Source organism: Gossypium raimondii, chromosome 8 (assembly GCF_025698545.1).
Source record: "Gossypium raimondii isolate GPD5lz chromosome 8, ASM2569854v1, whole genome shotgun sequence".
In the NCBI taxonomy this organism is placed as follows: domain Eukaryota; kingdom Viridiplantae; phylum Streptophyta; class Magnoliopsida; order Malvales; family Malvaceae; genus Gossypium; species Gossypium raimondii.
This window is the reverse complement of record NC_068572.1, coordinates 36,164,548-36,236,636: the sequence shown is the minus strand read 5'-3', so window position 1 is coordinate 36,236,636 and position 72,089 is coordinate 36,164,548. Positions and strand designations below refer to the sequence as shown.

General features: G+C 33.9%; 4 protein-coding genes across 5 annotated transcripts; 3 read left to right on the top strand and 1 right to left on the bottom strand.

Moving 5' to 3' along the window:
• The first annotated feature begins 23,108 nt into the window (after positions 1-23,108).
• On the top strand, positions 23,109-27,072 carry LOC105791339 (UDP-glucose 4-epimerase GEPI48). Its single transcript, XM_012619372.2, has 9 exons — positions 23,109-23,531; positions 24,491-24,540; positions 24,624-24,759; positions 25,064-25,165; positions 25,346-25,573; positions 26,052-26,130; positions 26,335-26,417; positions 26,506-26,597; positions 26,679-27,072. The coding sequence occupies exons 1-9, from the start codon at positions 23,349-23,351 to the stop codon at positions 26,779-26,781; spliced, it is 1,056 nt and encodes a 351-aa protein (XP_012474826.1). The 5' UTR covers positions 23,109-23,348; the 3' UTR covers positions 26,782-27,072.
• A 917-nt stretch (positions 27,073-27,989) lies between these two features.
• Positions 27,990-32,759, top strand: LOC105791338 (dynamin-related protein 5A). Its single transcript, XM_012619370.2, has 16 exons — positions 27,990-28,303; positions 28,403-28,466; positions 28,573-28,680; positions 28,765-28,866; positions 29,012-29,062; positions 29,329-29,390; positions 29,603-29,693; positions 29,930-29,994; positions 30,103-30,297; positions 30,441-30,560; positions 30,700-30,770; positions 30,870-31,095; positions 31,640-31,690; positions 31,833-32,061; positions 32,152-32,291; positions 32,380-32,759. Exons 1-16 carry the CDS (start codon positions 28,175-28,177, stop codon positions 32,506-32,508), a joined length of 1,833 nt encoding a protein of 610 aa, XP_012474824.1. The 5' UTR covers positions 27,990-28,174; the 3' UTR covers positions 32,509-32,759.
• A 233-nt stretch (positions 32,760-32,992) lies between these two features.
• LOC105791340 (GDSL esterase/lipase At4g10955) lies at positions 32,993-35,556 on the top strand. 2 transcript variants are annotated; one of them, XM_012619373.1, is made up of 3 exons: positions 32,993-33,240; positions 34,166-34,276; positions 34,398-35,556. In XM_012619373.1, exons 2-3 carry the CDS (start codon positions 34,215-34,217, stop codon positions 35,383-35,385), a joined length of 1,050 nt encoding a protein of 349 aa, XP_012474827.1. In that variant the 5' UTR covers positions 32,993-33,240; positions 34,166-34,214; the 3' UTR covers positions 35,386-35,556. The 2 variants fall into 2 exon arrangements, with proteins under 2 accessions (XP_012474827.1, XP_012474828.1); XM_012619374.2 differs by lacking the exon at positions 32,993-33,240 and adding an exon at positions 33,262-33,341.
• A 10,218-nt stretch (positions 35,557-45,774) lies between these two features.
• On the bottom strand, positions 45,775-48,597 carry LOC105791337 (phosphatidylinositol 4-kinase gamma 2). The gene is made up of 2 exons (XM_012619369.2): positions 46,779-48,597; positions 45,775-46,563 (listed from the first exon to the last, which is right to left on the bottom strand). Exons 1-2 carry the CDS (start codon positions 48,141-48,143, stop codon positions 46,186-46,188), a joined length of 1,743 nt encoding a protein of 580 aa, XP_012474823.1. The 5' UTR covers positions 48,144-48,597; the 3' UTR covers positions 45,775-46,185.
• Positions 48,598-72,089: the final 23,492 nt, after the last annotated feature.

The window sequence follows — 72,089 nt, the reverse complement described above, 5'->3', positions numbered from 1 at the left end:
GATGCTGGAAATATGTACTGGGGAGCGGCATCAAGTTCTAGCGGGTGGCAATCTACATCCAATTGGGGACGTTATCAAATGCCCAGAAGAAGGGATGATGTACTCCCTACGACGTCAACCGGTGAGGGGACCTCGTACACTGCAGATGATTGTGGGTTAGAAGATGACTCCATGTGGATCCACCTCGAGAGCCCGGGCCGGATGGTGCAGAAGTTTGCTTATTTTCTGAACCAGAGCCTATTTCAACAGAAGCTGAAGATGCTGATAGAAGTTCAGATGAGAAAGAAAATCCACGATTCAGAGCATACTCACCTCCAGCCCACATGCATAATGTCGATCTGTTTGCAGATGATGCGTTAGAGTTTCCAGATCTACCACACTGGTTGTGTGATTGAACAAGTTCGGGGGTAGATTTCGGTGAACTTGAAGTTGGTAATCAGTTTTGTAATACCCCCTAACCCCAAACCGTCGCCGGAACAGGGTTACAAGCCATTACCGGACATACCAAGCAATTTAAAAATAATTCTTAAATAAATAACCAACCTATTAAAATAATTCATAAATTGTTATAAATTTTACTAATTGATTTCATTCATTTTTAGAAAAATTTCGGCAGCATTTCTACTTATTTTTACATCAAACCCCCTGCAATTTAAAACCATATCATTTTCAAATATAACCAATCAACCAATTCATTTCACATTCACATTTTCTATTCTAAATACTTCTAATCAAACTCAATCAACATAATATCAATTTAAAATTTAACAAGGTAATAAATAAATCAAATAGATAAACTTCTTTCATAATAATTCAGAAACTTTTAATACTAACATTTTTTTAACCATTTATATTAAAACATAACAACCTTTATACACATCCTATGTACATGCCACATTACCCAAAGGAAAATATACACCACCAAAGTTATGCTAAAGTCGGGATTAGTCTGGATGCTGAACCGGGACCTTTGACTTCTATCGACCTGCGCACGGAAACAACCGTACGCTGAGTATTTCATACTCAGTGGTATTACCATAATTCAAATTATAACAATATTTAAACATGTAATGCATAATTCGTATATATAATTTAAATTCAATATCTCAACAATAGCAATTCATCAACCAATATCGTATATCCACAATTTGAGTTTGAACAAATCATGAACCTTAGGTTCATTTCTCTATCTCATATCACATTTCAATTCACAATTCAACTTTTTCATTTCATTTCAGTAGCTCGTTTGACCAACTCGTTCGGTTTATCATTTCATCATTTACCCTATTAACAAAACTCGGACTTTGGCGGATACACGGATCCAACCAAACACACCAGAATGGCACCCAGTGCCTCATCGGATAGTTCGAAGCAATAGTTGACACCCAGTGTCTCATTGGTAAAGCCGAAGAAAGTTGGTACCCAGTACCTCATCGAATCTATCCGAAGAAATATAGTGACACCCAGTGTCTCATCGACTCGAGGTCGAAGTATCCCTGAACTCTTCCAATCCTATGGCATGCCAACTATATCCGACTTAGCTCGACTAGTTAATAGGGTATTTAAATCACATATAATCCCAATTCAATCACAATTTCTCACACTTTCAATTCAATCATTTTTCCACCTTTCAATCAATAATTAATCCGCAATTCACATATTTTCACAACTCAATACATTTCCATTCAATTTAATATCGGTCACTATTCGATTTAAATTCACTTCCCACTTTTAATCAACAAACAATTCAAATATTAATTCATATCAACTATTCAAATTAATTCCCACTCATCTAATAATAATAATAATAATAATAATAATAATAATAATAATAATAATAATAATAATAATAATAATAATAATAATAATAATAATAATAATACTATTACTAATACTAATATTAATACTTACCTCACATTTCATTTACTAAACACATAAATTAAAATTTAACATTTAAAAATAAATAATTTGAATTATAGTAATACAAACCGTAAATCTCCTGCTTTAGTCCTCGATAGCTTTCCATTTTTCTTTTGATGCCGATGCCTCGGGTTCTTTGTTAGCTACGAAAATAATAGTAATTTATACTATTAATTACAGCACTAATTATAATAAATAATTGAATTTCTATTCAATTTCTTCCTTATTCTCAATTTAATCCTAACTAAATTCACTTACTTTCCTAATTCAATCCACACTCTATTTCTATTCAAATTTCATCCAAACTTAAATTTAACTATTAAAATTTCAGCATATTTTCCTAATTTCGAATTTCTCTAATTTTAGTCCCTAAAATATAAAACTTAAGGTTTAGTTTACAATTCAATCCTTTATTCAATTCCAATTAAAATTTCTATCAAATAAACCCTCAATTCCATCATTTATTCAACATAAATCCTACTCAAAAATCTATTAACTTTCAAATTTTCAACTTAAATCCAAGAGTATTTCACTCTAGGATTCCAAAAACATCGAATTTATGAGAAAAGGACTTGATTTAACTTACCAATTAAACTTCAAGCTTCAAAAACCCTATTTTCCCTTTTTCTTTCTTTTTCTTCTTTCTCTGTTTTGTTTTCCCCTGTTTCTAGGGGTGTGCATAATTCGGGTAAAACCGAAAAAATTCGGTTAACCGACCGAATTCGGTTAATAGGTCGGTTAACCGAATTTTTTCGGTCGGGGGTCGGTTAATTTTTTTATGATTTTTTGGTTAACGGTTAATTCGGTTCGAAACCGGTCGTTTAACCGAAAAAATTAATAAATAAAATTATCCAACCCAACCCAAACTCAATTACCCAACCCAATAAAACTAAAACTAAAGTTTACCCAATTACCCAATCCAATAAAACTAAAACTAAAAGACAACCCAATTTACTAAAGTCTAAAACCCAATTTACTTTAATAATTTATAATTTTTAAATTTTAAAATAAAAATAAAAAATTCGGTAATTCGGTATTTTTCGTAATTCGTTAATTCGGGTAATTCGTTAATTCGGTAATTCGGTAATTCGGGTAATTTTAACCAAAAATAAAAATACATAATTTTCGTTAATTCGTTAATCGACCTTATTAACCGAAAAAATTTCGTTCGTTAAATTTTTTTTAAAAATCGGTTCGTTAACGGTTAAAATTTTTGGAAGGTCGGTTAATTCGGTTATAGTAATTTGGTCGGTTAACGGTCGGTTAACCGAATGAACACCCTCACTGCTTTCGTCTCTTCTATTTCTTTCTTTCCTTTTTTGCTTTGTTTTTATTTCCTTTTAATTTCATTTACTTTATATTATATTAATTAATTATAAGTATTACAAATGTATGTATTTTATTAATACACTTGTATTAAATCATCACCATACACTTGTCTTCTTTTATTTTATAATATAATTATAACTATTAAATATCTTTTGCTTATTATTTAAGAAATATACAAATAGTTTACAAATGAAATTTTATGTACTTTACACATGTTTATTATCACTACCATACATTTGTCTCAATCTAACTAATTTATCAAATAAAAATCTCAAAATATTATTATTTAATTAACAATTATCTTTTACTAAATTTTCAAGTAAATAAATAAATGTAGTACACTTGTATCTTATTTTTACCACACACTTGGCAAAATCATAATTTATTATTATCTAAAATTTTATACTAATTATTTAATTATTAAATATCTTTTAACTTAATAATAACTAATAACTAATAATAAATAATAAATATCTTATACTAATTAATAAGCAAATTAAATCTATAAACTACAAATATATACATACTTTAATTACACATGTATTATTTATCATCATACATTTGGCATATTTTGATTTATTTAATAATATAATATCATTATAATTTAATTATCATAAATTCATATAATATAAATTATATTTAAATATCATTAATTATATAATTAAACAAATAAAATCTTAAACTTTATTCCTTTATTCCGCCTCAACCATTTTAAATGGCTTAATTGCCATTTTAGCCCCTTTTACTTTCTTTCAATCTATGATTAAACTTTCACTCTTTCTTCAATTTGATCATTTTCCCTAATTATTCTTAATCAGACTAAATTCACCTATCTAAAACCTATTAAACACACAACTAGTCTAGTAAACATTTCTAATAATTATTTTCAAACTCAGTTTACTAAGACGGATGCCCGATATTATACTTTTTCGATGCCCATGAATTTTGGGTCATTACAAGTTTACCAACAAGGATAGTTTTATTGGTGCTTTGAAACAACATAGCATCAAAAACGGCGTTAACTACCACGTCGTTAAATCAAAATATGATAAGTTTGAGGCGAAGTGTGCGGTGCAAGGCGGCACATGCTCATGGAAAATCTATGCCTCGTTAAGGAAAAGGACAGGGTTGTGGGAGATAAAAAAGTACAAAGGTCCACATACATGTGCTGCAGGTAAAGTATTGACTGTATCTGAATAATACTTTTATTATGCAATGTTGCATTATTTAATGTACTCCCTTTGTAGGTGTTTCACAAGATCATCCCAAAATGGATTCAGCTATGTTAGCTAGCTTGATACTGCCCACGATAAAAGCAGATCCTAGGACTTCAGTGTCGGTGTTAATTGCCAATATCCTTAGCCAAATGGGGTACACGCCCTCTTACCGCAAGGCTTGGATAGCTAAGCAAAAGGCGTTGGAGAAGATGCATAGTGGGTGGGACGCCTCATATAATGAAATATGGCAGTGGTGTCAGGTGCTAGAGAGATACGTCTCCGGTGCCATCACAGACCTTGAAACGGAGCATGCGTACTACAACGGTCGATTACTACGTGGATGCCAAGTGTTCAAATGTCTGTTTTGGACCTTTAAGCAATGCCGAGACGTATTTCCATACTGCAAGCCGTTGGTACAAATTGACGGTACCTTTATGTTCGGTAGGTATACTCATCGACTATTGCTTGCAGTGGCACAGGATGGCGGTGGGAGAATTCTTCCAATTGCATTTGCAATAACACCGGGGGAGTCGTCTGATGACTGGGATTTCATTCTCTCTAGGTTAAGGAGGCATGTGTGCCCCAAACCTGATATCTGTGTTATTTTAGATAGGGGCACTGGTATACTAGTTGCATTTGATCGAGAAGGAAGCTTATGGCAGCGCACACACCATAGATATTGCCTAAGACACGTTGTTTTGAACTACTATAGGCAATATCCATCTAAGAGCGAACGATGACAAGTGACCAACATGGGTATTTAGTCTATATCTGTGTTATTTCGTTTGTCAATTTGAATTAGTTTTATTAGTAGAAGTGGTATAAATTATTCGCTATGATATTATATTGGCAGGGTATGAAATAAATAAAGATCGTTTTCACGAGATGTTGGCAATTTTACGATCCCAAAACGGAGAAGGGGCAGACTACCTTTGTAACATACGTTTCGAACAGTGGGCACAAGCATATGACGGTGGCCTACGATATGGCCATATGACGTCGAACCTGGAAGAATGCATAAATTCTGCTCTTAAAGGAACGCACCATCTATCGATAACATCGGTTGTGCGAGAGACATATTTTCGTTTGGCGGCGCTATTTCCAAAGCGAGCAGCAAGTTATGCAGGCCAGATGCAGGAAGGCCATGTATGGTGCAGTAAGGTAGTTCAAGAAATTAACAAGGCCAAGGCGAGGACAAACACCATGCACACAGTGTGTCACGATCGCAACAATTTATGGTTTCGCGTGACAGAGTTTGACAGACCGCACCAAGGTGTTGTTGGCGGGCAATACCGTGTACACTTGCGAAATAGGACTTGTGATTGTGGGATGTTTGATGCACTTCGTTATCCATGCGCTCATGTTATTGCAGCTTGTCAGAAACTCCGTCTGGATCCGATGAGTTATGTGGACGAAGTGTACAAATTAGAAAACATGTACAATGTATGGAGACACGTTTTCCCACCGGTCCCAGATGAACATAAGTGGCCGCCCGTATCTCTTGCTCCTTTTAAGCTGTTACCGGATAGAGAATTACGTCGCAAACCAAAGGGTCGACCTTGCTCGACTAGAATACGTAACAATATGGATATTCGAGAAGCAGCTAGTCAAACGAAGTTGTACGGATGGTGTAGGAATCCAGGCCATACAAGTCGATCATGCCCTAATCGCAATAGTTGAATGTAATTGTAAAAAAATTAAGTTTCTGAAATTATTAATTGATAAATTGTATTAAGTCAAAAAATTGTATTAATGGTTAGTAAAATTATCAAATTATATAAAATTATTAATTGTTAGTACCAGTCAAAATATTTTTCCAAATCTAACATTATGTGAATGTAAAATTATTAAGTCAAAAAATTGTATTAATGGTTAGTAAAATTATCAAATTATGTAAAATTATTATTTGTTAGTGCCAGTCAAAACATTTTTCCAAATCTAACATTACGTTAAGGTTAGGGTTTTTAAGTTAAGGGTTTAGGGTTTTAATTAAATTAGGTTAGGGTTAGGGTTTTTAATTAAATTAGGTTAGGGTTAGGGTTTTTAATTAAATTAGGTTAAGGTTAGGGTTTTTAAGTTAAGGGTTTACGGTTTTTAATTAAATTAGGTTAGGGTTAGGGTTTTAATTAAATTAGAATAGGGTTTTTAATTAAATTAGGTTAAGATTTGGGTTTTAAGTTAAGGGTTTAGGGTTTTTAATTAAATTAGGTTAGGTTAGGGTTTGTAATTAATTTAGGTTAGGTTAGGATTTTTAATTAAATTAGGTTAGGGTTAGGTTTTGTAATTAATTTAGGTCGGGGTTAGGGTTTTTAATTAAATTAGGTTAGGGTTAGGGTTTTTAATTAATTTAGGTTAGGGTTTAGGTTAAATTAGGTTAGGTTTTTATTACATCAAATAAACTTCTATTTTATTACATCAAATAATATCAAAATAACTCGAAAAAATTTTATTTTATTACATCAAATAAACTTCTATTTTATTACATCAAATAATATCAAAATAACTTAAAAATTTCTATTTTTTTACATAAAATAATATCAAAATATTCAAAATATTTGTACAAATAAATTTAAATACGGCAATCAATGTCTATGCCCGGGGGATTCAGTGCCACATGGCGGCCGTTGACGGTTACGCACTGGATTCCTCCTTTCTCTAGCTTCCATGACGGTTGTTGTTCTCGGTGGGATTACGGTTCTTCCGGTTCGGCATCTGGTTGTCAGACTTGGGACGATGATCCACCTTCAAATAATAGTGTATGTGGAGGTGTTTGCATTAGGAACGGCGACGGTGTTTGAAACCCATACGTTGTGGGGATTGGTAAAAAGGAGAGCTCCCCGATGGCCCCCCTTGTGATCCCTCGTGCGCCGCTGGCCTATACATCGGCGGTCCGCTCGGCATAGCAGGAAATGGAGTTGAACCGGGCATTTGGCTCCAACCTCCATAGGACTCAAAAAATGATACATATAAGGGTTAGGGTACATATAAGGGCTAGGAAACGCACCTGGCATCATCTGAAAAGGCAGTTGCGTGGGTATCATCGGTTGAACTGCTGCGTCGGGTGACTGTGTCGGTGCTCTCGTTGGGCCTGGTGATCTTATGGTCGCTGCTAATGAGCCAGGTGAATGTCCGGGCCTTGTTGAGGGGCTACCTTCGTCTTGTCGTCTTAGATTTAGAGGCCCGCGCCTTACCCATTCGACACGTATTTGCCGTTGCCTCTCCTCTGGCGTCAATAAATACGGCTTGCCATGGATCCTAAACCATGGCATGTATTCTGGAATGCACGATAACTCCGGAACGATGATTGGTTCTCGAGTAGGTAGATATTCATACCGATCTTTCCACATTTCCATGTACTCAGACCAGTTTCTCATCCAATCCGTATTCAATTACTGAAGGTCGACTTTGTGTTGATCGTCAAACACCTCAAGATCCACCGGAATCGGTTGTCTACATCCAAACTGTCGTAGCACTCTGTCTGTCTGGTGCGGCTCCACGGTTGCGTAGTTGACCAACACGACTTTCACGTGCCAAGCTTGTGGATTTTGTAAAAACTCTTCCGGGATTATTGCCCGAATTGCCAGATCCTCGTATGGTGTCCATTGAAACTATATGAACATGATAAAAATATTAGTTATATACATAATACTAAATTCTAAATACTAAATACTAAATATCAATCGAATAGCGAATGTATGGAAATATCTATTTGCAATAATACTTACTTCTGCTCCCGACCGTTGGTCCAATAGAAGCCGTATATCTTCAAGAGAGGACGGTAATCGAGCATAACTTGCTGGATGGTTCCACCTAATTAAATAAATTTTTAGCATACTTTTATTTTTAAAAATCTACATAATAATTGTAAAATGTAATATAATAAAATTTACCTCGTTATGAGTGAGAATGTATATGGGTGGTTCACTCGAGGACGTAGAAATGGAAAGCGAAACCGTGCTCATGACTGCAGTAGTGATAGGCAACCTCCGATGTTTGCTCTCCTCGGTCGCGTCGCCCCGCACATCTCTCGATATAATGTTGCCAAGACAGCAGACCCCCAACTCAATTCACCGGCTGCTCTAAAATCAACGAGTTTTAGCAGCCATCTTAGATGGATGCGGCTCTGTGACGTGTCGGGCATCAGATAACCTCCAATTATTTGAATAATGTATGCCCGAGCATATCGGATTCTTTCAATTTCGGTTGAATCTTCTACCGGATCAGGGAATCTGTCACGTAACCAGCCCATCTCGACATTACCTCCCTCCATTTTCTCCGGAATAGCGCCCAAAAGCTCGTAGCACACCGCCTCCCAATTGCTAGATTGGGCAGACCCGGTGACTAGATGTCCGTCCACCGGCAATCTCAACTGCAGACTAACATCTTCTAGAGTGATAGTGCACTCTCCACATGGAAGATAGAATGTGTGCATCTCGGGTCTCCACCTCTCGATCAATGCACTGATCAATTTCGGGTCCAACTTGCATCCCCAGCCTACCGTCGCCACGTGCTAAAAACCCGCTTCCCGCAGGTAGTTCTCTACCAACGGTGATGGAGGAGCATGCATATTCCGGATATTGCATTCCAATACCTGATCTTCAGACTTTTATAACAAATAATAAATTAATAATTATCTAAAAATGCATAAATAAAAAATTCTTAAATAATATTTAAGAATTAAATTTAACACTTACCATTGTCATTTGTTCCACCGATATGTGATGTCTATCAAGACAAGTCAATGATTCGGCCATTGACGAAATCGTACAAATTTTTACAATTTATAAAAATATAAAAAAAATTTAAATTTATTTTAAAAAAGGAAATTGAGAGGAAATTGAAATTAAATATGGATTTGAGAGAATTTTGGAAGGAAATTGAGAGGAATTGATAGGAAATATGAGAGAGGATTTGTTTGTGAAAAATAAAAAGGGGTGGGGGTATTTATAGTTTTTTTTTTGACCGTTGGGGGGGCAACGGTCAAATTTTTGACCGTTAGGTACTGTTTACGCGCGGGTCGAACTTGCGTCCACGTCAGCAACTCGCACTGACGTGGAACCGACTTCCTGGCGCGTACCCTGACATCGCGCTGACGTGGACGCGATTTCGCGGAAAAGGACCATTCCGATAAATAATTAAATAATGGGCCAATTTTGGTAATTTTTTTAAAAAATAGGTTTTATTGGTAAATTGCCCCTACATTTATCCACCACTATATCAACATGCATTGTTGATCATGGCTCTTGGATGCGAGGTGTCTCTTCGTCGTTCAGATTTTCGAATTGAATGTTTACTAATTCACGATTAAAAATTCAGTACCTGCTATTCTACCTGAAAAACCAGACTTTCTTAGTATTTTGATTGGTATTAATAGTTGATAGAAACCTAATTCAAGTTGCGACATGTCAAATTAGAAATTAACTCAATATTTTATTTATCACTTTTAATTTTAATTTATTTCATATTTTATCACTATAAAGTAGTGTTTTAAATTCGATTTTATTCTTTTAAATCAATATACATTGTGATAATTATCAGTATTTTAAATCAATTTTACATAAAAAAATGAAAAAAAAAGTCGAAATCAATTAATTTTATTTATTTAATTTTTCAATGATTACTTTTTTCATTTTAAAAAACAAGTCTATTTAAAAATATTTTCATTTTATTAATACATGCTAAAGGAGTATATAAGCCCCTAAATTTTGGCAAAAAAATCAATTAATTCCCTCTGCGAAAAATGCACTTAATTAAGTTATCAAATTCTCAAATTGCATTAATTAAGCCTTTTGACCAACGTTTTCTATCTTTGATCGTTATAGCATTGACATGGCCATTAACAACGTTATGTGACACTCAATGTCAGCGGTAGTTGACATTAGCAAAATAAAAAATTCAATTTTTTACTAGAATAAACATGGAGAAATAGTTGTCTACATTCATTCGTTTCAAACTTAATTTTTTTAATTACAAAACAATATTTCTTATAAATTTGTAATACATTATTAAAGTTAATAAAATATTAAAAAAATTTAAAAATTAAAATTAATAAAAAATTTAAAAGTTAAATCCAAAATGAATCTACATAGCAATATCTTTAGATTCATTCAAACAATTTTTTAAATTATAAAAGTTTTAAAAATATTAAAATTTATTTTTCCTTAAAAATATGATATTTGTACAAAATATTTAATTCTTTTTTGAAACAATAAAATAAATAAATAAATAAATAAAATAAATTTTAATTTTATTAATTGTGAATATATCCTATTATTTGAACATTTTAGACTACACATGTAATAAATAATTGATATACATTTTTAATTGGATATATTCACATTTAAAAAACTTTAGACTTACAATTAATATATTAAATTTATTTTTATTTATTTATTTACTAAAATATTTTTATTTTTTCATATATCGGTACCAATATAATTAAAATTTTGATACACATATCATATTTTCAAAAAAATATTTTAATAATTTTAAACTTAATATAATTTTTAAAAAATCGTTTTAAATGAATCTGGACTGTTATTCATTGTGGACTTAACTTTTAAATGATTTTTTGAATTTTTAATATTTATATAAATTTTAATAATATTTTAAAAATTATAATTTTAAATTTTAACAATATTTTTAATTTTTATATTAATTTTAGTAAATATATTTATTACATAACTTTTTTTCATCCACGTAATAGATGTGTTAATCCTCAACTTTTTTATTTAAGATAATCGCATTAAATTTTAATTAAATATGAAAATAAAAACCAGTTTTTGTGTTAACTTTTTAAAATGGCTCAATCTACCAAACGTTGAGGCTTTGGTTGGCGAGTTTTGAATTCACATTAGAGTCAAAATGTTAGACTTGAATGTGGGGTTCACATCTTCTGCGTGTTCTGTTTTTCTTTTTTCTTTTTCTTTTTTTCCGTGTTGCTGACCTATCAAATACAGGTGTCAACCAAAGATCACAAATTTTCGTTGGCCCAAGTTAACAGATAACTAACTCCACCTAGGTTAGTTGGATCCAATCCCCTTTCTTTTCTTTTTTATTTTATTAAATCCAATTTTTTAACTTAATTCATTATTTAATATTTTATTTTTGTTGAGTAATATATCTCTTGTGTCTTATTGATATGAATATTGAGGTATTTATACATATTGTTATAGGTACTATTACAATTCATGATAGGGCCCAACTATTATATCTTGATTCTACTGCTCCTAGTACTGACATTCTTTGTCCTTAGTACTGACATTCTCTGCGAACTCCAGGTTTGCTGGGCACATGCCTACGAAGCACGCGGTCCTTTCTGCTCCTGGGACTGGCACTCTAGGCGGGCTCTATACTTACTAGACACGCAGGTTTGTTGGGCACGTGCCTACGGAGCACGCGATCCGATCTACTCTTGGGTCTTAGACTTTTTAATATACAATACTAGTTTTCTTGCCCCTGCGATGCATGAGCTTAATAACATATAAATTAGTTATAATCTTAATAGCTATGAAAATTTGTCAAAATTTAAATCTAATAATAAGATATTTAATAAGTAAATTTAAATAATTTAATATATGTAAATGGTAATATTGGTTGTAATTATAAACAATCAATGTGTCTTTAATTAATAATAGTGTAAATTATAACTTATATATAGATCTACAAGCTTATTGTATCTAAATTAAAAGATATATTTAATTGATTCATATTTTTTATATATAAAATATTTACACATACTATAATTTAGTGTTATTAATATTTATACATACCATTTACCGACTTTAAGTGCACTATACTGGAACCACAATCATTTATTTGTAAAATTGAAGTACTATTACAAAATATTAGTTGTAACAACTTGATTTTTAGTGGTGTCGAAAAATACGGTTTCAGAATCTCATTTTCGTAAATTGGGTCCGTAAATATTAAATATAAATATTTATGGAATTGATTTAATAGAATATTAAAGTTTGGTCCTTCAATTTTGTCTATTAATTATTTAATTTAGGTATAAGGACTAAATTGTAAAAGTCCAATAGCTATAGATTTTCAAATAGCTAAAGGCTTAGAACGGTAAATAGACCATTCTGTTTCTTCAAACGGTGGTGGATGATGTTAAAATCCACCATCTTTGATTAATTATGATGGTTTGGTTAATTAAAGTTTAATTAATTAAGTTTAATCTTAGTATATATGTTAAATTTTAAGAAAGAAAAATGCATTTTCTCTCCATCTTCTTCTTCGCGCGGTGAGTAAATAAAGAAAAAAAAAGGTTTAAGCTTCAACACTTTTGGCCTTAGATTGGTATGTGATTTTAAGTCATTTTCTTGTAATTTTCATGTTTTTGATGTCATGAGAGTTTGATTTAGCTAGCCCATGTACCAGTTTATAAAATTGTTAAAATTTTTTAAAGTTGTCATTGTTGAGCTCTTGAAGAAATTGGTGTTAAATTGATATATTTTGAGCTTAGATATGAAAAAGAGACTAAATTGTAATGATTACTTGTTAGTTCTTGTACATAAGGACTAAAGTGAATAAATTGTGAAATTTTGTAATAATAGATAGTAGATGGTCCCTAAGGGATGTGATTGAGATCAGTTTTCAAACCAAAGCTCAAATTGAGAGAGATTGTTATTTCAGTTTTAGGGACTAAATTGAATAAAATGCAAAACTTAAAGAGCATTCAAAAAATGGAATTAAATAGGTTCATGCATATCACGGCATAACATAAAAATTTTGGTATTGATGAATTGTTTAAAATAATCGTTTAGATCAAAAATTGAATCAAATCGAGTATAAATGGGGAAAAGTCAAAATTATCGATTAGTCCCTGGAGGTTCAACTTATCACACTCGATTTTCGTTTAAGTCCCAAACTTTAGGAAAGGTGGGGAGATAATTGAATAAAATAGTAAGTTGATGAGCTCTATTGGAAAATTTGGAAAATTTTGTGGCATGTTGATAATTATTTGAGATCTAATTCTATTTTGGTTAAGTTAGAATTGGTTGGTCCTTTAGTGGATGACAAAATGATTGTCGATGGATGGATTAATTGAGGCTTTGGTGACCGTGCGAGAAGGGTTATATATATGTGTGTGTATGTGTGTGTGTGTGAGTGTGGAGGGTTATTCTGATGATAGGATTCTCCTCATTTTTGTTTAGCTTCCTTTTACATCATCTTCTTTGGTTGCTCCGAAGAAGAGAGTTGAGGAAGACGTTACATGGGGCGGCGATCATGAGAGTTTAGGATAGGGAGTAATGAATTTGGGAACTTGTAAGCCGTTCTAACTTTCTGCATTCGAGAGATTAGGGAAAAGAGAAGCAAGAATTTCTAAAATTGTCGAAAAACTTCTATAAGATATTGGATTTTTGGGTTTTAAAGTTAAATATGTTTGGTTTGACTGGAATATGGGTTGTTGAGCTTAATTGCTTTCAGGACAAAGGAGGCTCTAGCATTTGGGCAAGCTAAGTTGGCAAGGATGAAGGATTTCATGTGTGTTTCTCTACTCTACCTTTGAGTGGTTGATGATTGTGGCGCCCTAAACCCGCCAGGTCAATCTGACCCGAATTTAAGACGTTACATTAGTCACCGATGTGACCCAGACCAGAATCGACATATTCGCATGTGATTTACTAACATTAATATTAATTAAGATACCAGCGGAAGACAATTATATGTTTGATATGTCATACATGATCAATTACAAGCAATTAAACCTATTTGCATGCTTATTTAATAGGCATTCATACCTTAAGCACACATAAGGGTAAAATCATCATTCATGCTTATCATATGAGTATCATACATATAAAATTAAACTAACGACATGTGTTAGTCTTAGAACACTTAATTAGACCCTTGACAAAAGAATGATCTTAGTTCGATTATAAATCTCAGTTAATTTTAGAATCAATTAATTATAGACTAATTTTTATAACAATGTCAAAATATTGAGAATTATCTAAAATATAAAAATTTATTGCATTTATATGAAATAAAACATTTAAAACATAAGCATGCAAACTTTCAAACCTTTTCGAAAACATCCTGGCCTCTAAAAATCCAAACACAACATGATAAATTTGACATTCATGCTTTTCAAAGATACCTATATAGTCAAAACATACCGATTCACCTATTGACACATACCTCAAGTGCCGAAATACCAACATACTCATCTTACCGCATTTTAGCTACTCTACTAACATTACCTCCAAGATGCACCAAAATATATCAACCATATACCATCAATATAAATGTTGAGCTAGTAATCAAACAGTCCATAAACAACTTAAAATGTCTTCTCTCGAAAGTCCATATCACATTGCCTTTAAGAACTAACACAAGTTTCAAACACCTACTTAAGATGGTAGATTCCTATAGTTCACTTAGCTCACTTACCTTCACCACTTGGTATTCTACTTGCTGCACATTTAAAATGAAGAGTGTGAGCTAAACATAGCTCAAGGAATGTTAAGGTTACTACTAAGCAAATATAATTATCCAAAGTTAAGCAAGCCATGCTACAGCTTAACAACACTATCATGTTTTCCAAGTAGAGAACATGCTTTTAGATTTCAAATACCACACATACATACTTAACCATTCGTATAACAACCTATGAATCTCAAGTAATATCATTAAAAGATATATTGGCAATTAAGAACTATGCAACACATATATGCTTACATATACATTGGATACCCAGATCTCTAAACAGACTAAAGACTTAATGAGCCATACACTATCCCATAAGTGTAGCTCATGGCTAACACCCTCCAAACACACCAAGCTGTCCCGGTGAACAAAGCTAAGCTCAACGCTCCCTTATCTCTCCACGCCATCCCATGAGCCTCAATGTTCATCACATATAACACATAATGGTGAGTGCTACAATCCTCTGGCATGCCAACTATATTCAATGATTCCAAGTGATCAAAAGGACAATTCATCACAATAACAATTGGTTTATTACTATTTTATGCACATTATACAACCATTTCACATTTTCACAAAAACTTTACACATTCATTTTGCATGCTCACATAAAGGTGTTTACAACATTTCTACAATGCTAATAGAGTCAAACACACTTAGACTTGCATATATGTGTATAAAATCAGCAACTCACATCACATATACATATATTAAACCACATTTAATTACTAGTTTACACACTTACACATCATCAACAAAGTATCATATAGGCATACTTTACTCAACACTAGCGAAGGAAAAAAAACACTTATACCAAAGCCTTAAATCTCATTTAAGACCTTCTAAGCTTTTGATTAACATCTGAAATCATACTTACCAGTAGTCAAACTCCAGAACACTCACCTCGACACTTTCGCTCACTTTGTCGAAAGCTCAACCGACTTTCTCCTTACCTCTCGACTTGCTTGATGATGGCACTGAAGGATCCGTCACTTCAACCACACCAAATACAACATACATATATGTTAGAGCACATATTAAAGCACTAGAAATTCAAACAAAACCACATACTCTAGTCTCTATTTTCTAGATTGAAAACTTAGCCGAAACTAGTTGAAATTTGGATTTCTCAATCCGGATCTATTCTAACCACTTAGGAATTGTTCTAAACACTTATTTATACTCTAAAAAAATTATCTAAACCAATTTAAACTTAAGAAACTCAAATTTGCACAAATTGAAAAATAGTCCTCCATTAACAAGCTTTAAACTCAACTTTGTTATTAGATTTCTTAAAAATCCTTCATGATCTATTGATTTAAGAATAAAACCCTCTTAATCTGGTAAATTTTAGTTGAGAAATACTTTAAATCATAGATTTAATAAATAGACACGAGATCTTCCATTTTCAAGCTCTTTTTGACCAAAATTAACATATATAAGATAGATCTATCTAAACTTAAGTTAAACTCAAGTTAAGGACTCAAATAAACTAAAAACATGATTAGGGATCAGAAATTTACCTTAGCTTGGATCAACAATGGCTGATTTTGAAAATCAAGTGTTGTAACTTGAAAAATAATGGAAAATTTGATAGGATTTATAAGATCTTTTTGAAAACTTGGTGAGTATTTGGAGTTAGGATGAGAGAAATTTTAGATATGGGATGAGAATTTAAGAGCTTTAAAGAAAAAAGAAAAGAAAAGAAAATGAATGCCAAAAGAAAGTTGAACAACGTGGGTTTTAGCCTTGCAGGGAAGAACACCCAAATTTAAAAAAATTGGCTATTTGCCACATAAACACTCCTATCTTTCTCTTGTTTTGTTATTTAGTCCTATGTCTCAACTATCACTCATTTTTTAATTATTCTAATTTAATCCTATTATTTTATTTTTAAAAAATGCAATTTAATCGAAATTAAATCTTCAAAATCTATTTTCCCTTTTTTTTCTTACACAAATCATTTTACTAAATTAATTTCTCGAATTAATAATTTCGAGTTGCTAATTTCTTACCAACCTCATCTTTTCCCAAAAGTAAACCTGACTTTTAAATTGAGAATCCGATCCATGAACCCAAAACTATTGAGTCTGATTTTTGGGTATAACAACTCTCTCCCTCTAAAAACAATTTTGTCATCAAAATTTTTATCTAAATCGAACAAATATAGATATTGATGTCTCATTACATCCTCAGTTTCCCACGTAGCTTCTTTATTCTTGTGATTACGCCACAAAACCTTCACCAATGGAATTGTCTTATTACAAAAGACCTTTACCTCACAAGCTAAGATTTCCACTGGCTCTTCACCATACGTGAGATCTAATCAAACATCGATATCTTCAACTGGCACAACATGAGATGGATCTGATCGGTACTTTCGTAACATCGACACATGGAAGACATCATGGATCCACTCAAGCTCAGGTGGCAACTGAAGACGATAGGCTACCGGTCCTATTCTCTCGATAACCTCGTATGGACCAATGAACCTCAATCTTAGCTTGCCCTTCCGACCGAACCTCAACACCTTCCTCCAAGGCAAAACCTTAAGAAACACTTTATCACTAACTTGATACTCAATGTCCTGACGTCTCAGATCGACATAAGAAATTTGTTTATCAGACGAAACCTTTAGTCTCTTACAGATCAATCTCACCTTATCTTCCATCTCTCGATCAAAATCTGGTCCCACAATTTGTTTCTCACTTATCTCAGAACAACCCAAAGGCGTCCTACATCTTCGACCATATAGAGCCTCAAATGGTGCCATCTGGATACTCGTCTAATAACTATTATTGTAAGCAAAATCTGCTAGTGGTAGGTAAGCTCCCAACTACCACCAAACTCAATCACACAGCTACGCAACATATCCTCTAAGATCTGTATCACCCTATCCGACTGACCATCTAATTGAGGATGGTTGGCCGTACTAAAGTGAAGTTTCAAACCAAAGCTTTCTGCTGACTTTTCCAGAATCTAGAAGTAAAACCCGAATCTTTATCGGTATGATCGAATTTGGCACTTCATGAAGTCACACAATCTCGGAAATATACAACTCTGCCAGCTTCTGAAGAGCGTAATTGGTACCCATAGTAAGGAAATGCACACTCTTCAAAAACTAATCAACAATCACTCAGGCCAAATCTGTATTTATCTGAGTTAGAGGCAAACCCAAGACAAAATCCATAGTAATCCGCTCCTATTTTCACTCTAGAATCCTGATAGGTTAAAGCAAAGTCGAAGGATACTGATGCTCCACCTTCACCCTCTGACGTACCATATATCTTGACACAAACTCGACCACATCCCGCTTTAGACTTGGCCACCAAAATAACTCATGAAGATCGCGATACATCTTATTACTACCAGGATGCATAGCATATGGACTACAATGCACCTCAGTCAGAATCGTACGCCTCAAATCCTTATCATCGGGTACACACAATCTCCCTAAAAAATTCAGAACCCTATCTTCGTTAAAACCAAAATCCCCAACAACTCCTTGCTCAACTTGTCAGATCCTCCGCACCGAACTCTTATCAAACGACTGCCCCTCCTTAATCTGTTTAGATAAGGTCGGCTTCAACATGAAAACATGACTCTCATTACATATAACACATAATGTTGAGTTCTCACAATCCTATGGCATGCCAACTATATCATATGGTTCCAAGTGATCAAAAGGCCAATACATCAGAATAATAAATGGTATCTAAGGTGATAATCCTATCCCGCCATGACATATGAAATGTATGTGTTCTGAGGTGCGTCATCATATCCATGACCCCTCAAATCTATCTATGAACTTTTATGGTTTTAGTCAAAAACCTTAAACCCTTTTAAAAAAACCCTAAACCCTAAACTATAAAACCTAAATCCAAAACCTTAACCTTAAGAAAACTATAAACCCTAACCCTAAGATAGAGAAAGAAAAAATGCGCTCAATTGGATACAATTTCCCTTTTTCTATCTTAAAAATGACCTATTTCCCTAAAAAAAAAAGCCTAAAAGCCTAATTAAAAAAAAACTACACTTTTTGGTTAATTCAGCCTAATAAAACCAACATAAAAGAAAGAAAAAAAAAGAATTTCTGCCCATTATGGATTTTAACGGATGCCCAATTCCCACACCAGTTATTCTTACTCGTTTAATGTTATGTCTACATTTATAATGCGCATTTTTCAAAGTAATTATATAAATATTATTTTTGAATTTAAATCCATATTTAAATGCTAAGTAGTATTAATAATATCTATGTCGAATTTATTTTATTAATTTTTATGAGGGTAAAATAAATTTATATTCTTTTACATATTTTTGTATAGTTACTATTTTAATGATTTAATTTAATTAGTTTAATTTTTAAAATAAAAATCTGATTACTTAATTTAATTTGATCCAAATTTTAAGATTTATTACTTCATATAAATCGTTATAAAAGGTGGGCCAGCATATATTCAAATTACGAGCAAAGATTATAACCCGATTATTTTATTTCAAAATATTATAAATTCCAAATAAAATTAATTATGCGACTTCAGCACTGCGAACTAGGGGTGAGCAAAATTCGATTTGACTCGAAAAAATCGAAAAAAAATTCGAATTTCGAGTTAAACGAATCGAGTTATTCGAGTTAATCGAGTTATTCGAATCAACTTGAATTTTTTTTTCGAATTTCGAGTTCGAATCGAGTTGAGTTTTCGAATTCGAATAACTCGAATAATTCGAATAATTCGAATATCCAACTATAATATTTTACAGTTTTACCCTAAACTCCCAAACTTTTTTACTTTTCCCTCAAAACTTTTACTCCTTCTCACTTTTCCCCCAAAACTTTTACTCCCCTCCCCTCCCAACCCCCCAATCTACCCAAAATCCATTTTCCACCAAAATTTTACTCTTCCATTCATTTTTTTTTCAAAATTTTACTCTCAAAAACCCTCAAAACCTTTTATTTTCCCCCAAAATTTTTACTCTCTTCCCATCCCACCTCCCATCTACCCCAAACCCTCCCCCCTCCAATTTTTTTTTAATATTTTCCCTCCAAAATTTTACTCCCCCTATTTACTTTCTCTCAAACTTTTATTCCCCAAAACTTTTTATTTTCCCCCTAAACTTTTACTTCTCACCCTTTACTCTCAAATAAAAAATCAAAATTATCCAAAAAAAATCACTAAACATAAATAGTAATAATTTTATTTATATATACTATTTATATTATTAAATTAAATTTCACATTTTATATTATTTATATTATTGAATTGTTAGGTCATATTGAATATTTATATTAAAATTGAATTCTTAATTATGCCATAAAATATTCGTGTTAAAATTTTATATTGGTATCAATTTCAAATTTTATTTTTAAAATAAATTTTATTAAAAATCATATTTTATATTTAATATATTTTAATTCCAAAATACATAGTGACAAGAATCCGAAGATAATTGAAACAACTAAGCAAACAAATAAGCTAACCAGTATATAAAAAATTAATAAATAAATTATGAGGTGATGAAAGTTAATAAAAAATTTGATTAAGGTGGACAAATTTTATTACGATGGGTGACAATGGTTACAAGGACCCAAAATTATTTTTTAAAATTTAACTCGAACAAATATATTCGATTCGATTCGAATTCCATCTCACTCGACTCGATTCGAGAAAACTTCAAATAAATTTAGGATGATAAAATGAGATTCGAAAACTCGATTAATTCGAAAATTTTCGATTCGATTCGATTCGATTCGATCGAATGCTCACCCCTACTGCGAACTGCTCTACAATACCAACTGCACTTAGTACTACTCACAAATTTGTTTTAGCAACCTCATTATTCGAAAAATTAATATAATTTTAATTCCGTTTTTAAAAAAATCAAATTATTTGGACCTTCTTTGTTGACATGTTCCCCTCTTATATTATATAGAAAAATGATTAATTTTTAATTTTAGTTTATGTAGTATACTTAACTTTTTAACATAATTTGGCACTTCAAATTTTAAAATGTTATTAATTGGTCCAAATATTTTATTCGATTAAAATGGTGATGTAACTTTTAAGAGTTATTAACATTGTTAAAATTAATTGTTAAATTCAAATCCACAACAAAATATTTCAAAATGTTACACGAATGATTTTAATCGAAAAATTTAATAATATTAACAATTAAATTTGAATTTTAAATTTAAAATTAAATTTTAAAAATAAAAATATAAATCTACGAAAAGTATATGAATATTTGAATTAATGTTTGGAAAGGAAGGTGCATATTGAATTAATTTCCGAAAGAGAGAGAAATGGGTAAACCACTTTATCTAGAGATTTCTATCATGATTTAAAACATTTTATTTTCCTTTTGCTTTCCTTTTTTATGTTAAACCGCATTACAAGGATTTATGGATTTTATTTAATCTTTTAAAGTCAGCCTAACACCGCACTATCACATGATAATGCGATTTTGCTCATGCAATTCTCGTTGCTGCTTTTACAAAACAATCACACCGCTGCCACCGCTCTTAATATTATTCTATTTTTATGAATTTAAAACACAAAGTTTAAAATTAAATAAGAGGATAAAAGGCAATTAGTCAATTTAATTTGTTTAACCTTTAAAAATAAAAGTATTGTTAATATATCATATGCTACTAATAAAATTTTAAAATTATATCTTAAAAGAATATGTATTAGCCTCTTATCTAATCTATTTTTATCTTACTCTTTTAGCTTTTAAATTATATCTTACTAGATAACATATTTAAATTTTGTTAGTACTTAGCTTTAATATTTTTTAAGAAAATTATTTGAAAAATTATTAAATATTAAATATTTTTATTTTGATTAACAAGTGTTGAGTGTAGAGGTAAGACGATTACATTCTCAAAAATAGAATACATGTTTAAACCTCGAAATGACATTATTAAAAAAATAGCCATAAACTTGAATATTGAAAATAAAATGGACATGAAAAGAGCGAAAAAATATTTTAAATGTATTTCGTCATTGATCAATTATTTAAAATAAAATTTTAGAACGCATAAAATTAATGATTTGACTGAAACAAAAATAATAATTTTTCAAGAAAATATTTAATTTAAAGTAACATAATTGTATTTAATATTAACTAATTTATTAGATATTTTAAAATATAAATTCAAAATTTATAACATTTAGTATGCGCTTAATTTTGTAATTTATGAAACAATTAAGTGTTGGATTTATGTTCGCTAATAATAAACGTTATATTTTTACCTTTATTTATAATAAAACCAAATTTGGTTTAAATATTTTTTACGAGCTCAACATCTTCCAACGACTTTTTAGAAAATTGTGGTTCAAAATAAAAATATCGAATGCATTTTACCTTAAATGTTTTATTAAAACGAAATAAATTGTGTTTAAAATTCATTATCAATGCACTGAAAATTTTCAAAGAAATAGTTAAAAGGTTGTATTAATAACGGAATAATTTTATTTAAGTTCAGTCTTCCTAGTTAATAAAATTATTTCTTTCAAAACTTCTGCCAAATTTTCTTTTTAAGAAAAAGTAAAAAACTTAACCAAATTTTCAGGAAAAAATTTAATAACGCATAAAGAAAAGTACAAAACCATCCAGAATATCCCATTCCAAAGAAGACAAAAAGTAGGTACTAGAAGGTTAGTTTAGTCCAAACCGATCAAAAATTGCCACGTGCACTTGCAATATAAACAAAAGTTTCTCCACGTGGCCGATCCTCATTCCTCTCATCTCTCTCATTCAGAGCACCCCAATTGGGTAGTAAAGCACATGAAAAAATTCATTTACTTAAAAATTTTGATAATTATTATAAATTTTAAAAGATAAAATTATATAAAACACTTAATAATCCGATAAAATTAAAATTATTGGTGTAATTATTATAAATTTTAAAAGATAAAATTAGATAGAAGTCAATTTCTTTGAGACTTTCATCTTATATATCAAATTTTAAATCTTTTAAAATTCTCATAAATCATAATATAATTTAATCTATATTCACTATTGCATTGTATTTCATTCTTGAATTTAGTCCAAACCGATCAAAAATTGCCACCTATATGGAGACTCCCACACTTGAAATATAAACAAAAGTCTCTCCACGTGGCCGTTCCTTATTCCTCTCATCTCTCTCTCTCTCTCTCTTTCTCATTCAGAAAATGCAAGGAAATAATTTCCTTTTCCTTTAGATTTGGATTTTGATTTTTATATATTTTTCTCTAATTAATTATCATTCCTCCCGCTATAAATTCCCCCTTTGTTTACCTCTAATTTAATTCAAAGAACAAGTCCTTTTCTTTCTAACGCTCTTGTCTCCGTTTTATCTTCTCTCTGGGGTTTTTCGTTTTTCCTAGTTCTGCTCTGCTCTCTTGTTCCTTTTTTTCCCTCTCTTTTTGGTATTTTGGTTTGATTGAATCGATCATGTCGAAGAACATTCTGGTGACCGGAGGAGCCGGTTATATAGGGAGCCACACAGTGTTGCAGTTGCTTTTAGGCGGATACAAAGTGGTCGTCGCTGATAATCTGGAAAATTCCTCCGCGGTTGCTATCAAAAGAGTTGAAGAACTCGCCGGTCAATTCGGCAGAAACCTTTCTTTTCGCCAGGTTCGTTGAACGGTTGAACTCTCTGATTTACATTATAAAAAAGAAAAAAAAAAGAGAGAAAAAAATTGTTTCGAGGCGTAATTTTGTAATTTTCAATGAGTGGCTGCTGAGTTGGTTGCCAGACCAGTAAGGCTTATTTAATTAGTATGCTTAAATTGCTAATTTGGAGTCTAATTGGGTCAAGTTTTATTAACTTGACGGCTTGTTTGATAATAAAATTGTTTTAGCTGGCAACATGGGGTGTTCTAAAACTCGGTGATCTGTAATTTTCTTTTTCTTTTTAGATGAAAATGGTTGGAATAGTTGGGATTTCGCAAATAATTGATAAATTATTACTGTTATTTTTTTAATTTATTTGCTATGTTTTCACGCAAATTTTTAATTTTGATCGATAAAGAAATTAGTGCGTTAAATTATAATTATTGTTTATAAATTGAAGAGTTCAGCGTGGTAATACTTTGATCATTAAACAGAGTTACTGGGTTGTCGGGTGAAGATTCTTTTATGGAGTAATATTTTTAAAAGCCTATTTGGGGTGCTTCAATGGTATTATTTTATTGTCAGTATCTTAAAATGTTATTGAAGCTCTCTTTTGATTTGGAATGTTTGAATCTAGTTATCTACTGGACTACACCTGTTATTCATTGCTTTGCTGGGTGATATTTAAAAGTTTTCCTCTTTAATTTTACCTTGGTAGTTGATTGTTAACCTTTTAATCATCTGTAAACTTGAAGTTGAAGGGTCTCAATTTTTCTGTTTTTGCTTCTTTTGAGAATAAAGTGTTCATGGGGATTTGTGGGATTTTGCCAATAATCAAATCCATCATGTGCTGTTGAATTATTGTGACATTACAGTTGTTTACTAAATATTTATATCATTATATTATTTATGCATCCAGATTTGTTCTGACCATAAATCTGAGATGGTCCTAACGTTTGAACCTTCGCTTTCGACTGCAGGTGGACCTTAGGGATAGATCAGTAATCCAAAAACTTTTTGCTGAGACAAAGTACTACGAGGAATCCATTTGCTGTTATTCTTTTGCCTATTCCCCTTGCTCAGGCTCCAATAACCCACTTGATTATATTGCAGGTTTGATGCTGTGATTCACTTTGCTGGACTAAAAGCGGTCGGTGAAAGTGTAGAGAAACCATTGCTCTATTATGACAACAATGTCATTGGGACAATCACCCTGTTGGAAGTCATGGCTGCACATGGATGTAAAAATGTATTTCTCTCTCCCTTCATACTTCTGCAGCCACATAACTTTATAAAATAAATAAATAATATGCAATTTTCAGTCTTTTGTTTCTTTACATTGCCAAGGAAAGCATTAACTGTAGAGCTAAAGAGAAATGCACTTTGTTTTATTCTCGATCATTCAAAAGCTAAGTTCTTAGATGTTCATTTATATGCAGAGGCTGGCCCTATGGAATCTAGAATTACTTTTCTAATTTGTATATTTCAATATGAGTAGGATAGTCAATTTTAGTTTTGTAAATTAATCAGTCTTCTAATTTAATACATTTCAGCTTGTATTTTCTTCATCTGCTACTGTTTATGGCTGGCCAAAGGAGGTTCCATGTACAGAAGAGTCCCCCCTGTCTGCAGTGAATCCTTATGGACGGACGAAGGTATGCAATGAGCCTTTCAAGAGTGAATACTCTTTTGCATCTCTAGAAGCAGTATAGATAAAGAAAGGACCAGGGATAGTCATTACACTTTTACTAGTTTTTTTATATGAATCTCTTATGAGTACTTAGGAATTTGTCAATTGAGATTTTCTCCCATATCTGACATGGTTGGTCTTTCAGCTTTTCATAGAAGAAATTTGTCGTGATGTCCATCATTCTGATCCTGAATGGAAGATCATACTTCTAAGGTATTTTAATCCAGTTGGTGCACATCCTAGTGGCCATATAGGTGAGGATCCCCGGGGTATTCCAAATAATCTCATGCCTTTTGTGCAACAAGTTGCTGTCGGGAGGCGACCAGCATTGACAGTTTTTGGAAATGATTATGCCACAAAGGATGGTACTGGGGTAAGCTTTTATCATTATGACTGTTAATTCCGTTAGATTATATCTCATATTTCAAAAAATATTTTTACTATATGTGTAGGAACTGTAGTATGATTGAATTCTGTTCAGTTTCCATCTACAACTTTTTTGTCAGTTATGCTTGATATGAGTTTAAACACCTAACATCTCCTTGGATTCCTTTTATACTTCTTAATACTGGTAAGCCATGCATCTTCCACATAATCGCAACATCTTTCCTTTAAGCAAACCTTTTCTTCCTTGCAATCAAGTAGACCACCTCATGAAGCTCTGGCTCCCTTCTTGGCTATTAAATGTTTGTGCCCTTCAACATTTTGAAGCAATATGCTTCAGGACTTAAAGGATTATTCTTTCCATTAGCTTTGACAAATTCTTTTAGACTTAAACCTCAAGGTAGGGAAATTTGCATCCAAGGTTGTGATTCCTTGTGACAAAAGGCTTGTTACTTGTCTCTTTGCAGGTACGTGATTATATTCACGTTGTTGATTTAGCAGATGGGCACATTGCTGCATTACGTAAATTATCTGATCCAAAAATAGGTATATTTCACATTCTTTATTTTGTTTCCTTCCATGTAATGTCGTGTTTGTGACTGTCTAGCTGCCTCGATTATTCAGTTTATGGTAGCAGACGAGAGTAATGTATTGGAGTGCTTTTGTCTGAACTGTTGCTTTTCTGTATTTACAACTATTTATTGCTTCAAGTAGAGTTGGCCCTAAATCCTACCAGCTATGCTATTATAGGTTGTGAGGTCTACAACTTAGGAACAGGTAAAGGAACATCAGTATTGGAGATGGTTGCTGCTTTTGAAAGGGCATCTGGGAAGGTACTAGTGATCTTTTGTTCTTCCATTCTGTCCAGGAGAGTAACTAGGACAATTCTATTAACATACCAAAGATTTGACCTTTTATCAGAAAATTCCTCTTGTAATGGCGGGACGTCGAGCCGGTGATGCAGAAATTGTTTATGCTTCAACCAAAAAAGCGGAACGGGAGTTGAATTGGAGGTAAGGCCATAGTTTATAAAGTTGTTCATTTTATTGTTGAGGAAAGGAATCTTAGATGAATTGGGTTGTGATTGATTGCAGGGCAAGGTACGGCATTGAAGAAATGTGCAGGGATCAATGGAACTGGGCCAGCAAGAATCCATATGGATATGGATCTCCTGAGTCAAACGGAGTGATGAAGTGAAGACACTGTGAAACTACCATTCTATATGAAGACATTTTATGATCATAGGATTTTTATTTTTTATTATTGACAGGATTTTAGGTGATTAATTAATACGATTAAAGATGTTACGAATTATAGAGAAAGAGGAACATACTTAGTATAGGGATGCTTCAACTGCTCAGAAGCTTGTGTATTATACTGCTCCTCATTACTAGCTATCGTTTGTGGCTGTTACGAATAGGAGTAAATTATCACATGAACACGAACTACACATAGATACTTGTAATGAAAAATACCGTCATTGTTCAATTTTTTTTTTTTTTTACATCCTTTATGATTATTAATATTGCAAAAATATGAATTATAAGTTTATTGAATGGTGAGCCTCCCTTCAATCAAAGAAAAAAAACACAAAGGTTGTCTCTGTAAGGCGTAATTATAAAGTATAAAGACACAGGCCCACAACAAACGGAATACTGGACTAGTCTCCAAGTCCAACGGCTTTATATCGCCCATTTAATTAAATCCAATAGAGAAAAGGAAAAAGTTGCCATGCCATGCCATCTGTTATTGTGCCGTTGGTACAAAAGGAAGGTCTTCTAAATTTAATTTTGAAATTTAAATCTTTGTGAGAAAATGTTAATTTAATCTACTTCCTTTTTGTTTTTAATTAATAAATTCAATTATGATATTTTACTTTTATAGGAAGAAAGAAAAAGAAATCTAAGAGTTTCCTTGTTTGCTTAGCTTTCTTTTGTTTAGATAGGAAAAAGTTAATGGAATTGAAGATCTCAACAAAAATCTATAAAACTTTAACATGCAGACAATCTTTTTCCTTTTTTATATAATTATATTATAAAAGATTTATTTGAAATTTACATTCTCTCGTTAATTTTAACAATTCAAACCATTCATCTTTTTTATTTTTTTCTTTAAAATTATTAATCCAAAAATTCAACCATAAATAAATTTCATAATTTTAATTAGAAAAATTGGAATTAATTTTACCAAGTTAGCTCTGTCGAGTCGAAGATGTTTTTACCTAAGCCAACCGGCCCGGAGTTCCCCAGGCATTGTTTACTTCATTGTCGTATTAGCTAGACACGCCGTTTCACTTCAAAAATGCATACTAAATTCAAACACATAAAATAAATCGTGGTAAAAATAATATTTAAAATAAATAAATAATAAATAAAACGCGCTTCACTTTTAAAGCCGAAGTCCCTTTATTCTTCCTCCATTTCAAAACTTCAAAAAAACTCCTTTCTCCGGACGGAACTTCATTTGGTTCTCATTTCTCACTCAGATCTGACAGGTGCCGTTTCTTTACCTTATCAGCTCAGATCTAGCTGATTTGAATCCGACGCTTGTTATCGTCGCCGGCACCCATCTTAAAAAAGAAAAAGAAAAAATGGATAATTTGATTTCTCTGGTGAACAAGATTCAAAGAGCTTGCACTGCTCTTGGTGATCATGGAGAGGCAAGCGCCTTGCCTACTCTTTGGGATTCCTTACCGGCGATCGCCGTCGTTGGTGGTCAGGTCGACTCTCGATCTTTCTTTTCCTTTTTCTATTTCTAGTCAACCTTTGTTTTCTTTTTTCTTTTATGATCTGCTGGTCTGAGATTTCAATATTAACAGAGTTCAGGGAAATCTTCGGTGTTGGAAAGCGTTGTCGGCAAGGATTTTTTACCTCGTGGATCCGGTAAAAACAATAAGTTATCGCTCTCAATCTATCCTTCACCGCTAAGAAACTCAAGAACTGATTCTTTTTTCTTTCATTTTGTTTTTTTGATTAAAAATTAATGCAGGTATTGTTACTCGTAGACCTCTGGTGTTACAGCTTCATAAAAGTGATGAAGGAACCAGAGAATATGCTGAGTTTCTTCACCTTCCTAGAAAAAGATTTACCGATTTTGGTAAATATCTTCTTATCGTTCTTTATTTAAGCAAAAGGAATTATATAAATCGTAGGGTTTAACTTTTTATTATCTACGTTATAGCTGCTGTTAGGAAGGAGATTCAAGATGAGACGGATAGAGAAACTGGGCGAACTAAACAAATATCTAGTGTTCCAATTCATCTTAGTATATTTTCTCCCAACGGTATGACCTGTTTGTAAAAATTATTTCTGTTTTCTTCCACTTTATTTAATTGTAAAAAGTCATCTTATTATATGTTCTACCAAATCTCCAGTATATAAGATATTTTCTCTACTTATTTTTTTATTTTTTATGTAATTTTATGCAGTTGTCAATTTGACTCTGGTTGACCTTCCTGGTCTGACGAAGGTAGCTGTTGGTAAGTTAACGGAAAAGCCTCGTGAAAATTCAAAGAAAATTTCAATCCTTATAATGCTTTATCTCTAATTTAGACTACCATATTTCCACGGGACCTAAAATAAGTAAAATATTCAAAATTTAATTCTTTTTATTTCCCATGTAAGAAAAAAAAAAATCATAGCATTTTTGCACTTCATACCCCAATTTCATTCTCTTCTGGTAATAAGATTTGCAAAAAGAATTATTAAATTATGGGATATTGATGGATTATCTTGATAAATGCAGAGGGTCAACCTGAAAGCATTGTACAAGATATCGAGAACATGGTTCGATCCTACATTGAGAAGGTAAAATGCAGCATAGCTGTTTCGTTTTCTTTTTTCAGTAAAATTCTCTAATGTGATTGCTATCAAGGTCTAGGAAAACTGTATTGTGGATAGTTTTTGTTGTAAATTGCTGGTTCTTCTGTCCCTAATAACTTTGCAGTGTATATTCTTTTATCCAAGTATGAAAGCTGAATGGAATGTTCTTATCTTTGTTTGTTGAACTTCTTACTCAGCCCAACTGTATAATCTTGGCAATTTCACCTGCTAATCAAGATCTGGCTACATCAGATGCAATTAAAATTTCACGTGAGGTGGACCCTACAGGTAACCTTTTCCATGATCAGTTTGTTCCATGCTCTTCTTCCTTGCCGTGCACCTCAAGATCATAGTATTTTCTACTTGTTCATTGGTAATATCATGTGAAACCACGGCTGGTTTTGAATTCATTCTCTGTAAAATTATTGCTGTGCCATGTAAGCTTTTTGACTTGTGGTTCTTTGAAGTATAGGGGTTGTACAATTCTGATTTTCTAATACATGGCATTGGTATTAACCTTTCAGGGGAGAGGACTTTGGGTGTCTTGACAAAGATTGATCTGATGGATAAGGGCACTGATGCAGTTGATGTAAGTTGATTTATGCTTGATTTAGACATGCTAAAACCTTTTAGAGTCTTGAGTATTAGATGCATTAGGCATTATTATGTTCTCTAAGTCATATTTTTGTGGATTCAGATACTGGAAGGAAAATCTTATCGGCTGAAATTTCCTTGGGTTGGTGTTGTGAATCGCTCACAAGCAGATATTAATAAGAACGTTGACATGATTGCTGCTCGGCGTAGAGAGCGCGAATATTTTGCTAGTACCCCTGAGTATAGGCACCTTGCTCACAGAATGGGATCCGAGCATCTCGCTAAGATGCTCTCAAAGGTATGCTAATGGGAAGTTTGTGTTTGTTTTGTTAAAACCTATTTAATCCTTAATTTTCCCTTGTAAAGGTAATGATGGTACTGGATTCAGTGCTACATTTTCTTCAGTTGGTATTAATGTAGTCATTCTGGTTAATGTTTCAGCATTTGGAAACTGTAATCAAGTCCAGAATTCCAGGCATTCAGTCCCTTATTAATAAAACAATTGTTGAACTTGAAACTGAATTGAGTCGTCTTGGAAGGCCTATTGCTGCTGATGCAGGCGTAAGTGTTCTATTCCTGTTATCTCTCTCTATCTTGTGTGTGTGGCTGAAGTTTGGATATGCTCAGCCATTTCTACTTGCAGATGATTCTCAGTTAAAAGTTCTTTGAGAATTTGCTGATGGCTTAAATGTTTATACAGGGAAAGTTGTACTCAATCATGGAGATATGCCGTCTTTTTGACCAAAACTTCCGAGAACATCTGGATGGCGTGTATGTATCACATTTTGTTTTTACTATAATCCTTAAGTTACCTGTCTCCAGGTTCACTCGTTTTTGCTATTTTTGATGATGTTGAATTTTTGTTCACAGGCGTTCTGGTGGTGATAAGGTTTACAATGTTTTTGACAACCAACTTCCTGCTGCTTTGAAAAGGTTGCAATTTGACAGGCAACTATCTATGGAGAATATTAAGAAGCTCATTACTGAAGCCGATGGTTATCAACCACATTTAATAGCTCCCGAACAAGGATATCGTCGTTTGATTGAATCTACTCTAGTTACTATCAGAGGTCCAGCGGAGGCTGCTGTTGATGCGGTATGAAAGAAATCTTGGGAAACGGAATATTATGTTCAATTTGACTTGTAAATATTATTCTGGTTTTCTTCTCTTTTCTCTTAGCATTACTTGTTTTGGCCAGATCCTTAGCATCAGTTGTCTCTTCATGCAAAAGTTTCGAAGATTGATATTTTCTTCTATTTAGTTCTTAATCTAAAAATTTTAATCAATGTTAGTAAGGTTGCTGTTGTTTATCCCTTTCTGATTAATCATGTTTACCATTCTTTCACACCATAGCCATTTTTTTTTTACAAATCTTTAGACATTATGAGGGATTACTATTTCTTATCCTGGGTGAGAAGGATCATGACTGAACTTTTTTTTTCCTCTTTTGGGGAAGGAAGTGCAAGGGGAACCTCTGCATTGAAGTCCGCATAAATTGCTCCATAAGTCCACCTTATACATAAATCATATGGCGCATAACTGTTTTATAAACAGAAATGGCATATTTTTGCATAAAACTTTTATTTATCCAGTGCATCATGCTTCAAATTGGATTGATTTCCTTTATCACACTTTTCAGGTTCATTCCATTTTGAAGGATCTGGTTCACAAGGCTATCAGTGAGACTCCAGTATGTTCCCTTCTTTGCTTATCTTATTTATGTCTCAAGAGAAATCATGCCTATTGGATGATTATAAGTCATACCATTAACCTTACTTTTGTTTGTTATCTATTGCCCTTGAGTTTGTATTTCAACTTGGTTTGGTTTTCAGGAATTAAAGCAGTACCCTGGTCTCCGAGTAGAGGTTGGAAATGCTGCAATCGAGTCTCTTGACAGAATGAGGGATCAGAGCAAGAAAGCAGCACTTCAACTGGTTGATATGGAATGTTGTTACCTTACAGTTGAATTCTTCCGAAAGCTTCCTCAAGATGTTGAGAAAGGTGGCAACCCTACGCAATCAATATTTGACAGATACCATGAAACATACCTGAGGAGAATAGGTAGGTTCCTGAAAACAAGAAAAAGGTTTCTTGAATGATAGATCTTAATCATTTAACAGATAATGGGTTTGACCGATGATATATGGGCAGGAACAACTGTTTTGTCCTATGTTAATATGGTTTGCGCCACTTTGCGCCACTCGATTCCGAAGTCCATTGTTTACTGTCAAGTCCGTGAAGCTAAAAGAAGCCTGCTTGACTTCTTCTACACTGAGTTGGGTAAACTGGAGGTAAGAATTGTTGCTCTCTTAGCATCTCCTTATGAACTCTGGGGACAATAGATGATTAGTGTGATTGACTTGGGAAAATTTCTTGTAGCAAAAACGATTGTCGGCATTGTTGAACGAGGATCCAGCAGTCATGGAGCGACGCAGTGCTCTCGCAAAGAGGCTGGAATTATACCGGAGTGCTCAAGCAGAAATTGATACAGTTGCTTGGTCCAAGTAGGGTGGCGAAATTGTTTTTGATTGGGCAGGCAAAACACAATTCATTCTTTCATTTATGATATGTATGAGCAGAGAGTCGTCACGTAGGGGGGGAGGGTTGTTTTTTTCTTCTTCTTTTTTAATGTATTTCATTTCTTAACGGCAGTTAAATGTAGTCATAGTTTTACCATCATCATTGTGAGAGCAACATCATTTGTTGCGTATGCTACATTTTTATGAAAATATATACTATAGAAATGTTTGCTGCCACTATCTTAAATATATCATTTCGAAAGGTAATTTTGTTTTAATAAAAAATTATAATTCTGGTAGATTTTCTACAATTATAATTTTTTTTTGAAAGTTTGTTTTAGGTGATTCAGCTAATGAAACAATATATATTACAATATGAGAGCCTAAATTTCAATGAAGGCACATGAAATCGGGATATTATATCATTTGTATTAGTGTTATACACGAACACGATCCTTTCTCGACAAAAAAAGAAAACTACAGTAGTTGTAGGTCCACATTCCCTGGGGCTTATGTCCCTGGGCCGACGACGTTTTAATAAAATAGTGAACATGGTACGAGATCTATTTGCTATTGTTGGTGTTGGAAGAAAGAGACATTTAAACGATGCTTAATGTCCTGTGTCGCCAACCAACTGCTTCAAAATATTAAAAGCTATCATCACAAATATCATACATACGGCTCCCAGATCTGCTCTTACCTCTCAATTCCAGTATAAAAGGTAACCGTCTTTCCTTCAATATTTCCCCATTACTGCTATCTGATTTCTGAATCAGAACAGCATTTGGTTATTCTATTGTTTTAGCCATTTTATCTCGATGGGTTCGTCTCGATCTGCTTTATCTTTCTTTTACGCTGTTTGTTTTTGGGACTTAATGTAGATGGAAAACTTGAAAATAAGAAAGTGCATTGATTGATGGTGTTTTTCAGCCATTTTCTGTTGTTGGGTTTGCTCTTCAATCAGTTCATTTCTTGATTATGTTGAATTGCTGATGCATTTTTTTTGGGGGGGTTTATTGCTTGTCATTATGTATCATAGGCTGTAGGGATGTTGATGGATCTACACCAAATTTTTTTATGATGCGTAGAAATTAGATTAAAAATTTTGCATTAGGATTACGGGGGGGTACTCCATATGAGGTCATTTAATACATATAATAAGATTAATCCTTCTTTTCTTATATGGTTTTGAATCTTGGATCACTTTTTTTTCTGGGTTTGTTTTAATAATTACTTATATTCCAAAAAACTTGCAGTGAGACTTAAAGCACGAGAGTCTCATGGTCATCAGACCTTGGATTTTGCAGTTCTCTGAATGTTATTCAGCCACCACGGGCTGGCTTTGAACAAATGTTTCAGTAAAAACTTAGTTCAGATACTACTAGTTTTTTCTGCCAGACCGAATGTAGTAAATTGTTCTTGGAACTTATCTAGGTGCTCAAAAGATGGTTTGGTACCAACCTAGTTTGGATGATTCTAAATAGGCGTTTGAAAAATGTTGGAATTGGATAGTTTTTGAAGCTTAGGATCATTTCATGTTCTTGTTGATGTTAGCTTTGCCCTGATAAATGCATCCTATTGAGCACATATTTAGATTATATCTTCTATTACGTAGGAAATAATTTATGTTTCACTTGTGCATACAGGTAAGGGTTTCTAAAATATCAACGAGAACAAAAAACCGTGAATACTGTGATGGCCTCTGAGAGGGAAGTTTTTGGTCTTTCGGGTCCATTACACCTAACCAATATAGATTGGTGAGATCCATATTGTCAATTTCCATATATGTTAAAGTTGTTAGAAGTTGTGGATCTTTGAATGAGTTTTAATCTTAGAAGGTGAATAATGTGTTATGTGCTGAAATGTTTTTTGGCACAGGAATAATGCACATCATCGAAGGTCAGTAGCAGCCAGTTTGGTTGAGGGTGTGTATATCTTGGAGCGAGACCGTCAGGAAAAACGTGAAGGTTCTCAAGCATTGGCTCCTCCCTGGTGGGAGTTCTTTCATTTTAAGTTGGTTCGTAAGCTGATCGATGATGTTGATTTTTGCATCTTTGGTGCTATTTACGAGTATAAGCCTCCATCGTCTCATTGTAATGACTCAATAGTCTCAATTGATGGAAATCCCCGCTATGTGATTGCGTTCCGAGGTACCATAACTAAACCAGACTCCTTCACAAGAGACTTTGAGTTGGATATCCACATAATGCGAAATGGACTCCACCAGACATCTCGCTTTGAGATTGGCATGCAAGCTGTTCGAAACATGGTTGGTACTGTAGGTGCTTCGAATGTCTGGTTAGCGGGCCATTCCCTTGGGGCAGCTATGGCAATGCTGGCTGGAAAAACTATGGCTAAGATGGGAAACTTTTTGGAAGCTTTCCTCTTCAATCCCCCATACTTATCTGCCCCAATTGAGAGAATCAAAGATAAGAAAGTAAAACATGGAATTCGAATTGCTGGCAGTGTAATCACAGCAGGACTTGCTCTTGCTGCAAGGGGTAAGAATCCTAGGAGTCGATCTGAAGATCCATTCTCCGCTTTGTCTGCGTGGACACCATCTCTATGTGTAAATCCTGCAGACCACCTATGCTCCGAGTACATTGGTTATTTTGAGCACCGAAAAAAGATGGAAGAGATTGGAGCTGGGGCTATTGAGAGGTTAGCAACCCAGCATTCATTGGGAGGTCTATTTATGAGTGTCGTAGGAAAGGGTGTGGAAGCCGCGGAACCACTGCATCTGCTTCCTTCTGCAAATTTGACAGTGAATCTGAGTCCTTCCAATGATTTCAAGCAAGCCCATGGGATCCACCAATGGTGGAGACCTGACCTGAGCTTGAAGTGCAGTCTTTACAAGTTCAAATAGTTTGCCATATATATCCAGCTTTGTCTTTGTATATGTCCCATTAGTGGTTCCTATTTCTGTGGATTAAGGGGAGAAAAGAGAAACATATATGCATTGTTTTCCATTGACTGATTCCAAATTTCCAACCAAATTATGTCGTTAAATATACGGAGTTTGTTGCTCATTTTTTAACACCTCCCTTCACATTCCAGTCATTATTTGACATGTTTCAACATTCAACGGTTCACGGCACTGTCACCAAAATCCTGGGTAAAAAGTGGATCTTTCCATTCCATCGGTAGAGAAAGGAAAATAAAACACAAGCTCCACTATTTTCATTAACATTTTCTCCATTGTTGGACCAAAGCTAAAGCCAATTCGACAAAAATGAAATGAAATATATTGGAAGATTGCAGAACAAAAGATTAGAATAAATCTTGTAATAAGAAGGGAAAATCTAAGACCCTTTGGATTCTCAACACAGTACATTTAACTTTCTTTTTTAAAATCATCTGCAGGAAAATTTGGTGTTTGGGTAACATGAGTTTAGTGTGTTTTGGCAATTCACAAATACTTCCCAACTTCTTTTATACCAATCTCATATTCTTACATTAATTAATAACAAATTTATTAGAAATAATTCATTAACGTAAAATATTTATAAAATACTTAATTAAATATTATATGTTACATACCGTTAAAATAAACATTATGACACACATTATTATGTTATTAATAAAATTACAATTTTACATATTTCTAATAAATTTTAAAACCAACATTTTATTATATATTTTAGCATAAATATTCATTTTTCTATTTTAAATTTATTCCTATCATTGCATTTGAGTCAAAATACAAATTTCATCTTATCTCAATACTACCATAACTAATCTCGCCTCATTACTATTTTCAGTTTCACTGCCCAAGTGTAATTGTGAATAAAACTGAATAAAGTTACGAAGTTAGGCAGGTAATTTATTTTAATTAATAATGGGTTTGGATAGTGAGCTCTTATTCACTATATTTTTGAAAGAAAAGAAATACCCAATATTCATATCAGATTTACTAAACAAAGTTTTTGGAATACTTCAAGAGTGAAAGTAATCTAAGAATCCTGGTATATCTAGGGTTATTTCCACTTTTAATTGGTGAAGTAATACTGTTTGAAACATCTTTATGGAACATTTTGGAAAAAATGTCCTTCTAAATAATCTTGTTCTACAATGAGTTGTTTTGTAGTGGTACTTTTCTTAGAAGACCTTGTTCTGAAAAATAATATTTTAAATAAGAGTTGTTTTAAATTAGGATTATTTTGAACATAATTTTCTTGAAGAATAACCATTCTAAACAAAACTTGCTTGAAAAACCGTTATTCTTGACTTATAACTACTCTAGACAATGATTGTTTTAAATTGGAGCTTGCTCTAAACATAATTGATCCCAATGGTTGTTCTAAATAACAATAATTTTGAATGAGAGTTCTTTTCTAAAAAAAAAACAAAATAAATTATATGTTTCCAATTTTTATAAAGGTGTATTTGCTTTTATTTTTACACCCAATAGATTTTTAAAGAAAAAAATTAATGATATGTTTTCCCAATTTTATAGGAAAAAGTAATGACTAGTTATCTCAAATTTTAGAGAAAAACAATAATATGCTGTTTTCAATTTTTAGAAATAATTAATAGCATGTTATTCTTTATTTTTTATGAAAACAATGGCATGCTATTCTTAATTTTAAAAGGAAAAGGAAAAGCATGCTATTTTAAGTTTTTAGGAAAAATAATTACATGTTACATATTTTTTCTAGGATATATAGTAATCGGATGCCTTACCTGATTTCTTTTAGAATAAAACTATTACACTTTATACTTGATTTTTGATAAAATATATCTCTATAACATTTAATATGCTTTTACTTCTTATTAAAGTGTAATAATCGTTGGTGAAGTAAAAGGAGTTGTTCCTTATTTAATTGTGAATAATTTAACTACAATTTTTTATTCAAATACCTTAAGAAAGCAGTTTTCTATTCTAATTTAATTTAAAATTTTCTATGTAGAGGTAATAGTTTGAGGAATAATTTTTGTTATAACCATTTTAGACTTACAAGATCATTGCTATTCTATTACTTTTATTTTCTCTCTATTTCTCACTATAGTATTCTTTCATGGAAACTTTCTCTTGAAAATTTTCATGCAGGGTTAGTTTTGGAAAAAAAAAACAACTTCCAATATTTCTTTTGGAAAAACAAACCTTATTTAGAATAGTTGTTGTTTAGAGCAAATGTTGTTTGAGAATAACTATGTTCAGAGCATAACTCCAATATAAATTAATTGTTATACAGTGTAACTATCAGTCGAGAACAACTCTTATTGTGAACAACTAATGTTCGGAGCATGTCTTGTTTAGAATAGTTGTTTTCTAAAAACAACTATATTTAGAACAATCGTCATTCAAAATAAATCCTATTTAAAACAGTTGTTTTGCAAGAATAGACATTGTTCAAAATAGGTTTTTTTTCAAGAATGTACCGCAATAAAACAACTCAACATAGAATGTTACAATCACAATATAGGCAACCACAATACTGAATGTGGCTTTAGACAAAGGTATTTACTTGTACTTGAGAGAATGTTACAAGGTCACGCCTTACATTGACATAGTCTAAGGACACTTATGAAGGAGTGGTCAACTGTACATGACACAAGGAAAATGGTGACAGTTGAGCAAGAGCTGAGTTACGACAAGAATAGGTAATCTCTTGAATTTTATTGATAGACCTCAATGGTATATATATTTATACAACAGTAGTTATGTAAGAATCAAATTGCTAAAAGATAATATCTCATAATAATATCCTATAATATCCCATTAGGAACCAAATTGCTAAGAGATAATATCCCATAATAATATCCTATTAGGAATCAAATTGCTAAAATATAATATCCCATAATAATATCCTAACACCCCCTCAAGTTGGAGCATGCAGATCATAAATGCCCAACTTGCTGAGAAGATATTCAAATTGTAGTTTACCAAGCACCTTTGTAAAAATGTCAACAAACTAAACAGAGGTCGGAACATAAGAAGGTGCAATCAACCCGTCCTAGATTGGATCCCTAACAAAGTGACTATCCACTTCAATATATTTAGTACACTCGTGAAATACAGGATTTTGTGCAATATGCAATGCAGGTTGACTATCACAAAAATAAAGGAATTGTTTTAGGATAATGAACACCTAAGCTCAATAATAAGGCCTTCAACCACTTGAGCTCACAAGTGATATAAGCCATAGACATATACTTAGCCTCAGTAGAAGAATGGGAAACAATATGTTGTTTCTTAGTTTTCTAGGAAAGAGGAGGTTGTTCCAATAAAACAAGCCAGCCAGTAAGCGAACGCCGAGTTAACGAACAAGTAGCCCAATTCGAATCACACCACCCTTTCAAGGACAAATCACTATCAGATCTCAAAAGAATCTCTTGACCATGAGAGCCTTTTAAGTACTAGACAACACGCAGAGCCGCATCCCAATGCTGCTACCTCGGCTCATGCATAAAATGGGATAAGACATGAACTGAGTATGCCAAATCAGGTCTAGTAATTTCCAAATAAACCAAACGACCTATTAACCATTTGTACGGCTCAGGATCAGACAAAACTATCCCTATAGCATGCGCTAATTTATGATTTTGGTCTATTGGCGATCCTGCGGGATTTTCTCCCAAAATACCCACCTCCGAAATAATATCAAGTGCATATTTTCTTTGATAAAGAAATAACCCCAAAGAGCTACGAGCTACCTCTATCCTAAAAAATATTTCAAAACACCTAGATCTTTCATATGAAACTAAGAACTGAGGTACCGCTTAAAAGTTTTTAAAGCAGTAGAATCATTCCTAGAAATAAGCAAATCATCAACATAAACCAACACATTAATGCATACAAATCCCTTAGTGTATATAAAGAGAGAATAATCAGAATATAATTGAAGAAATCCATACCCTTTCAGTGCAGTAACAAGCTTCCCAAACCAACACCAAAGAGTCTGTTTCAACCTATACAAAGACTTGCGTAAACGACAAACCATTCCAAGCCTATTAGGAGTAAAACTTAGAGGAAGCTTCATGTAAACCTCTTCATCAAGGTCACTATGCAGGAAGGCATTACGGACATCCATATGATGTAACTCCTAATTTTTTAATGCTGCAATAGCTTAGAAAGCCCGAACAGTCACCATTTTAGCCACAAGTGCGAAAGTTTCATTATAATCAATATATTCTACTTGGTGATTACCAAAAATAACAAACCAAGCTTTAAGTCTTTCAATACTTCTATCGGAGTTATATTTAATCTTGTACACCCATTTACTACCTAGTGCTTTCTTTCCAAGAGGAAGTGTCTCCATAGACCAAGTACCATTATCCTTCAGAGCAGAAATCTCCTTTTGCATAGCATCATGCCATCCTACATCATTTACAGCCTTTTTAAAATACTGTGGCTTGACCCCTGTAGTAATAGCTGTAAGAAAATTTAAGTGTTTCACAGTAAATTTGTCATAATTAACATAATGCGCTATAGGAAATGGAGTACCTGAGGAAGACTCTGAAGCAGGTGAGGTGGGAGATGGAATTTTCTTTATGACAATATGAGTGACAAAATCCTGAAGCTTCACATAGAGAAATTTCTCCCTATGCCCTTGTCTTAATTTAGGCGCATCATTACCTAAAGCCTTCTGTACCACCATGTCATTGGAGGAAGAAGAAGATACCATAAGTGTCAGAGAACTCACAAGTGGTGAACTCACAGGCTACGGAATAGTAAGTGGAGGAACTGTCGCAGATTGTAACACCTTTGATTCACCAAAATATGTATAAAAAATTACGTCTGCACTCCTATATGGTAGAGCAACATTGTCAAGCTCAATGGTTGTAGCATTTCCATCCAAATACGGAAAAATATCCTCAAAAACTTTCACATCACGGGACAGAAAGAACTTAGAATCGAGATCATATAAATACCAACCTTTTTTACCGAAAGGGTACCAAAAAACACACACTTTCGACTTTGACTAGCAAACTTATCACCCTTAAAACGTTGATTATGAACAAAACATAAGCAACCAAGCACACGAAGATCATCAAATAAAGGAGGGCTACCAAACAACATTTCATAGGTATTTTATTGTAAAGAAGAGGTAAAGGAGTTCGATTAATGAGATGAGAAGTAGCCAACACACACTTCCCCCAAAAAGATATAGGCAAATTTCTCTAGAAACACAAAGCACAAGCTACTACATCTAAAATATACTGATGTTTTCTCTCCACTCTCCCATTTTGTTGAGGAGTACTAACACAAGATATTTGAAAAATAATGTCATTTGCAAGAAAATAATCCTAGAGACAATTAAATTCAGTCCCATTATCACTTCTAACACACTTTATTTGTTGAAAAAATTAACGATCAATCATAGCAATGAATGACATGAAAACTTTGAAAACCTCCTTTTATTAGCCATTAGATATACCCAAAAAACTCGAGAGAAATCATCAAATAATGTAAAAAAATAATGAGATCCACAAGATGAAGGAGTGTCATAAAACCCCTATAAATTACAATGAACAAACTAAAAACTATGAATGGCTTTCTATTCACTAATTGGAAAGCTATTTCTAGTCTGCTTAGCACGATGACAAATTTCACATGTTTTATTCAAATGACCTCTAGAGTTACTAACATAAGGAAGTAACTTTACTACATTTTCAGAAGGATGACCCAATCTTCTATGCCAAAGTTCTAAAGAGGATGAAGCTTCAACCGAAACCGCTTTGACCGTCGAAACCTACTGGAAGTAGTAAAGTCTATCTCATCTTTCACCCACTCTAATCATCTCCCTTGAATGGAGATCCTGAATAGCACATATGTTAGTAGTAAATTGGACAAAACTATTCATATTATCATTAAATTAAGAAATAAAAAATAAATTGCAGCTTAATTTAGGAACGTGAAGAACGTGTTTTAAGTGAATTTTTTCCGTCAATTTAACCATTCCTTCTTAGGTAGCCACCACTGTTTGGCCATCAAGGAGTCCTACGAAACATGCTACAACATCTTTCATATTCGTCAAACACAAAAGATCACCTGTAATAGGATTTGAACACCTCATATCAATAATCCAATTATTCGTGGACTTACCATTCAACCAAGTGAAATTTGAATGTTTATTACTGAACATCACCAGAATGAACTGCCATTGCTCAACTGTAAAACCAGGAAGTGTTGCCTCCCCTAGTGGAGGTGGAGGAGAAGAAGAAAATGTTGAAGAAAAAATGTTGAAGAAAATGGTGAAAATTTACTTTAAATGCAAATAAAATTTAAAGGAAATAAATTTAACAAAATCGAGTTAAAAAATGGGTCAAAAGGGGTCTTAAGAGTGCGACACGTGGCAATGCACGAGTGGCCAGTGCTGCCACGTCAGTAAAATCTTAACGCCGTTAGGCTTAGTACCAAATTAGTGGACGGAAAAAAAATTTAAGTACCAATCAGGGACAAAAAAAATCATAGGTACCAATTCAAGAGAAATGAATAAGTTTAAGTACTAATTTTATATTTAACCCAAAAGAAAAAGAAAACTACAAATTTTAAGAGTAAATTTGTTCATTGAACATATAAACACTTAATATGATAGTATCTATCTTTTGAAACTTAAATGTTATTTAATGTAATACAAATTTACTTCAAGCATACCAAACATGTCATAAGTGTTTCTCCCATTTATTTAAAAAACATAGTGAATTTTTGCTCACTTATCTACCATCATTATCAACAATGTGAACCTATTATTAAGAAAAAGAACATTAATGTTTTTTTGTAAATGAAAAGTCCTTCTCATTACTCCTATTTAATGACTAGTTTTATAAAGTCTCTTCACAACTTGTTAAAGGACTTTCGACACTTTAATTTTTCTTTTCATGTTCTAGACTTGCTTTAAAGCTCCATGAACCATTACTTCTTGCACTCAATGTTACAAAGTTTATTTCATTCTTTCTCTTCATCATCTCTTAATACATTTTACGGTAAACTACATTAATAGTCGTCCAATTATGTTTTTTTTTTCCACCTATTTATAATAAGTTATAAAATGGTCACCTAATTATAATTTTTTTGGTCACTCAATTATATTTAATTTTGTCTTTTTTGGTCACTAGTTAGCTAACATAAAAATAAAAACATCTAAAAATCCAAGATAGTTGGGTGACCAAAAAAGATAAAATTAAATAGTTGACTGATCATTTTATAACTTTTCATAGTTAGATGACAAAAAAAACATAGTTGTGTGACTAGTAATATTGTTAACCCTACATTCTATTTTATTTGTTTGTAGTAGTTAATTGGTACCTGAACTTGTATTCCATCATCCAGATTGGTACCTCTGCATTAACACCGTTAATTTGTGTTAACGTGACATTGATAACTAATTCGATGGTGACATGTGACATCCTCTTAGTGTGCCACATGACCGGCATAAATTAAACAATCTTTAAAAATATATAAATTAATAAAAATACATATTTTTCACATCAAGAATGAGCCTAAATAAATTGTTGTCCAGATAAATTTGAATTCAGACATCCATTTATCCGATTCATTCTAAATGAATTTTTAGTAAGTTTATATATTTAGATACTTTTATAGAATATTAGTTCTTAGATTATTATTATTTTAAAATATATAAATTATAAAATTATAAATTATAAAAATATCAAAATATACTATTATAAAACCTATAATATTTTGAAAATCATAAAAATCATAATATACAATATATACATTAATAAAAATTAAAATTTATAAATTTATAAAAAATATAAAATTGTAAAATAACTAAAGCACGTCGATAATGAATCTAGAAAAATGGTTATCTAAATGCATTTGAATCTAAACAAACTTTTGTCTAGGTTCATTTTTAATGTAAAAACTTTTTTTTATATTTTTAATAATTTATATCTTAATTTTTTTAATATATATATTTATTTCAAAACAACAACTAGAAATTGTATCTCATGTGTATGTGTCACGAGGTTGGAACTTAAGTCTGGCAAATCGCGCGGCTTTAGGCGATTTCTATGCTTCAAACTCGCCTAAGTCAGCCTAACTCTCAAAAGATGAGATTTCTCACGAAATTTCTCTAAAGCATCGAAATATAGCGAAAATAACTCAAAGAAAAGGAGCAATAAAATAACTGAAAAGCCACAAGAAAGCAACACACACAAGGTGTTTGAGTAAATGCTCTCGAATATATTCTTTTAACTCAAGAATAAGTGAAGTACAATGAGATGATTACAAATGAGGGGGAAACCTCTATTTATAGTTGAGCTCCCACATATCCAACGGTACAGGTTCAATTATATCAACGACTAAAATTAGTGCCTATCTACAATATAAGAGTATTAAAAGATTTAAACTGTAGACAATATTATCCCTTACATTAACCATAGTAACTCTAGTTTTACTGGAGTATTTCATTGGGCCACTAAGGAGCTTTTCCATGGTTTCCACAAATCGGGTTAGTTCAAGTAGGTCAAATAAGCCCCATTTAATCAGTTGACCTCCATGGGATTCTTTGTGTGCATTCATCATGGGCTTTGATCTACGGTCCGTGACATGTGTGTGCATAATAAAATAAAAATGTATAAAAAAAATTAGAATAGAGCTTTGGTTGAGTGGTAAATTATTAATTCAATTGGTGTGAGTTCAAATTCCACAATATACATTTTTTTATTGTTTTTATAAATAAAAAGACTAAACAACCCTCGAATAATATAACTTATTTTAAATATGAAAGGACTTTTTTTGTAATTTCACTAACGAGTTGGTGTTAGTTGACTCGTGACAACAACTCGTTAGAGACTTAAATATTAGTATATATAATAATAGTCTAATATTTTATAAAAAAAACATATAAACTTACTAATAGATACATTTGGAATGAATTAGACAAATGATTGTCCAAATTCAAATGTATCTGGATAATCATTTGTCTAATTCATTCTTGATGTAAAAAATATACTTTTTTTAATTTATATATGATAAAGTTTTTAAAAATTTTAAAATTAGGGTAAAGTACATAAATGATCATTAAAATATTACCCGTGTTCTATTTTGGCCACTAAGCTTTTAATCGATGTTGGATTTTTTATTGTTCTAATAATAATTTTAACCTTCAATATTTATAAAATTTGTCATTTTAGTTCAAATTCTAAAAATTTTAATAAATTGAGCCTTCAACATTAACAAAATGACGATTTAATTTTTTTTGTGTAGATTTAACCTTTTCCAAATTAATTAACAAAACTATTTTTAAATTTTACAAAAAATTAAAAATTAATATTTTTTTAATGTTAAGGCTTTCATTTACATCCCAAAATAGAACATTAAGCTTTACATGCGATAGTTTCATTTATAGCAAAGCAGTGAAGAGTATGGCATGCTGGCTAAATCAATTCTGAAGCATGTTGGAGTTGGAAAGGCTGTTAAAGCACAAGCTAAACGAAGAATGTTAATGAAGGGAAAGGCCTATTTGATCCTATTGGGGTGGTTACTTGCCAAATCACTGGCAAGAAAATGTTGAATTAGCTTAGAGGAAAAGCAATTGCCTTGCACTCTAGCTACATGATTTATTTTACATCTATCAAGAAAAGGTTTAAATTTGGATTTTGTAAATTTAATCTTTCCATATCAACAAAACTATTTAAAAAATTAAAATCAAAATTTGTTATTTTGTAATTGTTAAAGCATTAAATTTATTAATTTTTTAGAATTTGAACTAAAACGACAAATTTTATAAATATTGATGGCTAAAATTGTTGAATTTTTATATTTATGATCAAATTGATAGAATGTTTAGGGACTAAATTTGTTATTAGATCAATAAAAAATCCTACATCATGGCTGTTTATGTCCAATTACCAAAAATTTAATTTCTAATAATTTAGTGACTAAATAAAAAAATTAAAAATTGAGTGATCAAAATAGAATGCAGATAATAATTTAGTGACTATTTCTATACCTTATCCTTAAATTTATGTCCCATCACGTGGTATATTAAGAGGTTGTCACATCAATACAAACTAACAGTGGTAGTATAGAAGTATAACTTGAATGACAAAATATAAATTTAAGTATCAAGTAAGTCTAAAAAGAAATTCAGATATGAACTAAATAATTTTAGACAAGCTCAAAGGGTAAACTAAGAACCATGGAGTTTTACCTTTGATTCGCACCAGCGTTTGTTCAACAACAGAACTGATTAAAAAATTTCAAGTTTTTTATATATATTCAAAAAAAAAAATGTTTATACAACGTTAAAATAAATGTTGAATACAAATCAACCTCGAAGAGTTAGGAAAAACGGGCCCAGTGAGATAACTCTTCGCTGCAAAATGCTGAACAATAAAGGTTTACACACCTCCAGAATAGAAGCGACCAATATGTACAAGTTTTATTGCTCATTTTTGAGCTATAATCCTGTGATCTATGGAGTGTCTTAGAAGAGTAACAACTCGATTATCTTTGACTCTGTTCGATATACTGATAGGATATATCAAGTATTAATTGACAGAGTAAAAGGAAGAAAGAAAAAAAAAAAACCGAATAATGAAAGCTTTAGGCCCTTGGATAAGCCATATCTACATTCCCACAATTTGTAGTCCAAAAAAAAATGGACTCTTCATTATGTGAATGCAAACAAATTGTACCTAGTTATTTTTATTTTTTATATTTTTTTTGTGGCTGAAAAAGAACTAGGCAATTTCAATTTGTGAGCTTGTCAAGCCAAGAATCGAGGACTTCCGAGATACTCTGAATAAACGCAGCTTCACTCATGCCTGGAAGTAAGGAATCCTGAGCTTCTTCAACAATCTGCTCGATCGCAGATTCCTTGTTTATGTTTTCCCTGCACATGATGCTTCCGATGGCGTAAGGAGTGAGACCTCGCTCCACCCCTTTCTTCAAAAGCATGGTTGAGATACGGAGTGTTCGAGCACACTCGAGAGGAACATCCAAGCCGTATGATTTCAGAAGTGCTATATCTTGCTCAGCATCAAGTGATTTTATGTAGGCAATGGTGTCTGGGGTGTAAGGCTTCCGTGATTGTGGCCAATAAAGCCAATCAAATGTGCAATCCTCAAACTGCAAGTAGAGGAGCAAAACATATATTAGTTTAGAAATCCCCCTAGGATACTGTTGTTGTGAGGTGGATCATGAATGCATGATCACTAGCTTACCTATTTTAATACATCTAAATTTTCCCTAGGATACTATTGTTTAACCCTAATGACTTTTTCACAAGCATTTGCACAGAAGAAGTCATATGGATATTCTTAGAATGATGGAATTATACTTACACTCTCGGGCAGGCAGTAGCCGTGATCAATGGGAATAAGCACGGTCCGGCCATCATCCCCTTTTCCAATCAAGATATTACCAGCATGTCTATCAGCATTTGCCATTCTAATATCAAACACCGTGATCTTGTGCACTTCCTCTACAGGAAAAGCTCCAGGACCCATGTCCTCGCAACTCCCAGAGTTCTTCATAAACATCTGCAAGGATCCAACCTTAACATTCTCAGGTGCACAATCATAGCCATCGGGATGGTTGAATCCTTCATGCAAGCACTGAACCATGCAGGTGGGAGGTACACCAGCAAACCCCAACATCTCACCAGACAAAGACCGAGGTCCACTCTTGGGATGATCCAATATATAAGCAGCCACTTCTCTCACAGCTCCTTCTCCAACCCTGGTGCCCTTTTTCAACCCTTCACCATTTATTGATGCAGGTAACCCCTGCGGATTGTTTACAGCCATTGGCTCCTCATCAATAGGCTTAAATATGGAAACATAATCAAACCCCGTCTTATCTTGCATGAAATAAGTACCTCCAGTCCCTTCAGATGATCTAATCGGGTGGTTTCCTGCCTGCAATCCTTCAAATGAGGAATTGATCATATCCCACACAAAAAAAGGCAATTGAGCCTTAGGGTTAACGATAACAGGCTCCAACCAAAAATCATTTAAAAATGGTTCATTAATCACAATATGAAGCCCCTCGGGGTTGTCTTCTTCTCCTCCTACAATCCCTCCTTTTCTCTCATCCAAATCGCTCTCAGCGATAACCGAAAGTTCCAAATCTTTCTCAACGGGCTTAGCTCGAACTTTGGCTGATTTCTGAACCACCAAATGAATCACAGCATCATTATCTTTGCACAGATCATCGACTAACCTTTGGTCATCGACTTTTTCTCCGTTACAAAATATTTCTTGTTCATCGACATCCTCAAAACCCTTCCCTTTTCTGGCTATCCTCTGTTTCAGATACCCAACATTTCTGTTCCTATCAACATGCAGCTCAAATTCTTTACCGCAAGTTGACCGTACACTGATGAGCAAGAGATCGGAAAGTTTCAAGACTAAATGCAAAACATTCCCACCCTTTATGCCGTAGTCTTTGACGAGTGAATCGTTACGAGCCAATTCTCTGCCTCCGAACACAAGCTTCTGTTTCTTTGCCACAAACCCTTTACAAGTCTGGATCCGAAGCTTCACGGAGGCTATTGGGTCTGACTCCAAAACCCGCATCGGAATCATCGAACCGGCAATCGAAAGGTAAATCAAGATCGAGTCACCCGCTTGGTTATTGCAGTAACCAGCAGTAGAGTGAACCGGCTCTTGACTCACCCGACTCAAAGCAACATCCGCAACGGACATTTCTGCAAATGTTGATTTCAGACTTTTATTTTAATTTCCCTTTGCCAAACTCAAAAGAAGCAAAAGATAGAAAGAAATTGAAAAAAAGAAACAAATGGATGGATATAAGCTTTTTTTTTTTTTCTTGTTTCAAACTCTGGCTCTGCAATGGTAGTCTGGAGACGGGGACATAGCTGCTGCAATGGCTGAAATCCTAATGTTTTTAGCTCAGGAGAGAAAGCGGATTCTTTACCAATGGAAAAGAATCGAAAGAAAAGGTTCAAAAATGGGAGCTTTTTAAATTGAACAATGGAAGCAACAATAAACTGTAGAGGTGGGCAATCCAAACTACCCGATTAATTTACACTATTCGTCAATCTAATTTTTTTCCGATATTTGTGCTTTTTCCGTTTCTAATTTTGCGCGATCTTCTTGCCGGTTTTCTCTACTCCAGTGCTAAAATGGAAACAGTCGACGATAAGAGAGTGGGGGAAGAACGGTAATGTAGCCGTTGCCTTTATATAAGGCTTTGACCCAACCGTGTATAACGGAGCCGTGTTTTAAAATTATTAAAACCACCCTTGCCCGTTAGACTCTCAGTAACGGACGTTCCAGGTAAGAAGACGAGCTGTTCAGTTTACTAATGTGCCATCCACAATTCACGTTATTACTTGGAAAAATGGGTCTACGTGTGTAACTAATGAGTAAATTTCACATAAATAACCAATAATGGAAATTTGTTTTTTCTTAAAAAGTTATTTTGTATAATTAATATGTAGATTGTGAAAATTAATTTCCATAGGGTCATATTTAGAAATTTCAACAAACTAACATGAGAAAATATTAATCATCATTACTCGAAATGAGATTTTGTTCCATATGGAGATAAAAGAATAGATGCTTAAGCTATCCATTTTTAAGTATGGTCTTATCTACAAGTAATGTAAAGTTTTCCTCTTTTTTCCCAGATGTGATAACACTAAAAATATTGCTAGTATTAGCAAAATCATTTATTTAATTGAAAATAAAATTGACAACTCATGAAATTAAGTAACTTGGTATGAAGTATGGATGATTTTTAGAAGGCGTAAATATGAAGTATATGTCACTTTTAGAAAAAAAAAACTTTTGGGTTAAATTTTTTTGGATATTTAGGGAAAAAGACCGATTCTGAAGAGAGAAAAATAGAAAATACGTCGCATTTTTTTATAAATAAAACAAAGGATTACATAGAAATATTCATAAACGAGTTATTAGGAGTGCTTTCTTCTTTCTAGATCTCTTTAAACTCCAACGGGGATTATTCGAACATATGCAAAGCTTCATCACTTGATAGAGCCATTTTTGCTAAAGCGTCTGCTATCCGTTTAGTCTCTTTAGGGATATATCTCAAGGACCACTTTTATTCAAAGGCTAGAATTTGTTGAGTCCTCCTTATTAGAGTGATTTTTGGTCAATGGTAACTTTTCCCAACGGTCTATTTTACAACGGCTAAAAACAACTAGTTTATTTGCTATATAAACCTAAGTCATTTTCATCCTTTTGCATTCAAATCTCATTCTCCTAATTCTCTCAATTCATCCATTCTCTCAATTCTTAAGCACGGAAGAACGAGAAGAAGATGAAGATGAGGAGCCAGAACCCCAACTACGAAGAAATCCTCCTCGCAACTGACACCTACCGCGTTGTGGCACACATTCGTCACGACAACACAAATGATTTGTTTTTTTTTTTAATTTTTGTCATGTAAATCATCATTTACTTTGTTGACTTTTAATTTATATTGCATTACATTTTTCCATTTATAATGTACTTATTCCAATTATACAAAAAAGTTGATCTATTGTATTTTACATCAACAATATACTTATTTACAATCTAAGGAAAAATAAAAATTTGGGGTATTGTATTCTATTGTAATTTTCAAATCAATAGTGTATACTTATTTATTTATAATCTATGAAAAAAAAATATTTATATTGTATTTTACTATATTTTACATCAATAATATATCAATATTTATAATTTATCAAAAAATGAGAAGCAATGAAAAAAAATGAACAAATTGTTTTTTTTTGTACGTCTATTAAAAAAATGAATAAATGTGGTAGTTAGGTCTTGTCCTCAATGTTTCCCCCAAGTGTGGACATGTTGGCTTAGTATGCCCTGGGTTTCTATAATAACTGCATAACCTTGGTTGGTCTATTGTCTTCTGAATATCCATATTGTCGCGTAGTTGAGTAGAATTTGAGCGACCTTTTGACTTGTGACGCTACAAAATATTTGGTACAAACTCGAATGGAACGCTCGATACAAACGACCGTATAATTTCATTTGGGACCAATGGGAATTTTGATTTCCATGCTTTATATATGTGTTTAAGTTTGTACACTTAGTCAGCAAAGCTCATGCAATCCAAATGTGTCGAAGCACATGCAGCAATTGCATGTGCACATGGAAAATGAAGTGCTTGAGATCTTCCACAATTACAAGTCCTTCATTCCAAGTATACACAGTATGATCCCTCTATAATACCTTCATCGAGTTTATGAATCTCTGTAACCCAAAATGTTTTATTTGGATGCGAATGACACATTACAGACATAGAGTTTGCTCTTAATGCATTTTCTCTAATTTCTTTCATCACATCCTCACACCAAACATGATCGCCCTTTATTTGTCCAACATATATTTCCACTAGCTTTGGAAATAAGGCTGCTAAGAAGAAATATGTTTCTTTGACCATCGAGGTTATCGACAAATGACACATCTCCTTTAATACAGAATTTATGCATTTCACTAGGTCTGTTCTCTTGTGCCTACATCGTAGACCTCCATCATACGATTGAGTCTACTGCTTATTGGGTATCCCATCGAGGTATCCCGTATCGAGTTCATTTATAGCCCGCAAGTTCTTCAATGTTTCATGGAAACGATATTAGACGAGCTCGTATCCTGTCGAAGAAAATAAAGAGTATATCCATGAATGTAAACACTGTATACGTTAAAGAATGATATAGGAAATAGTGACAACTATATACCCATGTTAGTAACTTATTGTCACTCAGCATTTGAATGATATCGACCCATATAATTAGACCCTATATGTCGTATACAATACCTATAGTATGTACGGTCTTAGAGGATTCCACGCCATTTAATTACGACCTATATTCTAGGCCCCTATTGAAAATGACGTATATATCGAGTTGCGGCACAACATGCCTTCTCTAGTTAGTCAAGAATAAATCCTGATCATCTGTGGATTCTCCCGACGTTATTGCAAAAACTACTGGTAGGATTTTTCGATTACCATCATGTACAAAAACTTACAACAACCAATGCTCATATCTCCTATACATGAATGTGTTGTCAATTTTTACTAATGGCTTACAGTATCGAAATGTTACGATGCATTGCTTGAATGTCAAACAAAATAATGGAAAACTCTTTTTCCTTGAACCAAACGACCGCAGAAATATGCATGCTCCATTTGTTAATTAGTTATGGAACCTGAGACGTACCGATTCAGTACCTGACACCATTGCCATAAATTATTTTATGATTTATCCCACCTGTTATGCATATTTTCCATAGCCTTCTATTTTGTGACCCATGCCTTGTAGTATGACACGGTGTAATCATACTGAATACAGATATTGGCAATAAAAATTGGCACGAGAATCCTAGGACTCGCTTTCACCATAGGTAATATAATTTCAGAGATCATGTCAAAATCTAATTTGGGATGATCTTGTGTCACACATGCAACAACATGATTATTTTAAAATGTGTAAGACAATGTCAGAGATTCAATTCAAAATTAGATCTCAGATGATCATGTGACATACTTGCGATAACAGAAGTATGTGGAGCGTTATATTTTTAATTGCTTGGAACCTCATTTTCTTTCTTATAGATGCCATGATTTTCCATGAACATCTTCTATCGCGTATTGCGCACTTGACCACAAATTTTTCTGATCGAGATTTTGTAACATGGTAGTTGACCCCATACTTTATGTTGTATCGCTTCACTACAGCAAGAAAAACATCTTTCGATGAAAACTCTATTTCAACTTGTAATTTCTAACATTTAATGAAGAACTTGTATGGCCCGATCTCCTGTGAGGTAGTTTTGGAAATTCTAACCCACATTCAGCATGTAGGTCAACATTATGCATGTAGGACGAATGTGCATATGGCATGAAATCTAGATAGGTTCCTTCAGCATTGTTTAGACCGTCACTGTCAGAACCACTTTCTTTTAGTTCAGTAGGAACCGGTTCTGGTTTAAAAAATAATGCAATTTCTGAACCATCCGACCCAAACTCCCGGATTGGATCATTATCGAATTTCAAAAAATAATGCAATTTCTAGCATATAACATCGGTGTTTGAAAGTTGAAATCAAAAGCACTCATAGAATGTCGTATTGGGGTTTCAAAATTTAGGTTACCAACTAACCCTAACTACTATACGAATTGTGTGTTAAAGTTGAAATTGAAGGCTGAAACTAGTTAATGGCTTCCTATTGATGATTTCAGGATTTCATGATAAGAGCTCTGTAACAATGTTGTGGACCTATCGCATAATTGTGTGGTTGGACTTTTTGCTTCTTGTTGTATTCGACATTAATTGAAACTGTTGTCGAACTCAGATTACCTTCATCGATGTCAACAAAGTGGGCATATAATTCGATATATATTTATTGGTGTAATATTTAAATATAAATGATAACACGTTTATAGGCGGTCGGCCTCCCGTGCGGCTCTCAACTAAACAATAATGTGCTCATTTTGGTTATTCCATTAATCAATGGTGCATTGTTGTTCTTCCTGTTCCTTAAAGCGAAGCTCCTACTAGGAAAATTGCTCTTATAAATGTTGCAGCTTCTATTGGGTTTCAGAGTTACTGGGTTGAGGGCTTGAAACTTATTGATAAGAACTTTGATCCAATGTGATAAGGGTTATAGTTGGTGGAAGTGGTGTAGCTGTGAGGTAGGTTAGAACTTCTTGCAAACAATGAGCTATCTGGTCTGAAGGCTTGGGGTGGGCATGCCTTGTGGTTGCTAATGTTTTGTAATAACTAGTGGGATGGGAGTAATTTGGCAAGTGATATCTGTTGGTGCAATAGAAACAACTAGTTTAGAGACTTGAGGATTTCTTAGAGCTTTTATCAGTTGCTCTAGGGTGGGAAGAAGGGCACTTGCATACTGTAGAGAGGTTCTTACAGGGTTAGAAGGAGAAGGAGTATGAGTAGAGTTTAGAACAGTGGGAGTTCCTGAAGTAGGTGAGATGGGGGTAACGAGTGGAGTGGAAGAGTTCATTTGGTTGGTAGTGTCGTTGGTCTAGTTGGTTTGGTTAGCGGAGGTACCACTTTGAGATTATGAAGCCATATTGTCCACGCTCACAGCACCAATTATTGATACAATAATACAACAATGAGGGAATAAATAAGAGAGAGTGCTGGTTGTTGTGTAGGCCGATTTACCCAGTCGAGGCAGAGAGCCGTAGGTTATACAAAATATAGATGAGAAGAGTATGAAGGCTAAGGGCCAAAGATGAGTTAACAGAGTGTAGGCTCAATGTCTTGGAAAGTTGGTCCCTTCTTCCTCGTTCCTGGAGGTATTTATAGGCAAGGGTTATATGTAAGGTCATGTTAACGTCTTGGACTTGCTATTATGTCATCATTATGAAACACGTAGGGTTGATGTCTTTGATGGGACAAGGATGTCTATGATGGGATAGACCATATCATTTATTCTGACTTGATGGTATGGAGCAATTGAGCCCATGTTGTAACAGCCCGTCCTCATTTGCATCGAAAACAGTAGTTTCGGGACCACAAATCTGATGAATAAACCCGTAATAATTAGTATATAAATTATTTGAGTCAACAATAATTTTATATTGAATTTTGACTTGTTGAATTTTAGCTAATTGAATAAATGATTAATGGTTGTTTCGAAAGTCAAGTGGTTTCAAAAAATGAGGTACCGGGACCTCGTTTATATAAACCGACTGAGTTACTATTTAGGAATTTGAAGGTTCGGTTCATAAATTTTATTGTTTGGTTAGTTAGTTAATTAAAAGGGACTAAATTGTAAAAGATGTAAAACTTTAGCGCCATAATTTTATTATTTGGTTAGTTAAATGGTTTAAAAAAGTAAAAGCGAGAGGTTTTATGTTGTAATTACACCATAATAAAGTTAAGCGATGGTTGCACATTTACTTATATTATATTTTATATGTTATATGTTTAATTTAATAAGTAAAGTAATAATAATATTAATAAAAAAACATTGAAACATATTATCATCATCTTCATTTTGTTTTTCAACAACCAAAACTCCATTGTTAGTACCTTGGAAGCTTTGGTCAAACTAAGTCTTTTGCATGGTATGCCATTTTCACCCGTTTCTTATAATTTTTATGTTTTTGAAATCGTTGCAACTAGGTTCAGCTAACCCATATCTTCATTTTCAAAACTCTTAAAGATTTTAGATTTTTTCATTAATGAATTTTAGTTGTTCTTGATGTTAGATGAAAGATTTATAATCTACGTTGTTGTTTAGGACTATTTTGTAAAGGAATTTTAGTTAGTTTTTAGTTAAAGGACTAATTTGATAAAATATTAAAATTGATAGGAATTATTTTGAATTTCAAATAATTATGAGCTGTATTTGTTTAATTGAAAATTCGGTTAGCATGGGTACTTATGAAATTATGATAAAATTGTAGTTTTGGGTTTAGAGACTAAATTGAATGTGAAACTTTAAGGTAAAAGTGTAAAATGTTGATGAAGGGTAAATTACATGAATTTAAGTGTTTTAAAGTATTTTAATTGGTTAATTGAATGAAAATATTATATTTAGATAAAGAATCAGATCAGTTGATTGATAAACGCAGGAAAGGAAAAAAAATTATCAATTAGACATTGGAGTCATTTTTGCTGTAGAACCGGTTTAGGTAAGTTTATATGATTATTTTTTTGTCATAATTCATTATTAAATGTTGTTAATGATATTTATATATTTTGAAACTGTTGAAATGAAATTGGTCTATGTGAAATATACTGACTAGTAAAGGTTTAGCCTGGACTAGTAACCTTACATGTATACATAGCCCTAGCCAAGCTATTTTTCTGCGTTGTCATTAGTTTATCCCGGACGGGTAACCTGACACACATACTTTGTATCTGATTAGCTCATACGAGCATCATCTATTTCTGGACTTATGTATTGAATACTTTTACAAAGATCCATTGGAAGAATAAAAGGTTATTTGATACGAACTATTTCTTTGAAGTAAACAAATTTTGAACTCTGAGTATGCATATGTTTAAATGGTTACTATCGGGAATTGTTGAATCATGTTGTGTTAAGATTAACACTTTAAAAAGAATATATGAAATGATTATATGAAATGGCTATATGAATCGGTTATATGGAAATAATTATATGAAATGTTTACATGGATAGATATGTAAAAAGAGACATTTGAAATGAACACTTAAAATGGAAATGTGAATTGTTAAATGAATAAATGTTGAATGAATGATATGTCAAATGCGTTTACTTGTATGTGTTCCATTGTTGAGATTTCTAACTTGCGGGACTTGTGATGTGTATAGGATTTGAATACACTTATGAGTCGTTAATGAAATTAATCATCAAATGTATGAATTGTGCTTATTTGTTAAGTTCATACTAAGCACTAGTTTCTTACAACATTTGTTTTCTATTTTTGTAGATCATCGAAAAGTTCGATTGGTTTGAATTAAGTTGGAGCACATACACACTATCCATCTTTTATTTCAGTAGAAGTTTTAATCATGATATTGGTTATAAATAACATGTACTAGGAGCTTTTATGTTAATTTTCCAAAATGATGTTTGTTTAAGTTTGGCTCTAGCTTATTTGTGTATATGTCTTTGGTTTTGGTGTATATGTGCATTTATAAATGTTTTGGTCATTTGGTATATGCTTCTTGAAAGTGCATAAGTTATAGTAGGTAATGTATAATAAGGGACATGTATGATATGCCTCTGGCATGTGTTTTGGTATATAGTATTTGGGAACATTGTTGTTGATTGAATAACATGTATATGGAGGTGATATGTTAAGTGAATAATTGTTGTTTATGCATAACATTTTTGGTGTCAATAAGGACACATTGGTTAGGCACATAAGTTGTATAAGTTTGGTATGTTGTCGATGTGTTATATGTGTTTTTGAATGGGTGATATTGGTTGGAGATGGGATGTCTTGATGTCTAAGTAAGAGTGGTTGTTTTGGATTGAAAATGAAGTCATTTAACTGTACACGGCCTGTCACACGATTGTGTGCCACAAACGGTTTCCTCACACGATCATGTGTCTAATTTGAATTTTAGGTGCAGGATTGTTCACACGATCTCAGAGAGTTACACGGCCTGGTGACACGGCCGTCTGACCTATATTTCAAATTATACACAGTTTGGCCACACGACCATGTTTCTGAACCACATGGTCTGGGCTCTGTCACACGGCCGTGTGACCATGTTTTATATTATTATTTCCATTATTTTTTTTATTTACTAACTTAAACACTTTAAATGCATTTATTTTATTTTATATCCTATTTTTTTATTTTTGTCAAAAAAACTTTAGATTATTTATTATTATTAATATTATTATTTTTATAACCCTAATTTCACCTTTCTTAAGTAATCATTTTAATATTTCCTAGATTAATTTCCTAAATGCTATTTTGTGTATTTATTTATTAAGTTCTTTTAATTTCGATATTGTCTTGTTTTTTTTATACTATTGCTTATACCTTTATTATTCATTATTATTATTGATTTTGTTGTTTTTAATATTAAAGTGATGCATATTATGTGATCATTGTTATTTTACATTCGTATTCTCGTTATTCGTCGTTTTAATATTGTATTCGTGTAACATTTCAAGTATCGCATCAATTTCGACCCAGATGCATATTTTTTTAAAAATAAAAATACTTCGTATTTTGGAATTCAAAAAGATCGTATCCTAACTTACGGGGTCTTGATTTTTTTGATAATTCCAAATATACGACCCCTTTTTTAAAAAAAAAACAGATTTTTTTAAAAAATTGTCATGGGAATCAGAAAAGGACCGTGTTCTAACTTACAGGATATGATTTCTTCTCCAAAACCGAGATGATCAAAATTTCTAAAAATAAATAAATTTTTTGGTGTTTATTCTCATGTTGGGATTAGAGATATTGTTTCTAACTCACGGGATACAATTCTTTTTCTCGATTAATGTGAAATACATCCTTCTTTTTTTATAAAAGGATCATATTTTTAAATTTCTTTTCGAATTTTTAATTTTTCAACATTAAAACATTAATTAATCAATTAGGTACCAATTTTGGGCATGATGAGGGTGCTAATCCTTCCTCGCATGTAACCGACTCCCGAACCCGTTTTTCTTGAATTTCGTAGACCAAAATTATTGTTTTAGTAAAATTAAAACGTATTATTAAAACAATTAAATCGCAAGGTGATCCGATCACACCTAAAAAATATCGGTGGCGACTCTCATTCTTTTTTCCCATTTTCGTTTTAAAAGTCGACCATGTTTTTATCAAAAAAAATGGTTTCAACAGCTTGACGATTCCGCTGAGGACATGTTGATAGTCAAGCCACAAATTGATTAATTTTTGTCTTTTTTTCGAAAAATCAAAATTTGTTTTAAATTTTCCCCTTTTGCATTCTATCCATTATTTTTATGGTTTTAATCATAGTGTGTTTGTTTGGTTGGTTCGAATCTGTTAATGTGTATTTGCATTTTGCATTACATAAGTTGGTCAATTTTACCCCTTTAAGTGGGAGTAAGAAACTAGTCCTTCGTGAGGTCTTCACCTCTGTGTAGGATAGTGGATCGCTTTCGGAATACATCTGTACCTATGTCTTCGTGAGATTTTTATCTCCGTGCAGCCATAGGGAAATGTATTCCCCTGAACCAAACTCGATCTGCATGAGCTTATAATGGGTGTGGATCGAGGAATCTGCTGGTTCGGGTACCTTTGCTCTAGAAGCCAAACCTCATGTAGTGAACTTTAGGAACTTGCCCTAGGTAGAACTATACCAAACCCTAGTAGATTCCCGAATAGGTGCTTTGTTATTTCCTGTTTGGGTTGAATTCTATTTTTTATATATGACACTAACTTTTTATGTTTTGCTTTGATTGCATGGCATTTTGACTGCATAGCATTTCATCATAAAAGACGTTGGTTCATATTCGATTACTAGATAGAGAGCTTATCATGGAAAAGGGATTTCTTGATAAGGTGGAGGATAATGTGACTGTCCAAACTTGGTCTGAGACAACACAACGAAAAAAAGGTGATAGTTTGGCCGAAGGATATGTATCAAAGTCGTGGGACTTCACTCGTATTAGTGTAACCCAGAATAGTCTACAAGAATTGAAGAAAATCTGGGATCAGTGGAATGATGAGGTCAAGCAGCTTTTCTACTCTGGCCATGTAGATCTGCCTTATTTGCTTGACATAAAGGTGGATAAACACTTGTTTCGCACCCTCGCCCAGTGTTGGAATCCTGCTTACAGTTGTTTCACTTTTGGGGGAGTTGATCTGGAGCCTACAGTGGAGGAATACATGGCCTTACTTCGTTGCTCGAAGATTCAAGCAGACAAAGCCTACTCGAAGAGTTGTTAATGTCCCAACCTTTTTGAATAAATTAATAAATATTACTGGGATGAGTGAGCAATGGGTTGCAGCACGGATCAAGCAGAAGGGGGATAGCAAATGCATTCCTTGGAAGAACTTGAAGGATCTAATTCTAGCACACCTAGATACGAAGAAGAAAGTTGATGTCTTTGCCTTAAGTGTCTACGGCTTAGTTATCTTTCCCAAGGCACTGGGACATGTTGATGAAGCAGTCACCAATCTTTTTGACTAACTTGATAAGTGGGTTACACCAGTCTTGACAATTTTAGCAGAAACTTTCAGATCGCTGAACGAATGCCAGAGAATGGGTGAGGGTAGATTCATTGGATGTGCCCAGCTCCTTTTAGCATGGTTCCACAGTCACTTTTGGAAAGTTGATAAGGTTTCTTATAGGGTCTTCTCCGAGAATTATTCACCTTCGAAAGAGATAGTAGCTATACCGAGGCGGGATGATATTACGGAGGAAAAATGGATGGCAATGCTTTAGAATCTTCAAGAAGAGGATATCGAATGGAGAACTCCTTGGATACTTCCAGATGGGATCTTATATAGATGTGGTGATTTCGACTGGGTCCCCCTACTTGGGATTTGGGGAGCTATTGGCTATGCATCGTTACTAGTATTAAGATAGTATCGGTCAAGACAGTTCATACCCGCAACCCAATGACTAGCTCAGTGCGAGTTCTCATATAAGGGCAATGGTTACAAGAAGAAAATTCGAGAAATGTCCAATGCTTGGAACCAGACTCGACGAATGAAGAGATTGGCAGTAGGTTCGACGATGACCCCTGAATATATCGAGTAGTAGGGTAGGAGGATTAATGATAATATCGCCAGGCCAAATCAGGGAGGTAGTTAGTTGACGGAAAAACATTTGTGAGTTGTTCCCTCTGAGCTAGAGATTATAAGGCAGAATTTTGAAAAAAGAAATTCAGAATTAGAAAAGAAGATAGAACAAATGGAAGAGGAGAAGATGAATTTGAGACTAGACATGGATGTTCAGAAGCTAAAAACTGAGAAATTAAGAAGAGGGAAGAATAAAGCTGAGGGAGATTTGGATAGTTTGAAAATAAACTATAAGAAGTTGCATTTCTCGATGAGAACCGTCAGGTTGGGGAAAACTTCAGAGTAGTGGTGTCAAGAAATTGAAGAGGAAAAGATCAAGGCTGATAGATGGGAAAGGAAATTCCAAGAGGCCCAGATGCGAAATGAGACCCTAGAAAAGAGTTTGTAGAAAGCCAAAACGAAAATGGTGAACTAAAGGCTAGAGTGGTAGAACTTGAGAAAACTCTTCATCAATATCGAAACCGTAATTTTGCGATGGAGCTAAGAGCGCTTAGGCAAGTTCAAACAAATGAAAAGAAGAGTCGAAGAATTAGAAACGACATTACAAAACTGTGAAATGCAGATTGAATTCCGTGAAGCCAGTGAAGAGCGTAAAAAAGAACAGCTCCTTTTTTGTGAGAACCAAGTTAGAAACAGAGATCACATTATGGGAGGCTGTGGCTCAGATTCGAGAGGTAGCTGATTACTTACAGACTTTGGTAGTACAAGCTGATATACTGAGTGTAAAGTACGAGCTGAAATCAGACCGGGGGCAGGAGTTAGCTTCACTGCTTAGGAAAGTTAAAGGTTTGAGTGTTAGGGCAAAGCCATATATGTAATCTATTTTATGTAAAGAATTTTGTTTTCTGGTAAAGTTTTCTAAATGGAATTGAATAAAAATCGATGCATTTTTGCATTCACTTCATGCATTTGCATTACATTACATCATATGCATTAAAGTCCACCAAAAGATCCTAACTGGTTAAAATTATTTCAGTTTATCTAGCAACCGGTAAAAAACCTACCAACCAAACATCGTTACGGTACCCAAGCTAAGACAAAAGACATGGACCAAAGATTAGAAAAACTTGAACAACTTCAAAGAGAGATGCAAAAGCAGCTACCAGCGCAAATGCAAGAGCAGCTAGCTAAGATCCAACAAGACATGACGGACAATATGCTAGAATATCAAAGAAACATAATGACCCAGTTGACCCAATTATTAACTGAGAGAATAGATAAAGGAAAATGCCCCATGTCCAACCCTGGTGAGGATAATGAGTAGCCACTCTATCCTCTAGGTTTTACTCCACCAAATATATAGGCCCAAGCTGAGATGTACTCGCGGAGACCATCGATCACAATTAGGCCTCAACAATCTCAGGCCAGTGCTTCGATGCCAATGAACTTTTAGGTTGGATCAGGTTCAAACCCAGGAGATAACCCAACTAATCCAGTTATCCCCGATTTTGATGAAGTGGCAGAAAAGAAAAAAACAAAGGTGGAATTGCCAAAACAGCTAGAAGACAGGTGTAGATGGCTGGAGGAAAAGTTCAAAGCTATGGAAAGTGCTGATAGTCATCATGGAATTGACACTAAAGATCTGAGCTTGGTTCTAGATTTAGTTCTTCCTTACAAGTTCAAAATGCCAGAATTTGAAAAGTACAACGAGACTAGTTGCCCTAAAGCTCACATCACCATGTTTTGCAGACGGATGGTTGGATACGTTAACAATGGCCAACTACTAATACACTGCTTCCAGGAGAGCCTGGTGGGGGCAACTTCCAAATGGTACAACCAATTGAGCTGTACCAGGATTAGTTCGTGGAGGGACCTAGCACAAGCATTCATTAAGCAATATAGTCATGTAACGGATATGACTCCTGATAGAATTACTTTACAAAACATGGAGAAGAGACCTAGTGAGAGTTATAGGCAATATGCACAGAGATGGAGGGAGGTTGCCATCCAAGTTCAGCCGTCGCTCCTAGAAAAGAAACTACGATTCTCTTTATCAACACGCTAAAAGCCCCATTCATCACACACATGCTAGGAAATGCCACAAAAAGTTTTTCAGATATAGTCATGAATGGCGAGATGATTGAGAATGCCACAATAAGTGAGAAGATAGATGCTAGAGAAAGTAAAAAAATGTCAGCCTCAAGGAAAAAAGAAAATGAGGTGAACAACACGAGTACATACAACAAAGGTTACTCAAAATTGATCACAGTAAATCAACCAAGAAAGGGGGTTGCCAATCAGCATGGTTCATCAAGGCAGGAATCTGGTACAAGATAAAACAATAAGAAGCTCCAGTTCACGCCAATTCTAATATCTTATAAGAAGCTATATCAAAGTTTGTTCGATGCACATGTCGTTTCCCAGTTCTATTTAAAGCCCTTGCAGCCTCTGTACCCTAAATGGTATGATGCAAACGCACAATGTGATTATCATGCAAGAATTATGGGGCATTTTATAGAAAATTACACTGTCTTTAAAAAATTTGTTGAAAGGTTCATCAATATGGGTATTGTCAAATTTAATGATTCATCCAATACAGAAAATCCGCTACCCAATCATACTGTTAATGGGATAAACATGATGAGTGAAGCTATGGGGAGAAGAATCAAGGCTGACATTTCAAAAGTAAAAAGGTCACTGAGAAAGGTCTGGGAGGAGATGATCAAAAGGGGATTAATTGTTTTAGATTTAGAGAAAAGATGTGAAAAGACGAGGAATTATTGTGAGTTCCACCATAAGAAAGGGCACGAAATCCAAGAGTGCAAAGAATTCAAAGTCCTAGTTCAAGGCATGATCGATGATAGGGAAGCGAAATTCTATGAAGAAGTCAAGAATGAAGGAATTATATGTGCATCCGAGTCTACGATGAAGGTTTCGAAGGTAAATCATCCTGTGGTTATCATTTCAAGACCAAAAAATAATGACGCTGGAGTACTAGTAGCACCAAAAATCACAATTCAAAAATCCACAACCTTCATTTACAAGGATAGCAAGAAGGTTCCGTGGAACTATGAGTGCAATGTAACCATCCTGGGAAGGGAGAATTCAGCTGGTGCTTTAAAAGAAGATCAGGGTATAGGTTCTCATACACGTAGTGGGAAACGTTACGACGTGATAAGTCCCCAAATAGAACATATAAAAGGACAGACAATGACAGAAGAAAAGAAAGGGGAAGCAGTTGAGCTCGTTAACGAGCCATTAAGAGAGGAAGAAGTCAAGGAATTCCTTAAATTCTTAAAGCACAGTGAGTACAGTGTTGTGGAACAGTTGCATAAATAACCAGCTCGTATATCCGTGCTAGCTTTGCTCCAGAGTTCAGAGGTACATCGAAGCGCGTTAATGAAAGTATTGAATGAAACATATGTGGCCAATGATATCTCTGTCAATAAACTAGATCGGTTGGTCAGCAATATAAGTACCAATAACTTCATCTTCTTCAATGATGATGAAATACCACCTGGAAGTATGGGGTCTACTAAAGTTTTGCACATTACTACTCGATCTAAAGGGTACACCTTACCTGGGGTTCTAATTGACAATGGATCAACATTAAATGTACTACCCTTATCCACACTTAACAGCTTGCAGTGGATAGCTCGCATATGAAGTCGTGCCAGAATATAGTGAGAGCATTTGATGGCACTGAAAGAAGGGTTATGGAAAGAATTGAAATACCCTTATTGATTGGTCCAACTATCTATGAGGTAGGCTTCCTTGTGATGGACATCAAGCCTTCTTACAATTGTTTGTTAGGAAGACGATGGATACATTCGGCAGGGGTCGTACCTTCATCATTACATCAAAAGCTGAAGTTGATATCAGAGGGTCGATTGGTGACAATAAATGCCGAGGAGGATACTATAGCAGCCGTAACCAATGATGCGCTGTACTTAGAGACAAATGATGAGGCAGATGAATGTTATTTCTAGTCTGTGGAGTTTGTGAATGCAATATTCATTACTAAGGGGAGTAGGACTCCGGTGCCAAAAATGTCCAAGGCTATAAGAATGGGTCTACAGTTGATGGTAGGAAGAGGAGCCTTATCGGGAAATTGACTAGGGAGACATCTTCAGGGAAGAGTTGAGGCTCAAATGCTGAAGGAAAAGTATGACCGTTTTGGCTTAGGGTACAAGCCAAATACAAGACAAAGAAGGAAAGAGTTAGAGAAGAGGCAAGAAAGAAGAAGGGCAGGCATGAGTGGGGAGGAAATCAAGTGGGAACCAATGATATTCCCTTGCATATCCGAAATTTTTGTGTCAGGAGGATTATTCATCTCGAACGAAAGATGCCAATAAGAGAAAGTATTAAAGAAATGTTGGGAAACATTCATATCAATGTCATTCATGAAGAAACAACTGAAGGAAGGACTTTGTTAAATATCCGCCCTTATGAATCTAGGAGCATATTAAGCAATTGGACTGCAGAAGAAATCCCTATAGTATTTAAAGCTTACTTAGAGTAATGTTTAGAACACTCTTATTGCTTTTTGCCTAGGAGTGATACGAATCCCTTTGTGAAATAGGCTCATGTCCAAACATTATTATTTTAATAAAGTACATTTTTTTTAGCAAATATTCTTGCATCCCACATGAATAATTATTTTTGATTCTTTCATTCTTTTAATTTTCTTCCAAATCATTCTTTCATTCATTCATAATTATACTGTACAAATAATTATTCATAAATTCATCCATTCTTTGAATATTCTTTTGTACCTATAATAGGTCACTGGATATCAATGACATGAGTGACGCTGCTACGAACTCAGAATTTCCTTTTGAACGAGACATGTGTTTAGAGGGACCGTATGACTTTGAAGATGACGTAACTGTGGTTTATCCCCGGACTTGTTGAGGATGGTAGAACAGGAAGAGAAACAAATCCTATCTCACAAGGAATCAATAGAAATTGTGAGCTTGGAAGAGGGAAAAGAGGTGAATATTGGAACTGACATCACCACAAAGATGAGGCGAGACCTCATTGAGTTACTCCAAGAATTCAAAGATATTTTAGCATGGTCATACAGGGATATGCCGGGGTTAAGCATTGATATTGTAGTGCATCGCCTTCCTATAATAGAGGATTGCAAGCCAGTTCAGCAAAAACTCCGGAGGATGAGACCTGATATTATTCTAAAAAATAAAGTTGGAAGTCAAAAAGTAGTTTGATGTTGGGTTCTTACAGGCGGTCAAGTACTCCGAATGGGTAGCCAATATCGTCCCAGTCCCTAAAAAAGATGGGAAAGTACGAATGTGTGTGGATTAAAGGGACCTGAACAAGGCCAGCCGAAAAGATAAATTTTCACTACCTCATATTGACACTTTAGTGGATAATACAGCAGGCTACTCTCTGTTTTCCTTTATGGATGGATTCTCTGGATACAATCAGATAAATATGCATTCTGAAAATATGGGAAAGACCACATTCATCACCTTGTGGGGAACGTTTTGCTATAAAGTGATGCCATTCTGTTTAAAGAATGCAGGAGCAACATATCAAAAAGCCATGGTAGCCTTGTTCCATGACATGATGCGCAAGGAAATCGAGGTTTACGTTGACGATATGATTGCAAAATCCAGGACAGAAGAAGAACATATGCACGTCTTGAGAAAGTTGTTCTTAAGACTGAAAAAGTTCCAGCTCAAGCTTAACCCAACGAAATGCACTTTCGGAGCTAGGTACTCAGACAAAATCAAGGCGATACGAGATTTACCTCCACCACATACTCAAAAAGAAGTTCGAGGTTTCTTAGGAAGATTGAATTATATTGCCCGGTTCATTTCGCAACTAACTGAGAAATGTGACCCCATATTCCGTCTTTTGAAGAAACATAATCTAGGTGAGTGGGACGAGGAATGTCAGGAAGCTTTTGACAGGGTAAAATAGTGCTTGTCTAATACTCCAGTACTGTCACCACCTAGCCCAGATAAGCCACTGATACTATATTTAACGGTGTTTGAAAATTCCTTGGGATGTGTGCTGGGCCAACATGATGAGATAGGAAAGAAAGAAAGGGCGATATACTATCTCAGTAAGAAATTCACTGATTGTGAAATGAGATACTCATCTGTTGAGAAATTGTGTTGTGCCTTGATCTGGACGACTTGGAGACTGAGGTAGGATATGTTATACCATACGACTTGGCTAATTTTAAAATTAGATCCTTTAAAGTATATGATGGAGGCGACTGCTTTGAATGGGAGGATGACCAGATGGCAGATTTTGCTTTTCGAATTTGACAGTCTATGTGAGCCAGAAGGCTGTGAAAGGGAGTGCAATAGCTGACTTTCTAGCTAGTAGAGCCTTGAAGGATTACGAGCCCTTGAATTTTGATTTTTCGAACGAGGACTTGATGTATGTGGCAACCACTAAAGAAAATTCCCAAGTGGGTCACATTTGGAAGCTAAACTTTGATGGAGCCTCGAATGTTGTGGGCAATAAAATTGGGGCAGTCTTAGTATCCCCAAATGGAGATCATTATCCTTTTACTTGCAAATTGGATTTTGATTGCACAAATAACATAGCAGAATATGAAGCGTGCATCATGAGCATTCGTGTAACTATAGAGCGTGAAATCAAAGTACTAGAGGTGTATGGGGATTCAGCATTGGTGATATACCAACTCAAAGGTGAATGGGAAACGAGAGATCCCAAATTAATCAGTTATCAAAAGCTAATTCTTGAATTAATTAAAGAGTTTGGTGACATTACTTTCTGCTATCTCCCACGAGATGAAAATCAGATGGCTGACGCGTTGGCTACTTTAGACTCCATGATTAAAGTGAACAGACAAGAGGACATGAAGCCTGTCCAGATGAGCATCTATGAAACCCCAGCTCATTGTTACAATATCGAAGAGGGAGAAAAGGATGACAACCCTTAGTATCAAGATATATTACGATATGTGAAGAACCATGAGTATCATGACCAAGCAGTTGAAAATGATAAGAAGACTCTGAGAAGACTAGCCATTAATTATGTCTTAGATTGGAAGATCTTATATAAAAAGGGAAAGGATCAGGTACTATTAAGATGTGTGGACGCTGTGGAGGTTAAGAAAATCTTGGAGGAGGTCTATGAGGGTATTTGCGGAACGCATGCCAGTGGTTTCACAATGGCTAGATAGATTATGAGATTCGGGTACTACTAGTCCAGCATAGAAGGAGATTGCATCAATTATGCCAAGAAGTGCCATAAATGCCAAATTTATGGAGACAAAATGCACGTACCTCCTTTACCCCTTCACGTTATGACTTCTCCATAGCCTTTCTCCATGTGGGGTATGGATGTCATCAGGCCAATATCGCCGAAGGCTTCTAATAGGCATCGTTTCATCTTTGTGGTTATTGATTACTTTACTAAATGGGTAGAAGCTGCTTCGTATGCTAATGTCACAAAGTTAGCAGTCAGCAAGTTTTTGAAAAAAGAGATCATATGTCGATATGGAATGCCTGAAAGAATCATATCTGACAATGCGTTGAATTTGAACAACAGCTTGATAGCAGAGGTCTGTAGTCAATTCAAGATCAGAAACCATAATTCGTCATCGTATCACCCAAAAATGAATGGTGCAGATGAGGTGGCTAACAAAAATATCAAGAAAATTGTGTGGAAAATGACTGAGACTTACAAGGACTGGCATGAGAAATTACCATTTGCCCTCCTTACTTATCGAACATCAATTAGGACTTCCATCAGGGCAATGCTTTTCTCCTTGGTTTATGGTATGGAGGCAGTTTTACCCGTTGAAGTTGAAATCCCTTCTCTCCGGGTATTGGTTGAGCTAAAGTTGGATGAAGCAGAATGGATCCAATCTCGATATGATCAGTTGAACCTAATAGAAGGAAAAAGGCTAAAAGTTATTCACCACGGTCAGATTTACCAGAAACGAATGATACGAGCCTACAACAAAAAGATTCATTTTAGAGAATTCCACAAAGGAGACCTGGTGTTGCAAAAGATCCTTCCTCTAAAAAATGATTTTAGAGGGAAATTGATGCCAAATTGGGAAGGACCTTATGTTGTAAAAGAGGCATTTTTTGGAGGAGCATTGATTTTGAGTGAAATGAATGGTAAAAACTTGCCTAATCTTGTAAACTCAGATTCAGTCAAGAAGTACTTCACCTGAAGAGGGAGAAGAGACCAAGGTGAAAACCTACAAAGGGCATTTTGAGTCCTAAAAAAAAGAAAAGGAGATGCCAATGTGAAAACCCACAAAGGGCACTTTGAGACCAAAGGGGATTTGAGTTGAAAACCTAAAAAGGGCGACTCAAATATTGATCAAAATGGGGCATGCAGTGATCTTGTTATACCTGAATTAACAGGAAAGGGGTATGTGACGTCTGGGGCATCGACAAAGTACTGTAGATCTCCTAAACACATGACAAACTCAAAACGGTTCTTATACGTTTGTACAGAGAAGTTCAAGCTGCGATATCTAGGGCACCTAGTCTTCATATTACTTGTATTGGATTTGCCATTCTTGGAATACTTTTTTCTTTTCAAGATGCTTGTTCCTAATCAATTTGCTTTTATTTTTTATTATATATCCTCGTTGATAATTTATTCATTCCGAGCTATGCTCCAAATCAATTTTATTCTTATCCAATGTTATGATCTTTTGCAAGCATGTTGCATTGGAATAATTATTAATGGACTAACAACACTTTCATGAAAGAAGTTCTGCATATTACTCTAAAAGTTTCTAAATAATACAGGAACCTGAAACAAGACTATTGTTTAGAACACACCAGGTTTAAATGTTGGAAATATATGAGAATGAAGAGTCTAAATTAAGACTATCCCTTCGGATTTTGTTGTCAAAGTATTGATTGAACAAAATGGCAAGATATCATATTGGTGAACAAACGAATTACCAAGTATAAGAAGGGTTTATTCTTTGGAAGAGAAAATTCTACATTGGTATGACACCCTAGGAGTGGTGTAAATGACCAAAATGATGGGAGAGAGAATTCACATGCTATACTCCTAAATGAGAGCTATAACAACTCAAGCATTAAGGGATCATTTTCATGACATTTTGCATTCATGCATGCACATTTAGTTAGGAGATTTTGATTCATTCAAATCAAAACATCCTAATCACTAGGCATAAATAGGCTCATGAAATGGATTCTACAGATCATGTTCCCTGGAGAGCAGATCAATGAAACCACAAATCCTATGCCCCTAAAGTTGCAGTGGGATGGATTGAAGTTATCATAGCGAATCTTATTTCCTTGGCATTGCAGTGGAACAGATTAAAGATGAAGGCAGCGAATCTCATTTCTTTGGAGTTGCAGTGGAACAGATTAAAGCTGAAGGCAGCAAATCTCATTTCCCTGGCATCACGGTAGATTAAAGATGAATGCAGCGAATCTAATTTCCTTGGCGTTGCGATGGAATGATTAAAGTCAAGGCAACAAATCTTATTTCCACAGCATCATGATGAGATTAAAGTCAAGACAATGAATCTCATTTCTTTGGCATTGCGTTGAAATGATTAAAGTCAAGGCGTGAATCTTATTTTCCCGGCATTGCGATGAGATTAAAGTCAAGGCGTGAATCTTATTTCCTTGGCGTTGCAGTGGAACAGATTAAAGCTAAAGGCAGCGAATCTTTTTCCCTGGCGTTGTAGTAGATTAAAGTTGAAGGCAACGAATCTTATTTCCTTGGCATTGCAGTGGAACAAATTAAAGCTGAAGGGAGCGAATCTTATTTCCCTGGCATTGCAGTGGAACAGATTAAAACTGAAGGCAACGAATCTTTTTCCCTGGCGTTGCAGTAGATTAAAGCTGAAGGCAGCGAATCTTATTTTCCTGGCATTGCAACAGATTAAAGCTACAGACAGCAGATCTTATCTCCCTCGAGTCGCAATGGAACATATTGAAGTAACAGATCCTATCTCCCTAATGTTGCAGTAGAGTGGATCGAAGTGGTAACTCCTATACCCCTGAAGACACAATGGGACGGAGTGAAGCTACTCACCAAAAGAAGTCAAGACTCGACAAGACCGGGCAAATTTGGCCTTGTTAAAGTCTTTACTTCATTCCAGTTACACGACAATGAGTAAAGAGGGGCAGCTGTACAAACCCAAAATTTGCCCAGCCCATATACAAATATTAAAACCAAATAAAATATATAATGATAAAAGCCTAATTTAGCCCAAATCGTTTTAACCTAAAACTCACTAACCTAACCCAATCAGCCCAAATAATTAAAACCCAAAACCAATAAATGACCCAAATCACTAACCCTAGCCCAAAACAAAAGAAAAAATAGAAAACCCTAGCCTAAGCTCAACCGCTGCACGCCCCAACGGCAGCCCCCGCGCGCGCCACCTACCCCGCGTGTGCCGCCATGTCCTTATACCTGCAAAACAAACCGATTAAGGATCTAATTAAAAAATAAACAGTGTTTAATGGCCAAATTTAAAAATGGAAAACACTAGAAAGAGCCAAATCAAAATGCGCGCCACAAGAAGGGGACTAAAAAGGCAATATCTCCATTTAAAGTCAGAACGCGCGGATCCTCCCCTCTGGGTCGGGTCACAGCACGGATCTGCTTGGGTAAAACGGTGCTGTTTCGTCTTGCTTTAAATAAAACAAATCTGGAAAAAAGAAAAAAAATAAAATCATTTTCTTTCATTTTTTAAGAAAAAGGCTCTGTCAGGGTTCCTTTTAACCCTTTCTTTTGCACCGCCGTTCGCATGCGCCGATGCTCCGACCGCGGCAGAGATGGCAACAATCCGACGTCATTGACGACAGAGGTAAGATCCCTTTCTTTTTTTATATTTTGAGCAGAAAATAAAAAAAAACAAACAAAAGATTTTAACAAAATAATGAACATCAAATTGGGTACAACGAAAAAATATTCACCTCTGTATTTTAAAAAACTTTGTATTTCTTTTGAATCTTTCTCCCCCTCCCTTTTTTACAAAAATATGCTGCTTTATATAGCCCAAAAAAGAGAAAAATTAAATTAATAAATCTATTATTTTGCTGTTTCCTCTCTATTGGACTCCTTGAGTATGTTTTGCAGGTATTCATGGAGAGAAACGTGTGCGTGGAGGAGCTGGTCCCGAAACGTGCGGTGGCTGGAGGCTTTGCTGAAGGCGGGGGCTGCGGCGCTACCTGCTGCTAGGGTTTTCTTTTTTTGTTTTTTAGTTTTGGGCTGGGGTTTGTATTGGGCTTAGGTTTAGTTTATTAGGTTTGTAAAAATATGGGTTGTGCCCAATATCTTATTTGTGCGAGCCCGGGCTAATTGGGCCTGCTACAGCATGTATTTATATAAATATATCACATTTTCTACTTTAGATCTCGATATATTAACTCGTTTGATCATTTTTTTATCATTCATTGGATCCGCACAATTAGTGCTCAATAATTAGCTGAAGCCATAATGAAATCGCACACTTAATGCCTTCGCATTAAACCAAATTCATCTCGATATCGCACACTTAGTGCCCGTTATTCATACATTATCATTTTAGTTTCACACACTTAGTGCCATTTGTATAGCCATAGCTATTTTATACTCGCACACTCAGTGCTAAATATCAACAATTAAATTTATATCTATTCCTGCTTTTAAAACATATACACATTCGGCTACAATATATATATTTTTGCATATTTCATTTCAGCAATATATAACTAATATTTATTTAAAATTTACAACGTCTGTTTGCTTGTAAACTTACGTCGGACAATGATAATCGAAACGGAACGATTAATCGACGACTTTAGTTTTCCCCCGATCCAAGTCTGATTTCTTTAATTCTTAATCTAAACATATTCAAATTAAACTCATTCAAACATAATTTCATTCAATTCAGTCCAAAACACATAAATGAGAAAATTACCATTTTGCCCCTAACATTTTACACTTTTTACAATTTAGTCCCTATGCATAAAACACAAAATATGAAAAATTTCAAGGTCCCATGCTTGAGCCGAATTTTACCCATGCTTATACAAGTCCATTTATTTCATTTATTTCACATTTTAGTCCCTCAATTTATTATTCTTACAATTTAGCCCTAATTACTCAAAATCATCAAAATCTAAATACAAAATATATTAATCCAACACATATCTTTCATTTTTCATCATCTATCATCACAAAATTTACAAAAGCATCAATAAAATAACTCAAAATCATCATCAAATTTCAAAATTGAGGCATGGTCTAGATAGAGTGCCAAGCAACAATCACAAAAATATAAAAATTATCGAAAATAAATCAAAAACACATACCTAATTAGCCAATGCAAGTGTCGAACCCTAGAAACCTTTTTCTATTTTATTTTTCTTTGTATTTTCGGCAAGAAAAAAGATGATAATGGCCATTTGCATGCTTTTGTTTTATTAAATTATCATGTAATTATTCGTTTCCATTTTT

Excerpts from the sequence above, each read along its gene's own strand:
- LOC105791339 (XM_012619372.2), top strand. The coding sequence starts at position 23,349 with ATGTCGAAGAACATTCTGGTGACCGGAGGAGCCGGTTATATAGGGAGC. Across the intron at positions 23,532-24,490 it reads GAAACCTTTCTTTTCGCCAG|GTGGACCTTAGGGATAGATC; the intron begins GTTCGTTGAACG and ends TTTCGACTGCAG. Across the intron at positions 26,418-26,505 it reads TTGAAAGGGCATCTGGGAAG|AAAATTCCTCTTGTAATGGC; the intron begins GTACTAGTGATC and ends ACCTTTTATCAG.
- LOC105791338 (XM_012619370.2), top strand. The coding sequence starts at position 28,175 with ATGGATAATTTGATTTCTCTGGTGAACAAGATTCAAAGAGCTTGCACT. Across the intron at positions 28,867-29,011 it reads TAGTATATTTTCTCCCAACG|TTGTCAATTTGACTCTGGTT; the intron begins GTATGACCTGTT and ends AATTTTATGCAG. Across the intron at positions 30,298-30,440 it reads TCGCTAAGATGCTCTCAAAG|CATTTGGAAACTGTAATCAA; the intron begins GTATGCTAATGG and ends TTAATGTTTCAG.
- LOC105791340 (XM_012619373.1), top strand. The coding sequence starts at position 34,215 with ATGGCCTCTGAGAGGGAAGTTTTTGGTCTTTCGGGTCCATTACACCTA. Across the intron at positions 34,277-34,397 it reads CACCTAACCAATATAGATTG|GAATAATGCACATCATCGAA; the intron begins GTGAGATCCATA and ends TTTTTGGCACAG.
- LOC105791337 (XM_012619369.2), bottom strand. The coding sequence starts at position 48,143 with ATGTCCGTTGCGGATGTTGCTTTGAGTCGGGTGAGTCAAGAGCCGGTT. Across the intron at positions 46,564-46,778 it reads GCTACTGCCTGCCCGAGAGT|TTTGAGGATTGCACATTTGA; the intron begins GTAAGTATAATT and ends CTCTACTTGCAG.